General features: G+C 52.6%; 1 long non-coding RNA gene and 6 other non-coding genes across 7 annotated transcripts; 3 read left to right on the top strand and 4 right to left on the bottom strand.

Annotated features, from left to right (window-relative positions):
• The first annotated feature begins 14,631 nt into the window (after nt 1-14,631).
• TRNAI-UAU lies at nt 14,632-14,725 on the top strand. Its single transcript has 2 exons — nt 14,632-14,669; nt 14,690-14,725. It is a non-coding gene; the product is annotated as a tRNA-Ile (tRNA).
• A 1,804-nt stretch (nt 14,726-16,529) lies between these two features.
• Nucleotides 16,530-16,611, bottom strand: TRNAS-AGA. Its single transcript has one exon. It is a non-coding gene; the product is annotated as a tRNA-Ser (tRNA).
• Nucleotides 16,612-35,801: 19,190 nt separating this feature from the next.
• On the bottom strand, nt 35,802-40,856 carry LOC123360173. The gene is made up of 2 exons (XR_006575973.1): nt 40,820-40,856; nt 35,802-35,884 (listed from the first exon to the last, which is right to left on the bottom strand). It is a non-coding gene; the product is annotated as an uncharacterized LOC123360173 (long non-coding RNA).
• On the bottom strand, nt 36,449-36,521 carry TRNAQ-UUG. Its single transcript has one exon. It is a non-coding gene; the product is annotated as a tRNA-Gln (tRNA).
• Nucleotides 39,689-39,760, bottom strand: TRNAQ-CUG. Its single transcript has one exon. It is a non-coding gene; the product is annotated as a tRNA-Gln (tRNA).
• Nucleotides 40,857-44,173: 3,317 nt separating the features above from the next.
• On the top strand, nt 44,174-44,245 carry TRNAC-GCA. Its single transcript has one exon. It is a non-coding gene; the product is annotated as a tRNA-Cys (tRNA).
• An 8,682-nt stretch (nt 44,246-52,927) lies between these two features.
• TRNAR-UCU lies at nt 52,928-53,000 on the top strand. The gene has a single exon. It is a non-coding gene; the product is annotated as a tRNA-Arg (tRNA).
• The last annotated feature ends 17,365 nt before the right edge of the window (nt 53,001-70,365 follow it).

The following is a 70,365-nucleotide window of genomic DNA, read 5'->3' on the forward strand; positions in this document are numbered from 1 at the left end:
GCCTCTGTCAAAGCATCCCCAATACCAGGGTCGGCATCAGGCCAAGCTGCCTGTCTGTTAAGGCGTTGCTGTACTTCGGCGGGCAGTACAGCTCGTAAAAGTTGATTAATATCTGCCCAAGATGGATTATAGCACTGAATCACTGTCTGGAGCTCTTCTCTAAACTTTACTGGCTCCTCCCTGATTTTAGGAAATTCTTTCACCAAGTTTCTAAGATCTCCAGGTGTCCACGGGGCATGTACCTTAATTAACCCCCCTATCGCTCCAGCTCCAGGCAAGTCCCTTAAAGGAGCCTGGAGTGCCTGTGTCGTGCTTCTAAGAAAGTAGCCGGCATGGTTATCAGCAGAAGCAGGGTTAACCGGACTACTGGTGTCAGTCAGTAGGGAAGAAGATAATTCTTCCGAAGAAGGAGAATGAACAACTTGTGCAGTTGATAATTGCGGCGATGAAACAATTACTGCCTGCACAGCCCGAGAAGGGGGGGCCGAGGGGGAAGCCTGCTGCGGCTGTGGAATGCTGCTAAAAAAATCCACTATATCTTCTGTAGTCTCCTCCTCACTTTCAGGTTTAACTAATTGAGGATAAAGAGAAGCAGAGGGCTGCACTGAAGCAGGAAGACATTTGGATGTCTGACATTTAAGTTTTAAATCTTGTACTTCAGTTTTTAATTTCTCCTGGGAGTCCTTCAGACTCCGCACCCGAGACTCATGGAGTCTCTTTGTTGCTTCCTCCCACCAAGACAGAAACTGCTCGCACTGCGCAGCAGAGGTGTGTGATTTAAGGGCTTCACGGAGGCATGTAAGTTTATCTAACTCAAAGGTACCTTCTAATGGGCATTGTTTAAATGAATTTTCACGCGTGTACAGATTCCAATCATTTAAATACCTGCAGGTTTTAGGACCATAATGTACGTACATGTAATATGCTGGGGTACCCTTAGGGGGTAAAGTGGAAAGTTTAGACTGTTCCCCCCCCATGTTCCAGTCACACCAACTGAAGGGGTCCCTGTCCGCGCTAGCGGACCAGAATCTAAGAATCCCTCCCTACAGGGCACTCACGTACAGGAGAGACTCACAAGAAAGACTACGACCCTCGTACATCTCCTTTCAGCAAAGAGCGTCGGCTAAAGACTCCATTTCCGGGAGATAAACCCGCATACTCTAATTGCATCCAGGGAGACGATCAGATTGTCAGTAGCCCACACAGAAGGGAAAGGAGGGAAGATGGGTTCACACACTCCTAGACCCAGGCAGCTTCCTCGCCGGACTATGCCAAGCTGAGTCAGCCCACCGTGGGTCGGATCTCCTAAAGATCCACTAGTTACTGGGCTTGCGTTAGACTACTCCTGATCATTAGCAATCGCTTCACAGGGCAATCTGGGCGTCTTCCAGCAACGAACACTCACACAGGTATACACACACACACACACACCAAGGCCTCTTTTCCTCTATTTAACCCTTTTTTAACCTTTTTAAAAAAAATTTTCTTTTTTTTATTTTATTTTTTTTTTTTAACCAAGATGCATCATTACCTGGTCCGGACCAATACCATGAGGCGGTATGACAACCCCTCTTGAGGCGGTAAAAACCCCTCAGCACCGGTGCATTCTAATGCATTACCTTATGCATTACCTGTTGGCCAACTCAGCAGTTCCCAGTACTGCTATAACTAACCTTCTTGGGGCCTCTCCCCAATACCACTCTGCATTTGATCCTGCTGCACAGTCAAAAGTTCAGATGGCGTGAGCCCAACAGAAACAGACGTCCCCCACAGACAGTCCTCCTCCGATACCCCAATAGAGATTTCAAAAGGTCTCTTACCTCTTTGTGGCGCCATGGGGTTCGAAGGGGAACGATCCGTAGCAGCCGTCTGTGTGTCCGTGGGCGTTGCCATCCCGGACGAGCCCCCAAATTGTCGAAGAAAACTCAGTTCTCGCTTATGTTTAGGTGCAGCAAAAACAAATACTTTATTATAATACTCTAGTGAACACAAGAGGGAGAGAGTGTCAGGAACTGGGTTGCCCCTTGTCCTGAACAGATCTCTCTCAATTAGTAAAACAATCATAACAATCTTTATACCTTCTTAACAGACAGTGGCTAGCAAACTTGCAGACAGTAAAAGTAAACATTTGCATTTGTTTATACATAAGCCTATTCATTATCTTATTTGTCTGCAATACCAGAACAGAAAACAAGACTGCAATTCACAAGGTCATAACGACTTTTCACACAATTCACTCTGCACCAGATACAGGGTAACAGCTTAACCTCTGCTAATTAGCTAACATACATTAAGATCCCTTCAAACCTTTATTAATTAATTCTTGGCCTCCACAATAGGTTGGGGTGCTTGCCGAAATGATCACTTTTGGCTGGTGTTGGATTCCTAGTCTCCATGTTATAGGGGCAGGAGAAATAAAGGGTTGTTATCCTTGTTGTGTGAATCGAGGGCAGCACAACTGTGCTTGGCAGACCCCGATTGAGGGACTCACCCTCAATTCAATAGCACTTGCTAGGCAGGGGACAGGAGCTCCAAAGCCAAGTGGGCCGGGGTCTGGGTCCCAATACGAAAATGTAGGTGTCAGACCAACGTTAGGACAGGGTGGTTGTGGAGAGATGAGTGAGTCCCTAGACAACATAGTGAGTACGGTGCCTTCTTATTTTCCCCCTTTTCTACCCAGGCTGGCAGGTGAACTCTACAGAGGCACCTCTGGGCTTGCACTGACAAAGGACAACAGCTGTGAGTGGGGTGCAGAGAGGGGATGGCTCATATTAAAGGACTTTTGGTTGCTGGACTTACGAACCGTAGGGAGAAGGACACTGCCCAGCTTATTTGGGGGGTGGGTCTTTCCCTCGTGGTTTATGTTTATGTGTTGGGGCTGCTGACATGACTTCTGTTAACCCTGGGCGTACACTGCAGTGTAGACATACCCTGAGAGGGCATCTATACTGTGATAAAATCCCTGTGGCCCGGCTGGCCTGGATGATCTGATTTGGGCTCCTGGGGCTCAGACTGGAGCCGAGGCTCAGAGACCCTCACCCCTCGTGGGGTCTCGGAGGCTGGGCTGAAGCCCAAGTGTTTACACTGTAATTTTATAACCCTGCAGCACAAGCCCCACAAGCCTGAATCAACTGACCCAGGGTTTGAGAATAGTGACTTGGGTGTGTTAATGGCAGTGTAGACATAACGCTAGGCTATGTCCACACTGCAATGAAACACCCTCGGCTGTCCCGTGCCAGTGCAGGCTCCCAGGCTAGGGCCGTGGGGTGGTAAATTTGCACTGTAGACATCTCAGCTCAAGCTCAATATCAGGCTCTGGGACCCCACAAGGTTGGGAGGGAGTTTAGCAAGCGAAAAAGGCAAAATGACAGTGAAGTATTACCCTGGACTCAATGGCATTTCTCCATTGGTCTGTCTGCTTTGGGGCAGGGAATCCTGCTGCATTCGTTATTTCAAAGGGTGGTTTAGGATTTTCATTCTCACACACGGTGCACAAAGCAGGACTCAACCCTTGGTGGAAACTAAATGAGCCGCTCACAGATTCTAGCAGCCCCAATGAGCCATTTGGTGTGAGAGCTCAGACCTGCCCCTGTCCCAGAAGAAGGGGGTCATCTGCGAGGGGCTTAGAACACTCATCTACCAGCTCCTAACTCCCAAACTTTCAGTAACTCTGTTATCAGTGCCTGTGAGTGTAATTTACACCATAAAAACAGCCACCCTGAGCTAGACCAAAGGTCCCTCTAGCTCCTTATTTTGTCTTCTGACTGTAGCCAATACCAGGTGCCCCAACAGCCAGTCAATAAGGTACCACTGGGTTGAGGTGGTTTTATTTTGTCACCAAAACAGAGCAGTTTTGTCACCAGACGTGGCATTGCAGTGTGTGCACCAGCCACAAGCTGCCAACCGAGGGAGCATTGTGTGTTTTTCACACACCTGAGCAATATAATTCTGCTGAAATACCTTTGTAGTGTAGACCTGGACAAAGATTCACACACATAGCTTGCAAGGAAAACGTCACCTGCGCCTCTGCTTTGCAGAATCCAAACATAATCAAAGCTTGTCAGGCCACGGTGGGGATGTCAGGGATTCAGGTTTGGGCAGACATGATACCTTAATCACAGGCAGGCACCATGGCTTAGCTGGTTAAAACACCTGTTTTGTAAACAGGAGATCCTGGGTTCAACTCTTAGTGGTTCCCTGGGGAGTGGATTTTGATGCACCTGGCATTGGCTACTGTCAGAAAACAAGATTCAGAGCTAGGTGGACCAATGATCTATCCCAGTGTGGCTATTCCTATGGTTTAAATTACACTTACAGGCACTGATAACAGAGTTACAGAAAGTTTGGGAGTTAAGAGCAGACAGACCAATGGAGAAATGCCATGAGTCCAGGGTAATACTTCACTGCGGTTTTACCATTTCCACTTGATAAACTCCCTCCCAACCTTCTGGGCTCCTAGAGCAGGGTACAGAGTCTGAGCTGAGACACATACACTGCAACTTTATCCAGACCAAGCTGCAAGATCCTGATTAATATGACATGGGCCAGCCCTGGGTGTTTCATTGTACTGGAGATGTAGCCTAATGTTATGTCTACACTGTGATTAAAACACCCAGGGCACATGTCTCAAATCCCAGGTCAGCTGACTCAGGCTTTTGGGGGTTGGGCTGCAAGACTATAAAATTACAGTGCAGACAAATGGGCTTGAGCCCAACCTCTGAGACCCCACAAGGGGTGAGGGTTCTGAACCCAGGCTTCAGTGTGAACGCAAATATCTGCACCACAGTTTTTAGCCCCACAGCTTTAGCTCCAGGAGCTCAAGTCAGATGACCCAGGCCAGCTCTGCTGCCATCTTTATCCCAGGAGAGATGGACTCTAAGGGTACGTCTCCATTGCAATGTAAGCCCAGGTGTGGCACGCTATGCTCAAAGCAGCACCTGGAAGCCCCATATTCACCACTCTCATATAATGATGACATGGTTTGTACAAAGTCTGCCTGGTGAGGTATCATTTCCAAAGTCTTGATCTGTTGAACATTAATATCTTGTTGGATTGTGTGTGCTCGCATTGGTTGGGAAGTTATGAAGTTTTGCTCTGTGTGTGTTACTGAGATATGTTATGAGGTTGAGAAATGCCCCACCAGCCTTTCAGGTGTAACAATGGAGGAGCCAGACTCGCTGCTGGCCCATTAAAGGGATCCACACTCCCAAGGACTATCCCAGGAACCGTCTACAATGCAGGCTTCTCCGAGATAGCACAGCGACAATGGACACTGCTTGACTCACATCGTAGCAAAGGAGCTTCCTAGTAAGTTGGAAGAAACTATGAAAGGGGGGTAGAGACATTATGAATTGGCCTCTCTCCCCCACAACTCAATACCTGTAAACACATCTGGAGGACAAACACTGAACTGAGATAAATCAGAAGAGAATAATATTAATACATTCAAATCAAAGTCCCCAAACAGACTAGTATGGGTGTTTCAGCAGAAAATTTTCAGTTTGGGGAATTGTGTTTTCTCAGTCAGACCTTGCCAAGGGAAGCAGGGAGAAAATGTTGGAGTTGCCTCCTTCAGAACAGCTCGGCCTAGACACTAGCTCTGGTTCACTGCTCTGGCCTTGCTCGGGTTGAGGGTATTTTAATAATTTGGGCAGGTCCCAGGGTGTTTGGGGGAGATGATGAGGATGTTTCCTTTTGAGATAAAAACTAAGAAATACAGCACTAGAGAAATTTTTTTTTAGAAATCTGAGATTTAGACATTTTATTTAAAGCAAGGGAGTTCTGAGTTTCTGAGAAGGTTTTTGTTTGCAAGAAGCAACATTGTTTGATCTGTCATTGTACCAAAGGGGGAGATGGTTGTCTACAAAGGAGGGGTGAAAACTAAATGCAGCTGATTAGAGTGCGATTTTAACCCATGCGTGCAGAGCACAATGGATTAGTAGCCCATCTTCTTAACCACTCAGCCACCTCATCTGAACTGCTAAAAAAGGGACAGGAGGAGAAATCTAAGGCCAGCAGAGATAGGGACAACATGGAGTTTTTACATACTAAGCGGAAGCAGGGGCAGGGGGCGGAAGCAGGGGCTGAATGAGCTCCCCCCTCACATCTAGTGAGGAACTGGGGGAAAGACTTCAGGAACAGACCGTGTTTGCACAGACACACCTACTCTGACTAGCTATGCAGCATGACGGGGCCAAAATGACCCAAAATGACCAGTTTTGGCTGGTGGTGGGTTACAAATCACTTTAGGATTGAGTGGAATGAAATGTTATTATCCTTCCTGCATGAGTGAAGGGCAGCAGAACATACCTAGTCAGTCCTGATCGAGGGGTCGGTGGGTGAGGAATAGCTTTTATTGGACTTTGTAGAAGTGATTGAGAACATCACCCTAAACCAGTGGTCCCCAAACATTTCACACTGTGCCCTCTTAGCCATGGCTGTGGCCCCTCGGAAGCCGCAGTCAAGAACCGGGGCTGGGAGTGGGGCTGTTGCTTGCTGGGGAGAGGGGTGCAGACAGGGGTAAGGGGGTCGAGGCTGAGCTGGGAGCCAGAGCCCCAGGCTGAGGGTGGGGTTGGGGAAGAGCTGGGACAGAGTGGGGCTGAGTTGTGCTCCCTCTGTGCCCTCCATGGGGGCTGGCTCAACCCTGAACATTCCTCTGTGCCCCCCTAGGAGGCATGCCCCACATTTTGGGAATTACTCCCCTAAACTGACCCCTAGTCACTAAGCAGGGGCTAGTGATGCCAAAGCCCAGGGACAGGGAGCTTTGCCAGAGTGGAGCCTGCAGGTCACATGCTGGGGGCTGACACAGGCTCAGTGCTCTGGACCAGCTCTGAACCAAACCCAGGCAGAGTCCTCATCAGTGTGACACCGCCCAGGGGACGCTGTTGCTGCGGGAAACCTCCTGGCCTTCAGCACGTCCTGGGACTGACCTTGGACCTTTCAGCCCCCCTGTTCCATGCCAGGAGCTTCCTGTAGTGAGTCACCTTAGCAGGACACCTGGGAAAGCCTTACACACCGCCCGCCCCGGGCCCGAACAGGGCCAGCTTTAGGCCAATTCCACCAATTCCCCCGAACCAGGCCCCACACCTAAGAAAGCCCCGCGCCCAGTGGCAGGGCCACCGGGGAGGTGGGGGGCAAATGTTCTGAGGGCTGGAGAAAAATGCCTTCTAGTGAGCTATTGAACGAGCTCAACCTGTTTAGCTTATCAAAAGAAGATTGAAAGGTGACTTCATTGAAGTGTTGAAGGGCCTTAATGGAGAGAAAAGACTGGGTATGAAAGGGCTCTTTAATCGAGCAGAGAAAGGCATAACAAGACCCAATGGCTGGAAGGTGAAAAGAGACAAATTCATATTACAACTAAGGGACAAATATTCAACAGCCAGGATGATTCACCACAGGAACAAGCTACCAAGGAAAGTGGTGGATTCTCCATCTCCTGATGTCATTTAATGAAGACTAGATGCCTTTCCGGAATGTGTTTGCCCCAAAAGTAGCTATTGTGTCATACCTGTGATATGCAGGGGGTCAGATTAGATGCTCTAATGGTCTCTTCTGGCCATAAAGTCGACTAATCTCTGAAAAACTGAGTGTAGCATTGGGAGCAGCATCTGATGTTTTCCTGTCCAGCCGGCTTGCTTCCTAGAATGAACGCTCCTTGAGTGGGGTGACCACAGGGAGTAGCTCAAACCTCCAAAGTGCCTGGCCAGGGGTAGGACATTAGCACAGCAAGGGAGGGGTGTGGCAGTGACATCACAAAGGCCTTTTGCAGGACCTCAGACTATTGGTCAAAGGTGGTGGGGAGGTGGTGACCTCACAGAGAGATGCTGACATCAGCCAGGCAGGACAGGGGCGAGCGGCCAGGGAAACCTCAGAGACCCCTGTGGCTTTGCTTCAGCAAGTCTCCTTCTCGAGGTCTCTCTTTGAGGACTGAGAGAGTATTCGGGTTCACGGACGTGAGCGCCAGGAGGAACCTCTTTCGAGTTTTCTCCTTCCCTTTGCCTGATTTTACTAGAAAACAGCCGTCCCTGTTTAGAAGGTAAGAGCCTCCTCGAGGTTTGAAACCTGTTCAGTCTGATCCATCTGGTCACAGTTGAATTCTAGGCATGGAAAACACGAGCTTAAGGAGGCAGAATTTTATTCCGCACCTGGGATTTTGTCCCTTAGAATCACTGGGGACATTAGGGTTTGTCCTTTTGGTTTCACCTTTTCCTCCATCCATCCCTTCCTCCTTTCTCTTTGTCTCTTGCTTCTTTTGTCCTTTCTCCTGTTCCCCTCCCAACACCAGGAGGGGTGTGTGTGTGTGTGTGTTGCGGGGGAGCAGTGTGGTTTTTCCCCGTGTAGCCAGCACCAGACCTGGCACCACCCCCAGCTCTGCCCCCTTCCTGCCACTGTGACCCCATCTCACCTCCTGACCCTGGCTGGGCGTCCTGGCCCCTCGTAGCAGGGGGCTGTGCAGGAGGGTGCAGGGGGGTCTCCTTGCAACCATGAGTGGGTGTCTGGTGGGTGCTGTCACCTCCGCCAGAGACCCCCAAGAGACTCACTAGCTTCCTCCACATGCGGGGAGGGGCTCCTACTTTCTGACTTGGGCGGGGGGAGATTCCGTGATGTCAGAGCCCGTGAGGGGAGGGGATTGAATCATAGTCTGGAGTGGCAGGGCAACCCCCTCCCCCAGTCAGATTCCACTAGGGGGCTGGGCTGGGATCTCTAGGGAGGGAGACACAGGAAAAAACACCCACCACTATGGAACCCAGGAGTCCTGGCTCTCAGTCCCCCTGCTCTCACCTCTAGACCCCCCAACCTCTGCTCCCAGAGCCAGGGATAGAACCCAGAGGTCCTGGCGCCCAGCCCCCTCCCTGCTCTGACCACTAGACTCCACTCCCCTTTTAGGCTCGCTGCCTCTTCTATCCACCCAGCCCACCTGTCCATCCCTTTTCTGCAGGTTTCTGGGGTGTCACCCCTGCTCTGCATTCCCCCAGAGCAGCCCAAGGCTTTTCCTCCCCCCAACCACACATCCTCTCCCCCTCGTGCTGGATCATCTGCTTGGCCCCCCACCGCCTCTCGAGGTGCGCTGTGCGGCGTGGCTGGGGATTGTGCAATGGCCCAGCACCAGGCAACGCAGAATGGACACCACACGCCCTGCCCCACCCCACTGGAGCTGCCTTCCAGGTGCATCGGAGCCCAGCGCCCTGCACCTGTTCCCTCCTGCCCCACAGGGGGTGAGCTGCAGCCCCCGCCATGCTCTGCAGAGGGGAGAAGGGTCAAGCCAACCAGCCCATTTAGGATGGGGGAATCAACACCCTTTTTTCTGCACAGCCACTGACCATCAGCAGGATTCCTCCTTCTCCTCCCTTCTGTGCCTCATGTGACTTAATCTCCACACCTAGACAGCCGGTCCATCCGCTGCACCCCAGTCCCCCATGCCTGAGCCTCCCTGCCAAAGCCCTGCACCTGGCTCCAGAGAATTAAATCTCACATCTTGCTGGGAACTCGACTTCTTGTGCCCAGAGAGTCTCAGGCCCCCTCAGTAGATGACCCGAGTCTGAGAAACACAGTGTCCGTCTTCTCTAAAGAAGTTCTTGGAGAGATTTTTTTTTCTTGTGTAACCACGTGGCCTAATGGATAAAGCGTCTGACTTCGGATCAGGCGATTGAGGGTTCGAGTCCCTTCGTGGTTGTGCTGGTGCAGTTTTACCTTTGGGCTGAACGTCCTGCTCCCTTCAGGGCTGGAACCTCTTCTTGGCCGCTCAGGCCAGTGCTCTGGCTTCAGCTAGAGCCCCAGGAAGGAGTTGGGGGTTGGGTGTCACAAAGGCTGGGGCATGAGCCCCAGGTGCTTCCAGTCTCGCCTTTAACCTTCCTGACTTGCCAAAGAAAATGGGCGGCTGCCCAGGCTAGAGTGTGGAGCAGTTTCCCTCTTCCAAGTGTGCACCTGTCCCTGTGCTGGAGGCGGGTTGCTACATAGCACCTTGGGAGCCTGGGTGTTTTGCCGCTTCTCGCCAGCTGGGGAAAAGCCTCTTGGGGATAAATCTCCTGCCCCACTGCCAAAGTGAGCACCTGGAGTGGGAACGGTAAGAGGCCCCACCGGGGGGGTGGCCCTGCTTTCCTACCGTCTTTTGATGCTGGCCACAGAGCGACAGCAGCTGCCCCACATGCTGGTCTGTGGGTGGCCTTCAGTGGGGGTTTGGCATGGCAGGGAGCAGGCTGGCTAGGGGTCTTTGTCGCTGTCTGCTGGCCACACATAGGCATGGTCCTCCCCTCCTCTGAACAGCCAGAGTTAGTCTGTGCTTAGAAAGCAGAGACACAGGAGACTCAAGACAAGAGGGTGAGAAAGATTGAGAAAGGGCCTATGGAGACAGCCCACACTACAAGGACACTGCCTGGTTAAGGGATGTGGAGGCAATTGAAATGTGCTTGGGAGGATGGTGATGAGGGATTGAAAAAATGTTGGATTCAGTGAAAGATGAGACCAAATGAGGGAAGCTGAATGGCAGCTCCACGTAGGGTCATTGTGATCAAACACCCCACCCACGGGCACCTCGAACTGTGCTAGACACAGAGAAAAGGCAAAGAGGGATCTAGCCCCCGAGTGATCCCCTTCTGGGAGAAGAGCCCCTGGATAATTAGGAGGTGGCTTGGGAATGGAGTGGAAGGTCCCTCAGGACGAGGAGAGAGAAAGGCCTCAGAGCTAGGGACACTAGGCAATACGAGTGAAAGGGCTTCACGCCCTCCAGCAGCAACAGCTGAGGGCTGCAGGTTCGGACTGAGATCCCTGGGGAATGTCTCCATCCTCATCTGGTGTTGGTTTAGATTTAAACAATGATGCAGCCTCTGCTCCTGAGCAAAAGCACCGGAACTTCGGTAGAAGTCGGGGAGCCCCGAGGCCCTGCCCTTCTCCATGGCCCCAACTCTCCTCCTCCCCTGGAGGCCCTGCCCCCAAGCCAGGACAGATGCTGAAGTCGGGCCATGGTAAAAGCCACCTAGGGAGCCCCAGCCACTATGGGGAGCTCCAAACCCTCCACCTGCCCTGGGCTAGGGGCCGGGGTGCCGAAGAGCCTGTGGTCATCAGCTGAGGCAGCCAGGAATGCAGCTATGAGACAGCCCAAAGGAGGGAAGGCATCTCTAGCTGGACTCTCAGGTTCAATAGCATGGGGCCATCTGGACCAAAGATCTCCCTTGAGTGGGCATTAGTAACCAAGCAGGAGGGAAAAGAGAGACTTTTGTGCAATTGGGATGCTGAGCAGTAGGGCCTCTGGGGCTTCGTACCAATACGACGCAGCTCCAGCAGGTCCTGCCAAGCTCTGAACTGGGACTGTGAGAGTCAGAGGCCCGAGGGCCGACCATCACCCCACGGGACCAGCTGGCTGTGGGTTTTCTGCAGAACACCTGTGACCACTAGTATTCACATGGCAGACTTGTCCACTGCGCTCCTTGGTTCTCTCCAGCTGTTCCCTCCCTCGAGACCCTGTCTCCTCCCCCATCTCAGGTTCTCGTCTCTGCTCTCACCCCACCCCCTTTGTTTTCTCAGGGACCTAGCCCCACATTGCTGTGTTGGCCACTATCCCGTTTAACCTTCCAGATCGGTTGGGCCAGGAGCACATTCCCAGGTGGTTCTCCCCTAGGCAGAGAGCAGTGATGTCTGGTGTGTCCTCACGGGAAACCAGCTCCCAAAAACAGAGCCAGGAGCTGGTCCTAGCGCATCCCCCATCCGCTGTGAGGAGAGAAAATCACCCCCAGCCCAAGGCCCAGCTGCAAAGCGCTTGCTGAATTACAGGCTGTCTTGGAAGCCCACTGCACTGTGCTGGGCCCACAAATCCCTCTCCCCAGCCACAGGGGGACTTCAGTGTCACCGAAATCAGAGCCGGGGGGAAGGGAGCAGACGGGGTTAAACCCTGTGGTGCTTATGGCCACCACATGCATTGGTCTCCCCTCAGGCAGGGGACTCACAGGCCCTGGATCCCCTGCACCCTATAGCCTGGACCTCTGACACCCCCAGACCCAGCTGGGGAGCTGCTGTTGCAGCCCCTCTGGGGGAGAAGTGGGAACCACACTCTCCAGTGGCAATAGTTCAGAGGTGGCCACAGACTCTGTGACTCAGGCAGATGGGGGCTTGGCTCTGCATCGCCCCTGGCAGAAAGAACAGAGGCTGAGGGGGGCACAAGAAGGGGCCAAGGTGACAAACAGGAACAGGGGAGATTTTCTTCTTGTTGCAATTCATCAAAATCTCATCCCTGGAAAGCTCCAGCAGGGGGGAAGCTCAGCCCACCAACCCCTCAGTGAGCTACATAGATACAGGGCCGTCCTTACCCAGACGCAAACTACGCAGCTGTGTAGGGTGCCAGGAAATCTGAGGCACCAAATTGCCCCAAATTTCCTGGTGCCCTACGCAGCTGCGTACTGCTCCAGCAGCCAGCCCGATCCCCCGGCTGGCTGAGCCGGCCAGGAAAGCTGCCCCTGCCCCTGCTCCACCATCTCTTCCTCAAAGCCCCACCCCACTTGTCTGCCCCCACCCCTGCTCCACCCCATCCCTCCCCTCCCCCCCCACTCCACCCCTTCCCCTGAGCTACATCCCGGTGGACGGCAGGAGGGATCAGGCGCACCCGGCACTCACTGGGCGGTGGGAAGTGGAATGACCTGGCCCCAGCCTGCTCTGCTCCACCAGCTCCCAGCCGCGCCGCTGGTGAGTGCTGGGGGGTGTTTTCCCCCCCACCCCCCAAGTGCCAAGGCTGGGAGCAGAGTGCAGCAGGCTGGGGCCGGATCACTCCACTTCCCGACGCCCCATGAGTGTGGGGTCAGGCCTGCCCTGCAATTACCGGGCGGCGGGAAGTGGAGTGACCTGGCCCCAGCCCGCTCCGCTCTGCCAGCTCGGGCTGGGGGACGGGGGTGCCCTATAGGGCACCAAAATGTCTAGGGACAACCCTGAATAGATCATTTTCCCACAGGGACCGATGGCTGTTAGAATAGAGATATTCAGGCTGCCTGCACAGGCCTAGACTTTAAGAACTGCGGTGTCAGAGCTGGGAAGGGGGACACTGGGGAACAGACTCTGTCGGTGTATAGAGATAAGCCCGACTGGTGTGAAGGGCTTCGGAATCTGCTTGCTTGGAAACTAACCCCAGTAAACATCCCTTTGTCTGCGCTTCCGACTTCTGGTCTTTTGCTGCTTGCTGCCTGCGTGACAAGAGCCAGGGAAGTGGGCGGGGGAAGGGAAAGCCCTCTAACAATGGCTCCTTGCTCCTCTCCCTCCAGGCTCAGGGATGGGCAGGACTCCAGGCTCTGCTTGAGGGATCCTGGCACAGGGGCTGGCAGGGAGAAAGGATTGTAGATTCTGACCTGAGCTCTGGAGAGGAGGTAATAAGTGAAGGGGGCATTTTTGACTCCTCCCCTCCTCAGGGTCCCCTGGGCTGGAATTCTACCATCCACAGGGCCAAATGAGGGAGTGAAGCCATTTGGCTAATGAAAACCAGTGCTCCAGGTGAGGTTTGAACTCATAACCTCAGCATAGCTCCTCTCAGCACTGCCCTATAAGTACTGTGCATGAACCAATTGTGATTCTCCCAGTCCCATAGGTTGATACAGGCAAGGAGTGACCCCAAAACATTCTCAGTGGGGCTGAGAGCAGGTAGCGACAAGTGTTGTACTCGGTGGGGTGGATTCTTCTTAAGGCTTCCAGGCACCATTTGACCCTTTTGTTCTTCCCTGTGTAATAACCGAGCTGGTTAAGACTCAATGGAGAGTCTTGCTGCAGACCAACAGATCTGAAATCACTGATAACCAGCTCTAAGCATTAGTCCTGCTTTGGGACAGTGTCTCTCATGCAAGAAACTGCCCAGTCTGCGCTAGCAGTGAGGCTCCCTCACTAACAGCTGAAATCAGGGAGAGCTGTGTGAAGTGCAGGGCCCCAGGGGTGCCTGAACAGGGGGGAACAACACCCCAGGGCTTTTAAACATGGGAGGGCTCTGCCTTGCCACTTTGTAATGACCGTAAGGGCGAGTGAGGGGGGGAGGGACGGAGAGCAGCGAGCGGCAGGAGGGGTCTTGGGGGAAGAGGCAGTGTAGGAGCGGGGCCTTGGGGAGAAGGGGGGGCAGGGGCGTGGCCTCGAGTGGAACGGGTGGGGCTACTGTTTGGGCTCTGGTGGCTGCTACTTTTAGGCAGGGCAACTGCGGGGGGCAAGTGGGGCAATTTGCCCCACAAGCCCTGGCCAAGAATCCCTTCCCTAGCTAGAGGTGCCTTTTTAATTTTAACTCACCCGGCAGCGGTCCGGGTCTTCGGATGCACTTCCGCAGCGGGTCCTTCAGTGCTGCCGAAGACGTGGAGCGAGTGAAGGACCCGCTGCCACTGAAGACTCAGACGCCACCCAGTGAGTACAAGCACCGCAGCGGGTGGCTCCTTTTTTATGTCCGCTCCCCCGCTTTGCCCCAGGCCCCCCAATCCTCTGGGTGGCCCTGCTTTTAGGGAACCTGTTCCGCTCCTGGTGGGACCACAAGGTGTCAAATGGTGCCTGGAACCCTTAAGAAGGATCCACCCCACCAAGTACAACACTTGTTGCTACCTGCTCTCAACCCCACTGAGAATGTTCTGGGGTCACTACTTGGCTTTATCAGAATAGGGGGGTCTCAGAGAATTATAATGAGCAGGTGCTCCAGTGGTGCAATTGGTTAGTACACAGTATTTATGGGGCAGTGCTGAGAGGAGCTATGCTGAGGTTGTGAGTTCAAGCCTCACCTGGAGCACTGGTTTTCATTAACCCAGTGGCATCAACCCCTCATTTGGCCCTGTGGAAGGTAGAATTCCAGCCCAGGGGACCCTGAGAAGGAGTCAAAAATGCCCCTTCAATTATTACCTCCTCTCCAGAGGACAGGTGAGATCTACAATCCTTTCTCCCCCTGCCAGCAGAGCCTGGAGTCCTGCCCATGGCGTCTGTGCTATTGACAAAGACTAAGTGACAGGGACAAAACACTCAAATCCCACCTGGTGCAGGGAGCCAGGTTTCTTCTTCAAATTCTGTCGTTCGTACATTTCCAGGTCTGGGAATGTCTCCCAACAGCATTGAATGGGAAGCTGCCTGCAGAACAGTTACACTGCACAGAGCTCCTGTGGAGGAGGGGTGGGAATTAGTAACATTTTGAGGATTGTTTGGGAAATGAGCCTTTGCTGACAAGGTTTGTCTCTGTTCATATTTCACCTTCAGGTGTTATGCTGAGGGATCTTTAGTATATTTTTGGGAGGTTAATAACTATCTCCTCAACTTTATTTACTCAGCTTAAAAATTGGTGTCACCTGATTTTTGCATCTCCCTGTGAAAATGCAACTGACACGTGTGGCTTTCTACAGGGGGTCATGATGTTAAAGTTGAGGAATTAAGTCTCTGTACTTCTGGGGGGGGGGCTGTTGCTTTTTTACAGCTGCCTCACGGCCAGGCACACCGGGCTGTTAGCTGCACCCACTTTCCTTGCCAGGGGCCCCTGCTGAACCCTGGGCAGCTGCACTGCCGTGCTGGGGTGACTCTGCAGGTGGAGAAGCTGCTGTGGAGCAATGTAGAGCAGGCGCAGGAAGGAGCCGGGGTCACTATTCACATTCTGAACTGCACAGTTTTCCAAATTTGGGAATAGATTCATCGATTCATAGACTTAAGGTCAGAAGGGACCATTATGATCATCTAGTCTGACCTCCTGCACAATGCAGGCCACAGAATCTCAGCCACCCACTCCTGTAACAACCCCCTAACCTATGTCTGAGTTATTGAAGTCCTCAAATCGTGGCTTAAAGACCTCAAGGTGCAGGGAATCCTCGACCAAGTGACCCGAGCCCCATGCTGCAGAGGAAGGCGAATGTCTGAGAACAATTCTAGGGGAAGGTGAATGCAGAGCAATGACACTGGAGTTTCCCAGACCTCCAATGGGGGCAGCATGGACATTAATAATGGGAAGACCATTTGTGAAATTAGTCGTCACTGACAAGATTTGTCTCTGTTCCTATTTCATGCTGTGGTGTTAGTTAGAGGAATCAGTACAGATTTTTACTATATTAATTAAACAATTTTATTTAACCAAGCCAAAAACTTAATGTCACATATTTTTTCTCTCTCCTAGCAAGAATGAATTGAATTTTGTGACTTTCTGGAAAGTTCAGCGAGATTAAATGTGGGGAATTCAGTCTCTGTGTTTGTGAGCTGATGTTTTCCTCTCACAGGTCAGTGCCTGCATTGAAATACCAAGAGGGATCTAAGAGCTGGTGTACGCTGGGCACTTCACTGGCAGAGCGACGTCTCTCAGGGTGTGACACCCTCCCCAAACCCATCTAGTTAAGGTGACCTAAGCCCTGGTTAGATAGTGCTAAAGAAAAGGAAGAATTGTTCTGTCTATGTAGCTGTTACAGGGATGGGAAAACCCCTCCAGTCACTGTTTACTCCAAAGTGCTATAGCAGTGCCACAGCAGCATTTTAAGTGTAAACAGAGTGAAAGTAGATGTGGCTCCAGTTCGCACTGTGGATGCTCAGGTACTATGGCTATAATAATAACAACAGCGCAGTTTTTGTGTAGTTGGCAGGATTCAAACCCGCGCGGGGAGACCCCAATGGATTTCTAGTCCATCGCCTTAACCGCTCGGCCACAACTACTTGATATGTGTCACTTTCACTACATGATGATTCTGTTCTCACTGAATGGTCACTTCAAATTGTTTGCTCAGACCAGCTTCCCCAGCACACTCATGGCTGCATTAGTGTAAGTGTATCCTGGGCTGAACAGCGAGAATTCCTGCCCATTTCTCTTCCGGTTGGAGCAGGATGAGAGTGTGTTTGTGTGAACGACATTGCTGTAGATTGTTGTTCATTCCCCACTCTGACAATTCAGACAGTCCCTTTCCTAGTCAAATCTCCAGCACATCATTCCAATAGCAGGGGGCAGAATTTCTCTGAGGCACTGAGGGCTGGTGCGTGAATTCAGTCTTGCATTCCACCCTTCATGTTTCATGGACTAACAACAGCAGCAGAAAGAAAGAGCCGAGCCAGGGATGCAGGTGCCACGTCCCCTCTGTCTGACCATCACATTGCAGGAGAGAAGGGTTCACTGGAATCGAATGTCCTGGCTCAGACCAGAGACACAGGGAGGTTTTGCTGTTCATGGATCTGTGCAAAGGAAATTTTGTCTCTGTGTGAAACTGAGGTCGGAAATGAAACATCCACATGGTGGCCCAATGCTCTAGGGAATGTGGGTGAAGGACTCGGGCTGAGAATTGATTTAACAGGGGTTTGTTTCAATTTATTCCCCTGATTAAAATCTATGGCTAAAAGGCAGCCACTGTTGTTAGTACTTGTACCTGTGTAGGGATACCCCAGTGGGTGTCAAGTCCATTGCCTTCACCGGGGCAGTCGATTATTTTATCAGGGTACAAATTTCTTGGCCAAGGTATAGTCAAGGTCTAGACTCCAGAGAAAACAATACACTGCTGATAAGAAGAAGTACATCAAAAGATTTTGCAGCCACCATGGGCATAACTATGATGTGTCGTGTTTCACTCTTTATATCTGGCACCACCTCCTTTCCCTTTAGCCTTGTAGTTGACTAAGGGCAAAGCTGAACATCTCCTCAGATACCAGGGAGTGTTTATGTTCATTCCTGCGAGCTACACAGGGGTTTGATGTTGCTGCTTTCAATCCTCTGGTTCTGCCGGGATAAGGAACAATTCAGTCTGTCACTGAACTGAAGGAGGAAGATCAGGTTTTGACAGGGAGAGGGACGCCGCCTCTTAAAGGTGTTTGTCTGGCTGGCAGTCCTGGTTCCCAGGTCTCGCCCGTGGGGCTCCAGCAGTTTTGGGACCGGGTCACTCCCTTGGCCCCACCTCCCACCCCCAGGGGCCCCGTCAGTGCAGCGGAGCTGAGCAGCATCTGCCTGCTCACTCCAGTGGCTGCTGGCCCCTCCGCATGGCATGGCAGGGCAGGGTGGGTCTGTTGCTTCCAGACCCATCTCCAGTATGTTCAGGAGTTCGCTGAATTGGGGTGGGTGGGGCTTGAAATGAATTTAAACACTCAGCATTTTCCTATACAAATGAATAAAGACCTAGCAGAGCTGTCCAGCAGCTGAAATCAGTTCCAGTCCTCGGCGTCTCTAAGAGGGACACTCGGTAGCTGAGGCACGTGGGACACCTCTGTGGTGAGGACAGGTGAAAAAATGCTGGATTCAATGAAAGCTGAGCCCATAGGAGGGGAAGGTGAACGGCAGCACCACACAGGGTCATAACACTCAGACACGGGGCTTCGCTGTCACTGCCCCTGTGTTTTCTATTATTTCTATCCTAAGGAACACACCCTCCCCCTCCCCCACACACTGTCACACACAACCTTCTCCCCTTGAGCCCCATCCCACCCCTACCCCTCTCCCCCACACACGCCATGGGACACAGCCTCTCGGTGCCTCACCCAGATGGGGGGTTGTCTCTGCATCTCCCCAACAGGGGAGCAGAGAACCGAAAGGGCCACAGGAGACCAATGGAGCTAGGCAGGGATAGAAAATACTTCCCCTCCCTTCTCTTCTCAAGAGTCTTGTTAATCTCACCCATGAGACATTCCAGCACTGGGTGGGCTCAAAGCACCAGCCTTCCCCTCAGCAACGGAAGGGGGAACCAGCTCTAGCACATGGAAGGAGGCTCCCCACCTCTGCTGCTGCCATCCTGCAGCCTTTAATATGGATTTGTTTTAGCTAATGCACCCCCCACACTCCACTAATCCATCCATGAAACATGGAGCCAAACTCCTGAAAACAGGGTCCAGTGGTGCAATGGGTTAGTGCCCAGGACTTGCAGAGCAGTGCTGAGTGGAGTAATGCTGAGGTTGTGAGTTCAAATCTCATCTACACCTCCTTGTTCCATTTAAGCAAATGGCTTCTGCCAATCATTTTGCCCTGCAGAAAATACAATTGCAGCTCAGAAGACACCGAGGTCCCCTTGCTTTACAGAGAGCAGGGCAGATTCCACAGATCTACCAGGCTCTGCTCTCCACCAGCCGCCTGTGTCAGGAGGGGTCAGGCAGAGCCCAGAGCACTGCCCCCGAATCCCCCTCAGTCTTTGCTCCCCAAACCACCTGTGTGCTCACCCTCTTCGCTGTGAGACTCAAACCCTGCCTGGCTTTCTGTATGTTGGGTTTTTGTTGTCTGTCGTGTTGATGTGCATGTGGGTCCTGTGTGATTTTTGTGGATGCCTTGCATAGTTTTGTGTGTGTGTGTGTGTGTGTGTGTGTGTGTGTGTGTGTGTGTGACTTTTGCATGCAGATTGTTTTTTGCTAAGTATTCTTTTGGTATGTGGTTTTTGTGCTTTCTTGTTGTGGGCTTTTGCTGTATTTTTTGGTGTGGATTTGTTCTATGTTTTGTGTGGCTTTCCCTTATGTGTCTATGGCTCTGTGTGCTGGGTGGGTTTGGTTTTTCTTTATGTCTGTGTGGGCCTGTGCAGTCTGTGATGTTCTCTTTCTCTCTAGTTGTCTCTCTGTTTGTATCTTCATGTGTAAATTCACTGGAACTTTTCAAACTCTCCAAAGCTTTGCCAATTTTCACCAGGAATTTTACTCATTAACAAATTCTCACTTGTTCCCTACCAGTTGGTGACCATTGCCCCAGGGGCCTGTCAGTCTCAGGGGCCTGATTTCCCATTGACCCTTCCCCCTTCTATTGGGACTGGGAACTAGCCAACCAAAAAACCCCACTCAGTTTTAGTAAAGGGCCAACAGTCCCCTTACACAAGCTGGGCCTGTGAGGGAGGGAGAGCTCAGTGGTTTGAGTATTGGTCTGCTAAACCCAGGTTTTTGAGCTTAGTCCCTGAGGAGGCCATTTAGGGATCTGGGACAAAAGTCTGTCTGTAGATTGGCCTTGCTTTGAGCAGGGGGTTGGACTAGATACCTCCTGAGGTCCCTTCCAAGCCTGGTATTCTATGATAGGGTCACCAATGTTCAGAGAAACTAGCACAAGCTGGTCCCATGGTGTAATGGTTGGCATGCTGAAATCTGAGTTCAAATCTGAGTGGGACCTTGTGGTAAATCCCTGGAGACCCAAGTGCTTTCCTGTCTCCAGCTGTCTAAGAATGAGTTGTTTACCTGGTGCTGAGTGACTCATACCCACTGGAGCCAGGTCTTTGGTTGGAATGGGGTCTAGAAGTGACTATGGTTTGACTGGGTGTTTGGGATTTCTGATGCCCACAAGTTTGGCCCTTGTGCTTTCTACCACACTTTTCCTCTTGCCCACATGGCGCTTGAAGAAAGGAGTGTCAGGGTCAGGCTTCATAGTCAGGGAAAGGCAGGAGGGAGGAAGAGTCCCAGGCTGGAGCCCAGCACCTCTCCTCCTCTGGGCACCTAGGACAGAGGTGGCTGGTGCTGACAGCTCCAAGGGAAGCTAAAAACCACAGAGCAACCAAGGGCAGGGCAAGAGGAGGGGAGAACCATGCCTATGCGTGGCCAGCAGCAGCCACAGAGACGCACAGCCAGGCTGCTCCCTGCTCCCTGGCATGCCGAACACCCACTGAAAACCACCCACAGCCAGCTGCTGATGCTTTGTGGCCAACATCAGAAGATGGTAGGAAAGCAGGGCCAGCCCCCCTGGTGGGGCCTCTGACCGTTCCCACTCATGGTGCTGACTTTGGCAGTGGGGCAGGAGATTTTACCCCAAGAGGCTTTTCCCCAGCTGGCGAGAAGCAGAGAAACACCCAGGCTCCCAAGGCGCTATGTAGCAACCCCCTCAAGCACAGGGACAGGCGCACACTTGGAAGAGGGAAACTGCTCCACACTCTAGCCCGGGCAGCCACCCATTTTCTTTGGCAAGTCAGGAAGGGCAAAGGCGAGACTGGAAGCACCTGGGGCTCATGCCCCAGCCTTTGTGACACCCACCCCCCAACTCCTTCCCGGGGCTCTAGCTGAAGCCAGAGCATTGGCCTGAGCGGCCAAGAAGAGGTTCCAGCCCTGAAGGGAGCAGGACGTTCAGCACAAAGGTAAAACTGCACAAGCACAACCACGAAGGGACTCGACCCCTCAATCGCCTGATCCGAAGTCAGACGCCTTATCCGTTAGGCCACGTGGTCACAGGAACAAAACCTCTCCAAGCACTGATTTGGAAAAGGCAGACACTGTGTTTCTCTGGTCCTCTACTGAGGTGGGCCGACACTCTATGGGCACAAGAAGTCGAGTTCCCAGTGAGATGTGAGACAATTCTCTGGAGCCAGGTACAGGACTTGGCAGGGAGGCTCAGGCATGAGGGATTGGGGTGCAGCGGACAGACCGGCTATCTAGGTGTTTAGATTTGGTCTCACTGAGGAGGAGGAGGAATCCTGCTGATAGGCAGTGGCTGTGGAGAAAAAGTGGGATGTCCAGGCTGCTCAGGTCTCCTTCTTCCAGCTCCTCATCTGGCTGAGCTGCTCCACCGGCCTGGACAAGTCCTCTGCATGCACAGCAAATAGCCCAAGAGCCATTGCTGCCCAAACCTGTGCTGGGGGGTGAGCGTCTGTCTTTCCTGTCCCATCCGTGCTAGAGCAGACCACTAGATTGAGAGAGACAGTCAACAACTATTAAGGCTAAGATTATATAAAGGGGGTCACAGAAACTGTGACTTTCAGAGATCTCAGTGACATTTTCCACCTCAGCCCTGGGGCAGCAAGACTGGAGCTGTCGGCCAGTGCGGGCCTCACAGCTATCAGCCACCAGTGTCGGAAGGGGCTCCCACAGGCCCATGCCACCACGGATGGACCCCACAGCTCCCAGCTGCTGTGGGTGGATCCCAGAGCTCCCAGCCACCACATGGGACAGGGGGACCCTGGAGCTCCCAGTCGGGTGACCGGGTTATAAGTCCGGTCAGCGGTGCTGCGGGGCTCAGGCAGGCTGGTCCCTATGTGTCCTAGGGCACCGCGCTGCACCCTGGAAATGGCCAGTAGGTCCCCCCTGCTGCACCGCTGACCAGGAGCCACCCGAGGTAAGTCTGCACCCCAACCCCTTGCTCCAGCCCTGAACCCCCCCAAACCCAGAGCCCCCTCTTGCACCCCAGAGCCCTCACCTCCCTGCACTTCAACCTCCTGCCCCAGTCCAGAGCTTCCTCCCACACCTGGAACCCCTCATCCCTGCCCCCACCCCAGAGCCATCACCCCGTCCTGGACCCCGACCCCCTGCCTCAACCCACAGCCCCCTCCTGCACTCTGAATCCCTCGGCCCCACCCTGCAGCCTGGAGCCCCCTCCTCCACCCCAAACCCCTCATCTCCCCACAGCTCCCACAGGCAGACCCTGGAGCTCCCAGCAGCCATGGATGGCCGGGGAGCCCCCACAGCCCCACCCCACTGTGTATGGACCCTGCAGCTCCTACGAGTGGACCCCAGAGCTCCCAGCTGCTGCGGATGGACCCAGGGTTTCCCAACAGGCCTTGATGGCGTGAGGACCCTGCAGCCCCACGTCATTGCTAACAGACCCCACAGCGCCGAAGCCCCGGGAGCTCCCGGCCGCCCCAGGCAGGAGAGGAGCCCCCAGCGCTCAGACACCGCAGGCAGAGCCCGGAGCTCCCAGTCACCGGGGGGGGGTGAGGAGAAGCCGCAGCCTCCGGCCATTGCAGGTGGCCCCGTAGCTCCCAGCCGCCGTGGGCGGACGCCAGAGCCCCCAGCTGCCATCGGGACCCCCCGGCCGCCCCGGGCAGGACCCGTCACCCCGCGACCGGCAGGAAACAGCCGCGCCCGGAAGCGCCTCGCGCCCTGTGACCCCCCGCCCCGGTGCTGCGGCTTCTCGCCAGGCGGGAGGCGGCGCCGCTGCTGCGGTCTCGGTTCCTCCGCCCAGCAGCGGGACCCGGCTCTGCGCGGCCTCGCGCCGCTTCCCACGGGCAGCGCTGAACTCTGAGCGCACAAGGCCCTGGCAGCTCCGCCCTGCATCGCTGTCAGACAACGTCACCAATGGGAGCTGAGCCTGTCAGAAACATCAGTTGGGGAGGGCCCAATGGGAGACCAGCTTTCAAAGACATGCCCCACACAAGGGCCAATGGGAGATCAGCTATCAGAAAACACTAGGCAGGCCAAGGCACCAGCCAACCAGGAACCGCTCCTGATCTGAAGCACCCAGACAGCCCTGACCCCACCTGTCCTATGCCCCACTGCAGCAGCCACCACCAAAGACGCTTGTGTCACTCCCCACAACAACCCCCAAAGCAGGAATCACAATTTCCCTCCCCCAAGCCGACTCTCAATTTACAGAAGAAGAACTCTACAAAAAATAGAAAAACAAACCTACCTTCTCCCACCCCCAGCCCCTTCCCCATGTCTGGCCACACGCTCCAAGCTCAGGGTGACATCACACTCCCCGTCGGGGCAGGCTCTGCTCAGCCCGGCTCCCCACAGCCTGCACTAAACATGTGGGGCCCAACCCCAAAACTTACTCATATTTTACCCCAATGGTCTCAAACTGCCACTTTTAATATGCAAATAAGGTGCTGCCACACTCAGGCCACTCCCCAGCTCTCCAGTGGAGCCACCCGATAGAAAACCAGGTGATATTTAAATTAGCCAGGACGTCGCTCAGTCATTTCGTCTGTTCCCAGCAGGTGGCGCTGGAGAGCTCTGAGCTCACTCACTTCCCTTTCATGCGTCGGCTTCAGCCCCTGGGTTACAAATGCACCAACCGGGGAGCAGGAGGGCGGGGCTGCTCCAGGGTGACCAGATGTCCCATGTTTAAAGGGACAGGCTGGTCTGGGAGGACTTTTTCTTATATAGGAGCCTATTACCCCCCACCCCCGTCCCGTTTTCTACAGTTTCTTCAATGTCACCCTATGGGGCAGCTCTGCGGGGACGGACTTTCACACTTGGGAGCCATCAGCCGGATATGCGTGCCTGGGAAGCTGTGTCCCTCCAGAGGCACTTGAGAAGCCAAAGGGGCCGTGGGTGAGTTTGTGATGAGGTGAGTGTGAAGTGTGGAAGGGGGAGGGTGGCAAGAGGAGGTTTTGAGAGGAAAAAAGGTGCTGCTGAGCTGGTAGGGGAGGGCAAGGTCCCAGGCGGGTGTTGTGTGAGGAGCTGTGTAGGCCCGGAAAGGCGTCGTCCTGGGCAAGGGCAGGTGAGGAGGGCCAGGGCTTTTCCCAGGGCTGTTGCTGCGGCCAAAGCCTTTGGGAAGCAGAAGAGGGCCAGGGGTGTTGTTGCCTGCTGGGGCCATGCGACGGTGTAGGTGTACGCTGACCATAGCTGGTCTGTGGGAGCTGGGGCCACTCAGCGTGCCCCTTTCCTCGTTAGTATAGTGGTGAGTGTCCCTGCCTGTCACGCGGGAGACCGGGGTTTGATTCCCCGACGGGGAGGGTGACCCCTTTTGAAGGGGGGACAAAGAAATCCCTGGCCTGCCCACCACATGCCTTGCATTCTCCTTCGACGGCCACTTCCCTTCGCACCCTGCACTGATGACTTTCACCTCCAGAGAGACAATTACCTCGCAAGGACACGCTGGCCCTAGCCAAAGCCTCCCCCGGGGCCTGCACGTGGGGGCACGTTTCAGAGCGGCAAAGGGAAATAGGCTGACCAGGGCCATGAGGACAATGGCCCAGACAAATGGGGAGGGACTTGGTCCAGGGGTGGAGGAAGACAGAAAAAGGGACAGGCATGGGATTGGCTTCCTGTCTTTTTTCCTTTGCTCAGCATTTGACCTGTGACTGTAATGGGGAGACTTGAGAAAGACCTGTGGCCGCCGGCGAGGTAGGTGGCCGCCCCAAGAGCGCAGAGCTGAGCATTTTCCACTGGGCTGCTGCCTGCGCCCCCAGCGCCTGGCCGTGATCGTATAGTGGTTAGTACTCTGCGCCGTGGCCGCAGCAACCTCGGTTCGAATCCGGGTCACGGCACTGCTTTTTGGTGGGGAGGGGCTATCCTGCAGCACGCCTCGTGGCTCAGTCTGATGGCGTCCGTTTGCAAAGAGAGCCATCAGCCGGTCCTTAGTTTCTGCTTGGTAAAGGCAAGTCAGTGGGGTCCATCGGTCAGAAAAAGAGTCCCAGGACTTCTTGCTGGGCGCCAGGGTCCAAAAGCAGCACATTCCCTCCTGGAAAGGGCTGTGTTTGGAATGTGCGTCCAGTGCGCGTTGAAGGGAAGGATCTGCGTGCCAGGGAAGCTGCATCCCTCCAGAGGCACTTGAGAAGCCAAAGGGGCCGTGGGTGAGTTTGTGATGAGGTGAGTGTGAAGTGTGGAAGGGGAAGGTGGCAAGAGGCGGTTTAGAGAGGAAAAATGGTGCTGCTGATCCACAGAGACATGGACAGGCAAAGCAGTTTTGAACACAAAAGTCGGGAATCAGCTCAGGGTACGGTATAGCACATGAAGGCAGCGGTTAGACAAGCAACAGCAAGAAACTGGACTGGTATGGAGTGAAAGTTCTGTGGAAGGAACCGAAAAGAGCACCGGAGCTGTGGTATAGCGCTTGCATACACTTTCTTTGGCCTGTTTTCCTATAAGAGTTAGCAGTGAGAGATTGCTAGTCACAGGTCAGTGGGTGGGTTTGTGCAAACTAGGAGTGTACAGGGAACTGTCTTTGAACAGAAGGAATTAGAGAAACCAGCAAGAGGAAGGAGGCTGAAAGACTTCTCTGGCTTTGAACAGAATTGTGCCTTAATAGTTCTTGCTTTGAAGTTCTCCATTGGCGTCATTTCTGTGAAGTAATCCTCACTTAGAGTTACCTAGTTCTCAAAGTCATGTGAATGGTGTTTGGTGCGTGTCTGGGAGCTCGTCATGGCGAGGTAGAAAGTGGTGGGGGCAGAGGGGTTGCATAACATCCAAGGGTGTCAGAATTGATGCTTGGCTCTTTAGAGCTCAGATCAAAGGGTATATTCCCACTGACTTGGGGGTGATAAAACTCAGGTCAAAGGGTATATTCCCACTGACTTTGGGGTGGTAATAATTGGTCTATTGGGTTTTGATTTATTGTGTTTTGTTTGGATGTAATAAATCAATGCCCAGCTATGTTTCAGTTGACCCTTGATCAAAGGGTATATTCACACTATCCACTTGGTTGGTGGGTGATAATTGATTGTTTGGGCTTTGGTTTGTTGTGTTTTGTCTGGATGTAATAAATCAATCCCCAAATGTGCTTTTGTTGACTCTGAAACTTTACTAGGGTAAGAGGTGGAAGTGGAGTGGATGGGGGAGCCCAGCTGTCAATCCTGTGCTGTGAGAACAGGAGATAATCCAAAATAAGGTATATCAACTTCAGCTACACTATTCCTGTAGCTGAAGTTGTGTATCTTACATTGACACCCCTCCCCCGCCCCAGTGTAGACCAGTCCAAAGTGTAAGTAGTCTCTTAGCCTATCCAAGGCTGTGATCAAGTGTCTTGAGGTCTATCTACACTATGAAATTAGGTCACATTTATACAAGTTGGTTTTTTAGAAATTGTTTTTATACAGTTGATTGTGTGTGTCCCAACACAAAGTGCTCTAAGAGCATTAAGTCAGTGGACTGCATCCACAGTACGGAGGCGAGCGTCGACTTCCGGAGCGTTGCAATTTGGGTAGCTGTGGGTAGCTACCCCACAGTTCCTGCAGTCTCCCCCATCCATTGGGATTCTGGGTTGATATCCCAATGCCTGATGAGGCAAAAACAGTGTCGTGGGTGATTCTGGGTATATGTCATCAGATCCCCCTTTCTCTCCCTCCCTCCTTCCTTCCATGAAAGCAACAGCAGACAATCATTTCACACATTTTTTCCTGGGTTACCTGAGCAGACGCCATACCACAGCAAGCATGGAGCCCGCTCAGCTCACTGTCACCGTACGTCTCCTGGATTCCGGCAGACATGGGACTGCATTGCTACACAGCAACAGCTCATTGCCTTTTGGTAGCAGTGTGTGCTATGATTAGTAGCCATCCTCCTCAGTGCTCTTTTAACCAATCTCAGGCCTGGTCTACACTAGGCATTTAAACCGGTTTTAGGAGCGTAAAACCGATTTAATGCCACACCCGTCCACACTAAGAGACCCTTTATATTGGTATAAAGGGCTCTTTAAACCGGTTTCTGTACTCCTCCCTAACAAGAGGAGTAGCGCTAATATCAGTATTACCATACCGGATTAGGGTTAGGCCTGGTCTACACTAGGCGTTTAAATCGGTTTTAGGAGCGTAAAACCGGTTTAACGCCACAACCGTCCACACTAGGAGGCACCTTATATCGATTTTAATGGCTCTTTAAATCGGTTTCTGTACTCCTGCCCGACGAGAGGAGTAGCGCTAATATCGGTATGAACATATCGGAATAGGGTTAGTGTGGCCGCAATCGACGGTATTGGCCTCCGGGAGCTATCCCACAGTGCACCACTGACCGCTCTGGACAGCATTCTCAACTCGGATGCACTGGCCAGGTAGACAGGAAAAGCCCCGCGAACTTTTGAAATTCATTTCCTGCTTCGACAGCGTGGAGAGCTCATCATCACAGGTGACCATGCACAGCTCATCAGCACAGTTAACAATGCAGTCTCCTGAGAATCGAAAAAGAGCCCCAGCATGGACCGCTCGGGAGGTACTGGATCTGATCGCTATATGGGGAGAGGATTCAGTGCTAACAGAACTGCGTTCCAAAAGACGAAATGAAAAAGTATTTGAAAGAATTTCTAAGGCTATGACGGCTAAAGGCCACAGCAGGGACTCCGTGCAGTGCAGAGTGAAAGTTAAGGAGCTCAGACAAGCCTACCAGAAAACCAAAGAAGCAAACGGAAGGTCCGGGGCAGGTCGAAAAACATGCCGCTTCTATGATGAGCTGCATGCAATTTTAGGGGGCTGCGCCACAAGTACCCCACCCCTGACCGTGGATTCCGAGGTGGGGGTTGTAATCTCTGCCATGTCTGAGGGTTATGCAGACGGGGAAGATGAAGAGGAAGAAGAAGAGGAAGACCTCGCAGAGAGCACACAGCACTCCGTGACCCCCAGCAGCCAGGAGCTTTTTATCACCCTGACGGAATTACCCTGCTCCCAGCCCTCACAAGCAACTATTCCAGAGAATGACGCCCTGGAAGGGAGCTCTGGTGAGTGTACCTTTGCAAATAGCAAACAGTGTTTTTTAAGCAAGCCTTTTTTAATGATTGATTTGCCCTGAGGACTTGGGATGCATTCGCAGACAGTATAGTTACTTAGAAAAGTTTGTTAACATGTCCGGGGATTGAGAGGAAATCCTCCAGGGACATCTCGATGAAGCGCTCCTGTAGGTACTCCAGAAGCCTTTGCAGAAGGTTTCTGGGCAAGGCATCCTTGTTCCGCCCACCATGGTAGGACACTTTACCATGCCATGCATGTAGCAAGTAATCAGGTATCATTGCGTGGCAAAGCATAGCAGCGTATGGTCCCGGTGACTGCTGGCATTCAAGAAGCATCCGCTCTTTATCTTGTTCTGTTATCCTCAGCAAAGTGATATCGTTCAGGATAACCTGGTTAAAAATCAGGAATTTAAGTAAGGGGGGTGGCCATTTTTCTACTGGGTTCGTGGAATGCAGCAGCTTAAAAAAAACACTTTCCTGCACGTAGCGAAGCAGGGGGAGGGGAGGAGTGAAATGCCGATGATCTTTTCTGTTTGGTCACCGGCGAGGCGATCTTCCCCAAGCTACCGGACAAGTAGTGGGTGGGGGGGAGGGGGAAGGTTGTTGATTAGCAGGGAGCTAGCGTGGTATTAGCCATGCGTTGTGGGGGGGAGGGGTAAATCACTGAGACAGTGGCTTACCATGGCCGCATGCAAGCTGAATCCTGATGCCTGGACCTGTGTCTGAGATCTGTAACCCCAGAGATGCAAGCAGTCACTATTAAGATGAAAAATGCGACCTTGTAGGGAAATCACATGTGCTATGTAAGGTGAATAGTGCTTTTCACTGTGAAAGAGTATAACCATTGTTCTGTAAAATGTATCTTTCTAAATATTTATCTCCCTCATGCAGCTGCAAATTTTTCAAGCGTCCCTCCTCCATCCCAAAGGCTAGCACAGATAAGGCGGAGGAAAAAGAAGACGCGAGATGAGATGTTCTCGGATATTATGGAAGTTACACGCAATGAAAGAGCTCATCTGAATGAGTGGAAGGACGTGGTTTCAAATTACAGGAAAGAGGCCAGTGAACGTGAGGACAGGAGGGATGAACGTGAGGACAGGAGGGACAACCGAGATGAGAGGTGGCGGCAGGAAGACCGGCAGGAAAATCAGCGGTGGCGGCAGGAAGATCAGCGGTGGCGGGATGCAACTCTGGGGCTGCTGCGTGATCAAACTGACATGCTCCGGCGTCTTGTGGAGCTTCAGGAACGGCAGCAGGATCACAGAGTGCCGCTGCAGCCCCTGTATAACCACCCTCCCCCCTCACCATGTTCCTTAGCCTCCTCACCCAGACGTGTAAGAACGCGTGGGGGGAGGCTCCGTGCACCCGCCCACTCCACCCCCGTGGACAGCCCAACCAGAAGGATGCCGTTACTCTGAATTTTTTTTTAATGGCCTTCTCCATCCCTCCTTTCCTCCTCCCAAAGCACACCCTTACTTCTCTCCCTCTTTTTATAATGAATCAATAAAGAATTCATGCTTTTTAAATGAGAGTGACTTTATTTGCATAAGTAAGCTGTACTCGAAGGGGGAGGGGGAGTTGCTTACAGGGACTGAGTCAATCAAGGGGGTTGGGTCTTCATCAACAAACACAGCAGTCACACTGTACCCTGGCCATTGATGAAGCTCGTTTTCAAAGCTTCTCTGATGCGCACCGCTTCCTGGTGTGCTCTTCTAATCTCCCTGGTGTCTGGCTGCGCGTAATCAGCGGCCAGGTGATTTGCCTCAGCCTCCCACCCCGCCATAAAGGTCTCCCCCTTACTCTCACAGAGATTGTGGAGAATACAGCAAGCAGCAATAACATAGGGGACATTGGTTTGGCTGAGGTCTGAGCGAGTCAGTAATGTGCGCCAGCGCGCCTTTAAACGGCCAAATGCACATTCCACCACCATTCTGCACTTGCTCAGCCTGTAATTGAACAGATCCTGACCACTGTCCAGGCTGCCTGTGTATGGCTTCATGAGCCATGGCATCAAGGGGTAGGCTGGGTCCCCCAGGATAACGACAGGCATTTCAACATCCCCAACTGTTATTTTCTGGTCTGAGAAGTAAGTCCCTTGCTGCAGCCGTTTAAACAGAGTAGTGCTTCTGAATACGCGAGCGTCATGAACCCTCCCTGGCCATCCCGCGTGGATGTTTGTGAAACATCCCTTGTGATCCACCAGTGCTTGCAGCACCATTGAAAAGTACCCCTTCCGGTTTACGTACTGGGTGCCCTGGTGCTGCGGTGCCAAGATAGGGATATGGGTTCCATCTATCGCCCCCCCACAGTTAGGGAATCCCATTGCAGCAAAGCCATCCACTATGGCCTGCACGTTTCCCAGAGTCACAACCTTTCGTAGCAGCAGCTTAGTGATTGCTTTGGCTACTTGCATCACAGCAGCCCCCACAGTAGATTTTCCAACTCCAAATTGATTCCCGACTGACCGGTAGCTGTCTGGCGTTGCAAGCTTCCACAGGGCTATCGCCACTCGCTTCTCTACTGTGAGGGCTGCTCTCATCTTGGTATTATGGCGTTTCAGGGCAGGGGCAAGCAAGTCACAAAGTTCCATGAAAGTGCCCTTACGCATGCGAAAGTTTCGCAGCCACTGGGAATCGTCCCACACCTGCAACACAATGCGGTCCCACCAGTCAGTGCTTGTTTCCCGGGCCCAAAATCGGCGTTCAATGGATAGAATCTGCCCCATTACCATCAGGATCTCCAAAGCGCCGGGGCCCGCGGTTTGAGATAATTCTGTGTCCACGTCCTCATCACTGTCATCGCCGCGCTGCCGTATCCGCCTCTTACTCGCCTCGGTTCGAAGGTCCTGGTTCAGCATATACTGCACGAGAGTGCGCGAGGTGTTTAAAACATCCACGATTGCGGTATGGAGCTGAGCAGGGTCCATGCTTGCTGTGCTATGGCGTCTGCACGGTTCACCAAGCAAAAAAGGCGCGAAACGGTTGTTTGCCGCTGTCTGGGTGGGTGGGTGGGGTGAGGCTGTACCCAGAACCACCCGCGAAAATGATTTTTGCCCCATCAGGCACTGGGATCTCAACCCGGAAATGCCAAGGGGCGGGGGAGGCTGCGGGAACTATGGGATAGCTACGGGATAGCTACCCACAGTGCAACGCTCCAGAAATCGACGCTAGCCTCGGACCATGGACGCACACCACCGATTTAATGTGTTTAGTGTGGCCGCGTGCACTCGATTTTATAAAATCTGTTTTACAAAACCGGTTTATGCAAATTCGGAATAGTCCCGTAGTGTAGACGTACCCTTAGTGTGGCCGCAGATCGACGGTATTGGCCTCCGGGAGGTATCCCACAGTGCACCACTGACCGCTCTGGAAGCAATCTGAACTCGGATGCAGTGGCCAGGTAGACAGGAAAAGCCCCACAAACTTTTGAATATTTCCTGTTTGCCCAGCGTGGAGCTCCGATCAGCATGTGTGGCGATGCAGTTAAAAATCAAAATAAAGAAAGAGCTCCAGCATGGACCATGCGGCTGTGATCGCTGTAAGGGCAGGCGAATCTGTTCTATCAGCGCTCTGTTACAGAAGACGAAATTCAAAATCATTTTTAAAAAATCTCCAGACAGACGCCATAGCAGGGGCTCAGCGCACTGCTGCGTGACAAGCGTAACGGAAAGCCAAAGAATCAAATGGACGCTCGTGGATTGGAGGACTGAAGCTATCCCATGTTTAAGAAGGATGAATTCAAACTGGAACGGGTACAAAAAAGGGCCACTAGAATGATCCGAGGAATGGAAAGCCTGTCATATGAAAGGAGACTTGAGGAGCTCGGTTTGTTTTCCTTAACCAAAAGAAGGATAAGAGGAGATATGATTACACTCTTTAAATATATCAGAGGGATAAATACCAGGGAAGGAGAGGAATTATTTCAGCTCAGTGCTAATGTGGACACGAGGACAAACGGATATAAATTGTCAGTCAGGAAATTTAGGCTTGAAATTAGACGAAGGTTTCTAACCATCAGAGGAGTGCAATACTGGAACAGCCTACCGAGGGAAACAGTGGGGGCGAAGGACCTCCATGACTTTAAGATTAAGCTAGATAAGTTTATGGAGGAGATGGTATGATAGGATAACGGGCTTAGTCAATAGGTCAATTAAGAGACACACTGGTAATTAGTACAATGAGTCAATGATAGGATATTGTTAGCCTTTTTCCAGAGGGTATGGCTGGAGAGTCTTGCCCGCATGCTCGGGGTTCAGCTGACCGCCATATTTGGGGTCGGGAAGGAATTTTCCTTCAGGGTAGATTGGCAGTGGCCCTGGAGTTTTTTCGCCTTCCTCCGAAGCATGGGGCAGGGGTCGCTTGCTTAAGGAGTGGGTGGATCGGCTTATGTGGCCTGCATCTTGCAGGAGGTCAGACTAGATGATCATAATGGTCCCTTCTGATCTTGAATTCTATGATTCTATGATTCCTGCAGTCTCCGAAAAGTATTTGCATTATTGGCTGAGCTCCAAATGCTTCTAGGGTCAAACACAGTGTCCGCGGTGGGTCAGGGCATAGCTCGGCAATCTACGCACCCCACCCCCACCCCCAGAAGTGAAAGGGAAAACAATCCTCTGACTGTTTTACATGTCACCCTATCTGTACTGAATGCTGCAGATAGATGCGATGCTGCAGCCGTCAACACCAAGATCCTCACTCCCCCCCCCTGCCATGGGTGGCTGATGGTACAAAAGGACTGGTATCCGTCCTTGTCATCAGCCTATTGGCATATGGGACAGTAACCATGCTGACTAGCATCTATCAGGTCAATCAAGGGCACCTGGCCCTAATTTTTCCTGGTAGATGGTACAGTATGACTGATAACCATCGTCATCATAGCAACAGGGGGCTGAGCTCCATCAGCCCCCACCCTTCATGTGTAAAGAAAAGATTCAATTGCCCCTGGACTAGCAGAGGGATGCTGGACTCCTCTTCTCTACTGTCCTGTCTGGACTATCATAGCAGCTGGAGGCTGCCTTCCACTCATTTCTCACTAACAAGTCAGTGTGTCTTAGTCCTGCGTTCTTTATTACTTCATCACACAAGTGGGGGGACAATGCTACGGTAGCCCAGGAAGGCTGGGGGAAGAACAGAATCAACAGGTGGGGTTGTTGCAGGAGCACCCCCTGTGAATAGCATACAGCTCATAATTTCTGCAGGATCTGACACAGAGCAGCTGTGCTCTCTGGTTCTATGATACATTGGTTATCTAGTACACTTGCCCATTTTCTAGGCAGGACTGATTCTATTTTTAGATACCAAAAAAGAGAAATTGACTCAGGGAATCATTCCCAATTTTGGCTTTTGCACCCCTGGCTGATCAACCAGGGGCACTTATGACAGCAGCAAATGATACAAAAGAACTGGAAACCATGATCATCTTAGTACCAATTTATGGTATGGTAGATGGTGCCATATGGCTAGTAACCATCTCTGCTGTCAGGCAAAGGCAAAAGCACGCTTCTGTGTAGCGCTGCTGAATCGCCTCTGTGAGCGGCATCTAGTACACATACGGTGAGAGTCACAAAAGGCAAAACAAGCTCCATGATTGCCATGCTATGGCATCTGCCAGGGCAATCCAGGGGAAAAAGGCGCGAAATGCTTGTCTGCCGTTGCTTTCCCAGAGGAAGGAGTGACTGACGACATTTACCCAGAACCACCCGTGACAATGATTTTTGCCCCATCAGGCACTGGGATCTCAACCCGGAAGTTCCAAGGGGTGGGGGAGGCTGCAGGAACTATGGGATAGCTACGGAATAGCTACCCACAGTGCAACGCTCCAGAAATCGACGCTAGCCTCGGACCGTGGACGCACACCACCGATTTAATGTGTTTAGTGTGGCCGCGCACAATCGATTTTATACAATCTGTTTTGCTAAACCGGTTTATGTAAATTCAGAGTAATTCCGTAGTGTAGACGTACCCTCAGTGAAATCAGTTGGGGTGCCTGGGCAGACAAAGGAGTGACTCAGCCAGGTCATTTCCATCTTCTGCCAAGCACCTAGAAGATGATGATGACTAACAGTTATACTGCACCGTTTGCTACCAGCAGAGGTGAGCTGGAGCAGGTTCCCACAGGTTCCCAAGAACCGCTTGCTAAAATTAGACCTCCGTAGAGAACCAGTTGTTAAAGGGCCAGGGGGTGGGCAAAGAACTCCGGTCCGCGGGCCAGACCATCCTGTTGCTCCCAGGATTCCCAGCTGGGGAGGCTGAGGCTCCCCTGGCCCTTCCCCTGCTTCCCCCTAGTTGCAGCGTGGCCAGCCGCTGGCATCAGCTGGGCAGCTCAGCTGAGCTCCGGAGTTGCTTTGAGCTGCCAGCAAGGTAAATGGGGAGGGGGCTGCAAGCTCTAGGGCTGCTGGGGGGGCAAGTGGGGCAATTTGCCCCAGGGTCTGTAGGGGCCTCTGGCCCCACAAGTATGTCTCCACCTGCCCCGGCCCCTCCCCCGCTCCCCCCCTTAAATCAGAACTTTTTATAGGGAACCGGTTGTTAAAATTTTGGCAGCTCATCACTGGCTACCAGCCTAAGATTTAAAAGTAGATGGATCAAAACAAGAAATTGACTTGATTTGTTTTGTGAAATCAACAACCTGCTAAATCCAGGGTTTTGAGTTCAATCCTTAAGGGGGCCATTCTGTATGATAGTTGTTTGTGTTTCTTCTTGATGCAAAGCCACCCCTTTTGTTGATTTTAATTCCCTGTAAGCCATGCCGTCAGTCACCCCTCCCTCCATCAGAGCAACAGCAGACAATTGTTTCACGCCTTTTCTCAGCGCAGATTCAGAACCAGAAGCTGCAAAAGCAAAACCAGGCAAGGAGGCAACAGCAGTGCGGTGATGAGAGTGATGAGGACATAGACATGGTCATAGACTTCTCACAAAGTACGGGCCAGGCAATGTGCCCTGGCAATGTGCACATCATGCTGATGAGCTCTGCATGGTCCCCTGTGCTGATCAGCACGCCACGCTGGACAAACAGGAAATGAAATTAAAAAGTTTGCGACCCTTTTCCTATCTACCTGGCCAGTGCATCTGAGTTGAGAGCGCTGTCCAGAGCAGTCACAATGGAGCACTCTGGGATAGCTCCGGAGGCCAAGACCGTTAAATTGTGTCCACACTACCCTAAATTCGACCCAGCAAGGCCGATTTCAGTGATAATCCCCTCGTCAAAGGTGGAGTAAAGAAATTGATTTAAAGAGCTCTTTAAGTTGAAAAAAAGGGCTTCGTCGTGTGGATGGGTCCAGGGTTAAATCGAGGTAACGCTGCTAAATTCGACCTAAAGTCATAGTGTAGACCAGGCCTTAGAGGGATTTTATAGCTACTGGCTGGCTGGCTGGCTGGGTGCCCACCTACCCTTTCATTGATCACACTTGGTAACTACTAAGCAGAAGCACAGAATCATAGAGTGATTTGCTGAGTCTCCTGCAGGCTTCCTAACGGCACAGCAGGGCTGCTCTTGGTTCTGTACAATGGTGTTTTGTTTAGCAGGGACTTCCAGCTATTTGGCCGTGGGAACTCTGGACACCCTGTCTTAGCTGTGTATGGCTGTATTGCTTGTAGATTTATATATTCTGTATTGATGTTACCAAATGGAGTATTTTGTAGCTGTCTGCTATAATTTGTTTAACTTGTACGAAATATGAATATGCTCCCTCAGACTTAGCCACCTGCCTTTCACACACGCGCTGCTCCTCACTCTCTGGGGTGGGAACAAGCCACCAGCATGTGTCCCCATTGGATTTTTTTTATTTAATTACTTCTCATTGTTAAATTATTTATGAGTGTTTTTAAAATTTCATTGCAGTGCGTTTTCTTCCTGCCACTGTCACCTGGCAGCTCAGGGATGTGAGATTCTCCTCCATTGCGTTTCTGCCTATGGAAAAAGAAGAGAGATCACACCTCAGTACTTTTGGAAATAAAAGCAACCTGGAAACAAACCAGCTGTCTCCTCCGTGTGCAGTTTGTGTCTCTTTTGCTGCAGTTGATGTGTGTGCAGCATGTGTGGTGCACAGGGGCACTGTGTGCTCACATGGGAATTCACCACCCTTGGTGCAGGATTTGACTTGTTCCTGGAGTGAATGTAGCACTGTGGAGAGTCAGGCACAGGCTGCATGACCCCCTCCCTTTATCCTTGGTGCAGATACAGCTCAGGCAGCTCTACTGCAACCTCCCATCCTGCTGTCCTCCACCATCATCTGCACAGCCCACCTGTCAGGGCAGGAGGGGAATGTCCCTCCATGGATCCTGGTTCTCAGATGGGACTGCCCTGGGATGGGGGTGTGGCTGCATCCATCAGGTCACCAGACTGAGCCTTCTAATATCCTTGGTGATTGTTCCCAAGATCCAGGACTTTGTGCACAAACAAACAAACATCTCTCATCTTCCTGGTTGAAAATAAGGCTGTTCTCTTGCAATATACAGGAAAGAAGTAGATTTGCACCCCAGATGGGACTTGAACCCACAACCTGTGGCTTCAAAAGCCAATGCCTTATCCATTAGGCCACTGGGGCTCTAATATACAGCTGCTGAAGAACTGGAAATTCCCTCTCATAAATGCACATTCCTCACATTTGTTTCAACACTAAATAGCCCCTTTATGTGCCTTAGAGAAATGTCTGCATCCCCTGGCAGCGAGGCAACTGGGCAGGTGGCTGACAGAGCTGAGCACCACCTTTCTGCCAGCCATCTTTAGAGAAGAACCCCACCCTAGAGTCACCCCTCCCTCCTTCAGCACCTCCACGGCTGTGGCTCTGAGTGGCAGTAGGATGATTAGGGGGTGAATCCAGGGCTGGAAGGGGGGTAAGGTCGGCCTGTAAGGAGTAACCAGGTGGGGCAGACCCAGGGGGAGGCTGTGGGCTGCTGGTCTGTTGTTGGGATCCGAGCTCTAGATCAAAGCTGCACAGCGACCTGACACCCAGGGTTATAGGGCCGACACAGTGACCCCCTTACTGGCCTCGGTGAGCCCCAAACCCTTGTTACTAAGGGCATTGAGGAGTCTCTGTCCCTTAATAACTTCTGGGAGCTCCCCAGCAGGCTGCGGGCGTCAGCCACCTCCTGCCACACAGGTTAGACTCTTGGTGCTGTGTCAGCCGCCCCCTCACTGAAGGCCCAGTGAAAGAAGAAGGAGGCCCAGTGCTGGCAGAAAGGGGTTTTGATTGATCACCTCTGTGTTATGGGCACAGGACGCTTCCACTGTGTCACTCTGCTGGCTTTTCTTCAGCAGCGCCTAGCGGTCCTGGCTCCAGGCTAGTGCCTGGTGAGCTCTGGCACTGGCAGGAAGCGCTGCAGGGTGCTGGGCAGGGGCCCTGGCAAACCAGCTGCTGGTAGGTGTCTCTGTGGTATCATGGGTCAGTGAGTTCAGCTGTTAATGGAAAGGAGGGGGGGTTATGCTCCCCCAGGGATGCCACTGAAGGCTCCTTGTGGGCTCCTCAAGGTCTGCTGGGAGCCGTGATGTTCCCCTTTTGCCGCCTCGAAGGCTCCCTCTTGGACACACTGGGTTCACCTGCTGCCTACAAGAGTTTGGGGGCCGCGCTGCAAAAGCCCATCTCCCAGCAGCCATGCCAGAGCCTCAGGTTTAATCCTCAAGGCCGAGCACAAAACTTTCAGCCGGGATCATTTCGCTCCCTTCCCACCTCCGCCCAAGCGGCAAGGGAGAAGCGGAAGAGACAGGCCGGCTCAAAGACGCCTCCCTCCCTCTTCCCTGTACGCTGTGCAAGGCTCTTGGCCTGCCTCATGCCTCGTCAGGAAAGCACGGCCATGCGGCCCAAGCCTGAGTCACGTCCGCAGCCTGGCCCGCCCCGCCCCGGCTGACAGCGCGCAGAGCCACGCGAGTCAATGGCAGGTCGAGTCGGGAGCCTGGGCTCTTTCCCCTGACATCCACACACACAGCGCTGCCTAGCGCCCCCAGAGCCTCCCTCGTGTTCTCCCGCAGCAGCCGCCTGCCAGTGTGGGTGGGAAAAGGGGACCAGGAAGCACTGCAGCCTCATTCTGGGACAGGAGGCCCTCGCCACGCCCAGGCCTGCCTCTTGCCTTCAGCCCAGGCAGCCAGAGGTGCCGGGGAGCTCCCTGGCAGGCCGCCGCTTCGCCTCAGCCACCTCTTGCCTCATGGCCTAGGCTCTTGGGGCTCTGCTGGTCAGAGGTGGCTGCAGCTCAGTGTTGGGTGAGGCTCCCTTGGCTGCATCACCTCCTAACCGCGTCTCTGTCTCCCTGCAGGTGACCCTGCAGCACTCGGCAAACATCCGCAAGATCGTGGGGCGCTTTGAGCATTGGGCAGGCAGGGGCCAGGGGCCCAGCTTCCCCCCCCCCCGCCCACGAGAATGGGACCCAGCACCCCCTACTTTTTACAGGGATTAAAGGGGGGCAAATCAGAGGAGGGGGGTGGCCAGGGTCTGAGCAGGGGTTGGAAATTGACTGGTTGGGGGGTCAAGCAGCTGGAGGCAGAGTTAGGAGAGGGGCTGAAGGGCAAAGTCAGGGAGGGGGGAAGGAGCCGGAGTTCAGCCCAGGGGGAGGCGCTGCCAGAGGGTTAAACCCCGGCACAGGCAGGGGCAGAGGGGTAACAGTTACCCCGGGGGGCTGAGACTCCAGTGTTTGCAAAAACAGGGTGGGGGGAGCAGAGGGGCTTTTCTATTTCCCCTCCCACAGGCAGCACCTCTCAGCATGGGCTTCCCAGGGCTGGGCTCTTAAAGGCACAGGCATCCCACTGCCTAGACACTGCAGCTCCTCTCTGATGTAACCTACTGAGGTGCTGCAGTAGGAGACTCAATTCAGTGAAACCGGGAATTCCCTATACGCCCCCCAGCCAGGGGGCTGTGCACCCCTTCCCCGAATTTCCCCAACACCCCGCCCCCCAGTGGTCAGGTAGTTACATGCAGCGCTGCCAATGTTGTCACTGTTTGCAAATCTGAATGGAAATTACAACGTTAATACACACTTCAAAAGCAGCCAGGGCCGGCTCCAGACCCCAGCGCGCCAAGCGCACGCTTGGGGCAGCATCCCGCGGGAGGGCGGCAGGCGGCTCCGGTGGACCTCCCACAGGCGTGCCTGCGGGAGGTCCACCGGAGCCACGGGACCAGCGGACCCTCTGCAGGCACGTCTGCAGGAAGTCCACTGGAGCCGCGGGACTGGCAACCGCCAGAGCGCCCCCCGCGGCGTGCCGCCCTGCTAGAGCCTCCCCTGAAAGCAGCTCCAACATATGAAAAATACTTGTACCTGAGAAAGTATAATCCGTTTGAAAAGTCTGGTTTCCTCACCCAGCTGTTGTGTTTGCTGACAGTGTCGGTGCATTGGCTTCAGCAATGTTGGCCAACTTTAGAATTTCAAATGATGATTTGGAAGCAAGGTGTGAATGAGCTCTCCCCTGACAGCTACTGATGAGCCAGGGTTGGGGGAGGCTTTGGGACCAGACTCTATTTACATGAACTCACCTACTCTACTAAGGTATCCAGCAGACAGAAGTGGGCTGTTTTTGCTCTAGGTGGGCACCAGCTGAAGCAGCAAGAATCCCAACCATCAGGGTAGCAAGCTCTAGAGCCCCAACCCATTATGGCCATCCCAGCCAGAGACCTGGCTGTAGGAGGTGTGAATCACCCAGCAGGAGGGGGGAAGACTGCTTCTTGCACAGCTGGAGACAGGGAAATTGAGCACTGTGAGCTCCAGGGCTTTACCACAAACCAACACAAGGTCCCACTGAGATTTGAACTCAGATTGCAGGATTCAGAGTCCTGAGTGCTGCCCGTTACACCATGGGACCAGCTCAGGCTGCCTTCTCTGCACATCGGTGACCCTCATGGGGCCGGCTTGTGTAAGGGGCTCTTGGCCCTTTACTAAAACTTAGTGTGTGTGGGGAGGGGAGGGGATTGGTTGGCTAGTTCCCAGCACCAATAGAAGGGGGAAGGATCAATGGGAAATCAGGCCCCTGAGACAGTGTCTGTGTGTGTTGGGGAAGAGTGAGTGTGTTTAGGTAGGTAGGAGCGGATCATTATTATCCCTCCTTGAAAGAGGGAGAAGCTAAGGCTGAGAAAGGAGAATTGACTTGGCTTAGGTCACACAGCCAGTCAGTGGCAGAGTAGGAAATAGGACTCAAGAGCCCTGATTTTCAAACTAACCATCGGATCTTGAATTTCAGACATTGAATGACCTGAATAAAGTGCTCTCAGATGAGCTCCACACCAACAACAGTGCACAGTAATTGTTCAGCAAGTATTTGAGGAGAACTGCAATGTTAGAGAGAATCATGAACTGCTCAGAGACCATTAATGCAGAGAAGCAGCAAAATTCATCAAACATATGACTGGTTCTGACTTATTTCCTTAGTCTTAAAAGAGAACAAGAAGAACCTGAGTCTCCTCCCTGTCAATAACCCCCTGCTCAGCCAATCAGGGTAGAGACTGAGGACTAGAAGCTGAGGGTTCTCACCAGAGAGCCCAAAGGATGGCCCAGGTCACCGGTGGGGATCATTGCCCGAGCACTATTTCAGCTCCACATTTTTGGGTGGACCTCCCACAGTGAGAGCTGCAGAGCACTCCCCCGCAACACATACACACACACACACACACCCCTCCTGGTGTTGGGCGGGGTAAAGGAGAAAGGACAAAAGAAGCAAGAGACGAAGAGAAAGGAGGGAAGGATGGATCGAGGAAAAGGTGAAACAAAAAGGACAAACCCTAATGACCCCAGTGATTCTAAGGGACAAAATCCCAGATGCGGAATAAAATTCTGCCTCCTTAAGCTCGTGTTTTCCATGCCTAGAATTCAACTGTCACCAGATGGATCAGACTGAACAGGTTTCAAACCTCGAGGAGGCTCTTACCTTCTAAACAGGGACGTCTGTTTTCTAGTAAAATCACGAAAAGGGAAGGAGAAAACTCGAAAGAGGTTCCTCCTGGTGCTCACGTACGTGAACCCGAATACTCTCTCAGTCCTCAGAGAGAGACCTGGAGAAGGAGACTTGCTGAAGCAAAGCCACAGGGGTCTCTGAGGTTTCCCTGGCCCCTCGCCCCTGTCCTGCCTGGCTGATGTCAGCATCTCTCTGTGAGGTCACCACCTCCCCACCACCTTTGACCAATAGTCTGAGGTCCTGCAAAAGGCCTTTGTGATGTCACTGCCACACCCCTCCCTTGCTGTGCTAATGTCCTGCCCCTGGCCAGGCACTGTGGAGGTTTGAGCTACTCCCTGTGGATCACCCCACTCAAGGAGCGTTCGTTCTAGGCAGCAAGCCGGCTAGACAGGGAAACATCAGACGCTGCTCCCAATGCTACACTCAGTTTTTCAGGCTTATCACAGGCCTCCTGTATGACACGTTCGTTCTAGGAAACAAGCCGGTAGTTTTGGATCATCTGCACATTTTGTCAGCTCACTGTTTTTTAGATCGTTTATGAATATGTTGACTTGTCCTGATCCCAGTACAGACACCACTAGTTACCTGTTTCCATCCTGAAAACTGACCATTTATTCCTACCCTTTGTTTCCTATCTTTTAACCAGTTATTGATCCACGTGAGGACCTTCCGGAGGTGAAAGTAAGCCGGTATGTTCCGGTATGGGGTACCGGCAAGAGCCGATACGCTGTGCCAGCCCGGTCCGGTTTCCCCAGGCTGGTGATTTAAAGGGCCCAGGGCTCCCTGCAGCGGCCAGAGCCCTGGGCCCTTTAAATCACCTTCCTCGCCCCCCTGCCGGAGCCCCAGGGAGCAAATCACTGCCATGGATACTGCTCTCTCCCGCTCTGCCAACACAGAGCAGGGGCGGCAGAAGCTTCCTTACAGTGGGGGGGGGCACCGTTGTCCAAACTGTGGCACCCCCATGACACCCCTTCCCTAAGGACCCCCACTCACACCACCTCTCCCCCCGAGGCCACACCCACAGACGCCTCTTCCCCAAGACTGCACCCTCCCCCCCCGCATCATTTGTCCTTACAGCCAGTAAAGAGTGGTGGGGCCATGGCCCTCTAAACCCCCTGTTCCAGCACCCCTGACACCGAGCTAAGCAGGCAGCAGTGTGTGTGTGTGTGTGTGTGTGTGTGACAGAGAGTGCTGTGCTGAGCTGAGCCAGTGAGAGAAGGGGGCTGATGTCGGGGCTGTCCCCTGCCTGAGGACTGGTTGCTTCCAGCAGCTGTCTGAACTTAGAGACAGTGTGCGACACACTCACTCTTCCGCAACGCACACACTGTCTCTCCCCCCCACACACACACGGTATCTCCCGCACCACACACACTGCAGTTGGAAAGCAACTGGCAATCTAGTAGGATACCCATGGACCAATGGGATAGAGAAACCTGCATCATGTGATGCTGTACCAGCCCGTGACACATTGCAAACCCTTCCCAAAGCACCCTGCAGCCAGCTGCAGAGTGGGATAGCTACCCACAGTGCACTGCTCTCTGTGGCGAGACAAGAGATGCTAGCATGGATGTGCTCTGGTGACACAGGGGAATAGGGTGGACATACAACAGCTGTTCAATTAAAACACTTTAACTAAAGCCACCTTATTCTTTCATGTAGACATACCTTAAGAGTGAGACAAGGCCCAGCTCCATTGAAACTAAAGAACCACAACTTCCTGCGTAGTTGGCAAGATTTGAACCTACACAGGGAGACCCCGATGGATTTCTAGCCCATTGCCTTAACCACTTGGTCACAACTACTTGCTGGATAGGGGGGCTCTCACTACACTCTAGTTCTGTTCTCACTGAGTGATCAATTCCAGTTGTTTCCTCAAACCAGCTTCCACAACACACACACTGCTGTGCCCTTGTGTAAGTGTGTCCATGGCTGAACTGCAAGAATTCCTGCTCCTTTCCCTTCTGGCTGGAGCATGAGGAGAGTGTGTTTGTGGTTAATGACGTTGCTGTAGCTTGTTGTCCATTTCCTGCCTTGATCATTCAGACAGTCCCTTTCCCATCATATCCCCAGTACATCAGTGACTGCAATAGCAGGGAGCAGGTTTTCTCTGGGGCACTGAGCTTTGCCAGGGGGTTGGTGGCTCCTTTCTTTCCTCACCCTGGAGTAAACTCAGCTTTTTATTCCATCCTTGATGTTTCAAGGAATAACAACAGATGACCAAAGAAAGAGGTGGGCAGGGTGGGTCTCAGGGGAGGGGGCAGAGAGGTGTGGGTGATGGACAGGGTGAGTCTCAGGGGAGGGGGCAGAGAGGGGTGGGCGATGGGGAGGGCAGGTCTCAAGGTAGGGGGCGGGCAGCAGGCAGACCTTGGGGTAGGGGGTGGAGAGGCGCGAGGAGGCCCTGGGGGAGGAGAGGAGCAAGTGACCAGCAGGCCTCAGCCAAAGAGCAGGGGTGGGAAGTGGCCAAACGGGAGTGAGGGCGGAGCACAGGTGGGGCCTCGGAGGGAGGAGAACGAGGGAAGGGGGTGGAGGGGGGGCCCAGCACCACGGTCTGGGCAGGGGCCGCCCACAGGATTCAGGGGGCCTGGGGCAAAACAATTTTGGGGGCCCCTTCCATAAAAAAAAGTTGCAATACTATAGAATCCTGTATTCTCCTGGGGGCGGCCCCTGCCCAGACCGTGGTGCTGTCCCCCCACTCCACCCCCTTCCCTCGTTCTCCTCCCTCTGAGGCCCCACCTGTGCTCCGTCCTCACTCCCATCTGGCCACTTCCCACCCCTACTCAGCCTCTCCTCGTAAGTCCCCTGCCCCCTAATAATTTTTGTTGCCCTTCCCTAGACTCTCTCCAATTTGTTTCTGTAGTGGGGGGGGGGCGGGAAACTGGACGCAATGCTCCAGGTGTGGCCTCACCAGTGCTGACTAGAGGGGAATAATCACTTCCCTCGATCTGCTGGCAACGCTCCTACTAATCCAGCCCAATATGACCAGTTACCCATATTGAATGCAGACACAGCAACATCTGATACATTGGTTCCTGTCCATTCAGGAGGTTATTTCCCACCTATTCATAAATAATGAAGCTGCTCTAAGCGGAGGGGAGAGAGCTGTCCTGTCCGTGTAGTTAACCCATCTCCCCGAGAGGTGGTAGCTATGACAGTGGGGGGAAGCTATGCTGGTGTGTGTACAAGCTGTAGTGTCTACATGTGTATATAAAGTTTAATCAAACCCCATTTTTAAAACCCCTGTGGTCTGGGAATAGAAAAGGAGCTCGCTGAGGCAGAGCCCGTCCTTCAAAATCCTTAAGATCACGGACTTGCCTGTGTAAATGTCATGGGGGTATAGCTCAGTGGTAGAGTGTTTGACTGCAGCTCAAGTGGTCCTTGGTTCAAATCCAAGTGCCCCCTTACAAGCCTGTTTCTTCAATAAAAATAATTCCATTTCTAGTATGCTCAGGAGTTCTACTATATAGGGATTCCTGAAATGAATGGACACACTCAATGTTTTCCTGTGCAAATGCATAAACACCTAGCAAACGTCCCCCAGCAGAAATCACTTTCAATCCTCTAAGTGTCTTGGTTTGTTTTCATCACTGAAACAAAGACACATGAAGACACATTTGCAGGTCCTTGGCCTCCATGGGCTACAATGTGCAGAAGAACAAGAACCACATCCACTTGGGAGGCATGGACTAGTCTGTATTACATTTGGTAAGTAAGTTGCCATTGGGACTGAAAACTCTACTGGAGGTGGACAGGAGCCTGTTACAAAACTAAAATAACCAAGATTTACCAAACTCCCTGTTACACATTCAATCCTCTCTTTGTGCACACGGCATCAACTGGGGCTCTAATAAATGGCAGCCTTCCTTTAACACAGATCGTTGTTCCTTGTGACTTTCAGATACATTCGAATGGCAGCTGTTCAGGGGTCATGTGCTGCTAGTTCATGAGCAGCAGCAGAGTCTCTGTACGTTACCAACTGTAGAGCTGGGTGTGTCTGCATCCAAGTAACTGCAGAGTCAGTGTAGTACCAGACAGTTAATTGCATAGTCTCACTTTCTGGTCTCATTGATCATTTGGGTAGAAACAGCAATGGTTTGGTGGGTTTTGTTTGTTTTTTCTCCCTTCGTTTTCTCCTAAGGAATGTGTGATCTTGAGCACGATAGTTTAAGTTCCCTGTGGGTCAGGAAAATTCCATCTCTTTGAAATAGCTGGGGAAGTGACCTGTTTGTATAACGTAGAATAAAGGAGCTTTTGTAAAGCAGTTTCATCTTTAAATATGGTGGGATAAAAATAGTAAGTTTTGCAGCCAGACACCAGGCCAGGATCAACTGATGGGGCCAGGATCAATTAATTGCAGGAGAAACAAACTCTTGGGAAGTAGATGTAATTTGTCCCCAAACCTTTCCTTGTTCTCATATGCTATCAGGGATTCTCTTCTAGAGGGCAGAGTTATCTGGGCATGTACCATCACTCTGTATTCCCTGTTTTTCCAGAGTTTGAGTTTTACTGAACTCGATGTTCTGGAAGGTAAGAGATAGTCACAGTCAAAGTTAACTCTCTGTTAATAAAGGCTGTTGTTAGTGACAAATAATGAGACTAATTCCTCACTGCGGTAATTCCACTGACTTCAGTGTACTCTTTCTCCATTTCTAGTTCCAAAAAAAATAAGCAAATTAAAACAACCTTGAGAACTAAAATACTGTGAGAAAGTGGAAATTTTAGTAGCTCAAATAATTCAGTTTCTTCTGTGTCTTGTGCGTGTGTAAATGGCACAGCATGTTAATTTATAAGCACATCTTTCTTAACTTCTTTAAATATTCTGTAGTACATTGACTAGATCAAGTGGGTTGTTCAATGCAGTGAGGTTTTCATGCATTACCCAAAACATATTTTTCATATTGTGTAAATTAACACAACTCATTGAACACAAAATTGTGTTTTTCATGCTGTGAACTGTGTTGGTAGCTCAAATTAATAGGTTTATTTTCTCTCTCTCTTTCTCTCTCTGTGAGGCACAACAAAATAATTTAGTGATGCTGAAAATGTTCCCTTCTCCTCCAGAACTGCCTTGGAATCACCTTCCCTTTGTAGATTAATCTGCCCCTGTGTCTCTACAAGGAAAATATAGTTTCTATGAAAAAAACACATTTTTTTAATTAAAGGGACTGAGACAGAATAGGTTACTCAGACATAGGTTAGGGGTTTGTTATAGAAATGGGTGGGTGAGATTCTGTGGCCTGCGTTGTGCAGGAGGTCAGACTAGATGATCATAATGGTCCCTTCTGACCTTAAAGTCAATGAGTCTATGAGAATAGCCACATGATGGTGACACATCAGGAATGCAAAGCAACAAGTTCCTGGTTTGCACATTGATGGTGACAAGGGATTGGACTCGACTCCCCTCTTTTCACAGACACATTTGTTTTATTCTCTGAGGTCAAACATCAGTTTAAATGTTGTACTTAGTCCTCTGCCTTGTAGCTTCAACAGCTGCAGATGCAAGATGAGTTACTGCAGCCTAGACCTTGTGTCCGTGTTTAGGTGGTTTTCACCTAAACGTTCAAGCAGCTCATAGTAATGTGCCGAGCTCCCCAAGTCCCACTGACAGCTGAGCTCTTCCTGCCCACTGAGCCCAGCCCAGACAGTGGGTGGGGGGTGAGTTTGTACCCAAATAACTGACAGAGCCAAGCAAGGAGCAAAGAAATGTTTGCTTCGGTCACTAGGTCTGTGTTTCTATTGCTCGTTTGCTCTCTCCCCTTCCCTGATAAGGAGCAATGGTAAGAGAAGAAGAGGTTAAACCATGTGCTAGGTGGTGGCTGGGTTTGGATGACAAATTTAAAACCATCTCAGCGCTCTCTACTGTGATACTGACACCATCAGATTCTCATCTTTCACTCACACTTCATTAATAACAGTTTCCCTGAACTACTTTGCTGTGATTATTTCAATGGCTCCTACACCGATACCTGCTGTCCCTTCTGGCTGGTTAATTGCACTATTTGGAACCTGCTCCTAAAATTACACCCTTCCTGGGAGCAAGATTCAAAACTGCCCAAGGAAACCCCATTGGGTTTCAAGGGCAGCCCAGGCAGGGTGGCAAGGGGACAGCCCAGGGATCTCAGAGCTTCTTCTTCCTCACAGAGAGAAGGTAAAGGGGGGCCACTAGTTATGACTCCTGGGTTTTAGTCCTGGCTGTGGGAGGAAAGGGGTGTTTAGTGGATTAGAGTTGGGGGCTTAGGAATCAAAGAGGAAACATCTCCCTTTTCAGCTTCAATGCACATTGAACAAGAACATGGCTTCTCATCTCTTCGGTTTCAGAGGAGCAGCTGTGTTAGTCTGTATCCTCAAAAAGAACAGGAGTACGTGTGACACCATAGAGACTAACAAATTTCTTAGGTTCTGTTGCCATCATGTGGCCATTTCATTTCACTTCTTATTGTTAAAAGGTCTGGGTACTTCAATGAGGCTAATCATCTAGTGGAAGAAGCTCTGCAAGGGACGTGGTTAATTCCCCATCACTGCTCTGTGTAAATGAAGACCACAGCTCTTGCTGCAAGACACCTGTTGTGTGGGTGTCCCTGTTCCCCCTTCAGAACCTCTGGTACATGGTGCTTCCCTCCACCCAGTTAAAGATCCCCATCATGTGGGTGCTCCCATCCAGGATCTCTGGTGGGTGTCTCTGTCCCCCACCCCATGAACTAGCTCCCGTGTGTGGTTTCCCCTGCCTACCCCCATCTGGGATCTGTGGGTGTCGCTGTTCCCCTTTTTAAGATTCGTGTTGCTTGGGTGCGTCCCTCCCCCCAAGTCAGAATCCCCAGCGTGTGGGTGCTCCCATCCCCCTCTGCAGGCTGTGTCTGTATAAAAAGAGACTGTGTCTCACTGCCTTGCCCAGGCTACACTGCAGGGGCTATTCACAGCTGTGATCCCACTACTGATCAGCACAGGAGTTTTGACCTGCTCTGTTTCTGACCTGGTTCACCCCTCCTTAGGCAACCTGGAGACCCCAAGCTTCCCCAGGATCACCATATTGATGCTGAACTTAGTGTGGACACCTGATTGGCACAGCTGGCTGCAGCCCAGAACTCCTGAGCTCAAGCGATCCACTGGCCTCAGCCTCCCTAGAAGCTGGGATCACAGGCACCAGCCACAGGGCCCGGTTGGTTACAGGGTCGCCCGCTTCCAACTTCAGGCTTAGCCTGGGAGCTCTGTGCTCTGAGCGGGTGGAAGTGGAGCCTGGAACTGAGCTGACGCACTGAGGGTCATGGAGGTGAAAACACGGGGCACAGATCTTTGAGCACAACCCTCATCCTGAGGAATGGGAGGGGGGGCTGCATAAAGAGAGACCGGCTCTCCCTGGCGGGGCTGCAGCGGCTCTTCACAGGGGCAGTCCCACTGTCTATTGGTACCAGAGTTTTGAAAGCCTCCTTTCCTGGGCGGGCTCCTCTCTCCCTAGGGGGAACTGGCAGCCCCAAACTTCCCAGAAACCAGCATAGCGAGGCCAGCCTGAGCCCAGACACCTGCTCAACACCCCGAGGTGCAGCCCTGAACTCCGGCAATCAGCTACGCTCAGCTGCCCACCCAACAAGCGTCACACGCAGGAGCCTTCGTGCCCCACGTGTTCAGCTCCCTCCCAGCGCCAGCTTTAAACTCCGCTGCTCAGTTCTAAGCTTTGGCCACACGGGGGCAGCCTGGAGCTCAGCCAACACCTCCCGTTGCTGGTTGCGTTTCCCGCTCCTCGTGGCAGGTTCACACCGCGCAGGCAGATCCCTGAATCGGAGCTGAACCGTTCCCCAAATCCAGCGCTTTAGCAGCAGCTTTGCTACGAAAGTGCTGACGTCCCCAAGTAAAGTAAGAGCCAGAGCGCTGTGTCCAGGATCTTCTATTGGGCCCCTCACCGTGGTGTCTGACAGGCACAAGGAGAAACCAGGGAAATGTTTTCATGGCGTTTAAGGGCAGAAGGGGCCATTAGCTCAGCTAGTCTAACCTCCGAATAAAACAGAATTACACCATGACACATATTGATCCCACAGACCTTAGATAGATCAAAGCGTTTCAGCCCTCAGGAAGGAGGCTAAACTGGGTACCAGAGGCAGCGAAGAAGGGGCCCCCAAGGCAATGGCAGGGAACTGACGAGGTGAAATATGCCCAGATGATCCCAGCAGGCGACCCACCCCCATGCTGTAGAGGTGGGAGTCCCTGTTCCTCCTGCCCTTAAGAATCTCTGGTGGTAAGTGGGTGCCCCCAGTTCCCCAGATAAGAATCCTCCATGTGGTTTCCCTGGCTTCACCTCCAGATAAGAACATTGTGTGGAGGGAGTGGGAGGAAGGTTGTCTGGCAGATATGTGAAGGGGGACTGTGTCTCCCTGTCTGGCCCAGGCTCCTTGGAGGAAGTGATCTCAGTGTGTCTGGCTGTCTCCATTCCTCCCACCCATAAGAATCCCTGGTGTGTTGGTGCACCCTAGACCATTAAGGATCTCTGGTGGGTGGGTGTCTCTCTCCCCCTAGTCAGGATCTCTGGGGCGTGGCTGTATAAAAAGAGACTTTGACTCACCCAGGCTGGGCTGCCATCATGGAGCAGACCAGGTCCTTCTGTGGAGGGTTTGCGTTCCTCCAGGGACGTGATCTCAGTGTGTGTGGGTGTCCCTGTCCCTTCAACCCTTAACAATCCCTGGTGCGTGGGTGCGCTGGGCCCCATTACAATCCCCTCTGTCTTACCCCCCATGAGGGATCTGTCTTACCCCCCATGAGGGATCTGGTGGATGTGGGTGTTCTCCACGCTACTGTGTGGTTCCCCTGCCCCCATCTAGGCTCTGTGGTGTGTGGGTGTCGCTGTTCCTCTTTTCAAGATCCGTGTTGCTTGGGTGTGTCCCTCCCCCCAAGTCAGATTCCCCAGCGTGTGGGTGCTCCCATCCCCCCATCCAGGCTCTGTGGAGTAGGGGTGTCTAAAAAGAGACTGTGTCTCACTGTCTTGCCCAGGCTACACTGCAGGGGCTAGTCACAGGTGTGATCCCACTACTTATCAGCACAGGAGCTTTGACCTGCTCCATTTCTGACCTGGGCCGGTTCACCCCTCCTTAGGCAACCTGGAGACCCCAAGCTTCCCCGGGATCACCATATTGATGCTGAACTTAGTGCAGACACCTGATCGGCACAGCCCCCTGTTATATCCTTGGGGCAGCCGGTGTAGGAAGCAATCACTTGAGGCCAGAGAGCAGGCAGCTAACCAAAACCTCCATTTTATTTACATATATACAGAGAGCTCCCTCAGCTGGTTGAAACCGGTTGAGCTAACCCATAATAATCTAACTCAGTTGCCATAGCAACAAAACCATGACAACCAAATACACAACACCCCCTGCAGCCCAGAACTCCTGAGCTCAAGCGATCTGCCAGCTTTAGCCTCCCCAGGCGCTGGGATCACAGGCACCAGCCACAGAGCCCAGCTTGCTTTGCAGTTTGGCAGCTGGAGCTTTAAACTCTGCTTGTGAGCTCTGTGCCTTGGCCAGACGGGGACAGCCTGGAACTGGGAAATGCTCCTGCTCCCCCCGCCCCCCTCTCATGTCGAGCTGCAGGCACCGCTGTCCTCCCAGGTAAGATCCCGGATGTTTTGGTGCCCCCTTTCCCAGCCCAGGTGTCCGGGTACCTCTGCCCCCCATACAGAATCCTGGGTGTGTGGGTGTCCGTCCCTCTGCAGAGGATCCCGGAGTGTGGATGCCCTTGTCCCCCCCTACAAGATCCTGGGTGTGTGGGTGCCACTCTCCCCCGCAGTAGATCTCTGGTGGGTGGGTCCCCAGGGTGTGAGTGCTCCCAGCCCCCGATACAGGCTGGGGGGGTATAACAGGCTCTCCCTGTCCTGCCCAGGCGGTGCTACAGCAGCTGTTCACAGGGGCAGCAACCCCACTGTCATTCTGCAGCTTTAACCTGCTCCAGGGGTGACTTGCTTCCCCCTCCTTTGGGAGCCTGGGGACCCCGAACTTCCCAGAGTCACCTAATTGATGCTGAGCTGAGCTGTCCCTTGTGCAAAGCAGGAGGCCAAATTCCAGGGAAACAATGGACAAGCAGGGGGCCCTGGGCACATCCAGCCCTGGCCGTGAGATGTTCCCTCCCCTCTTTCTTTATGCCCCTGTTGTTATTTCATGGAATGTCTGGGATGGGGGAAAAGCTGAGTTCACTCCAGCTGGAGGGGGAAGAACCCTGAAAATCTCAGGCCCCAACTCCTGCTACCAGGATCACTGAGGTGCTGGGAATCTGCATGGGAAAGGGACGGTGTGAATTGTCAAGGTGGGGAATGAATAACAATCTACAACAAGATCCACCTCATTAATCACTGACACAGGCTAATCCTGCTGCAGATAGAAGGGAAACTGGGAGTGATTCTTTGCTGTTCAGCCATGGAAACAGTGACCCAATTGCACCACAGTGAATGTGCTGGGGAAAGCTGGACTTTAGAGGCAGGTGGAAAGAGCAGACCCTAGAAACACCTGGAGCTCCCCACAGCACTTCTGCCACCGGGGTCAGGTGTTGAGCGACTCACAGCGCCCCTCCCCTCCCATTACATTCCAGCAGGGGGTGGCAGCACCCCCCACCCAATGCAGGGGAGAGGGCTGAGTGTATCTCTGCACCCTGAGCCCAGGGCACCCACTCTCTCTGCCCCACACATCGAATCTGGCCTTGCAGCAGAGTGACCCCTAAGAACCAGCAACTTCCAGGACAGCAGATTTGGCCTCAGAGCAGGGAATGTGTCCCTCATGCTGCTTTTAGGCCACTGGGTGCTCTGGAAACAGGAGGGCTCTGAATGTAACCTATAGCACAAATGGCCCATCTGGGGATATAGCTCAGTTGTAGCGCACATGCTTTGCATGTAAGAGGTCCTGGGTTCAATCCTAGCATCTCCAGGTTCTTTTCACCCTGCTGCTTTGCTCATGCCCTGCAGGAGTTTCAATCCTGCTCAGTGAGGGGCAAGTGCCAATTGCATGGAAGGTCTGGGGGGGTTTCTGCTCCTAAGTCTCCTCTGCACATTTAAGATTCCCATCTGCTGTGCTGCTTGGGACAAGGGTAGATGAGAAGGGCAAATCCTCCAGCACTGGAGGGAAAGGTCCCATCTGCACAGACTAGACTTATTTCTTGTCTGGGCCCAATCTTTTCACCTGCTATAGCCCTTGTTCCAGCTCAGGTGGTAGCTAGGGGATGTCTCATGACTGCAGCATGTTTGTTCAGTTCCACCCTCTTATACAGCTTTGGTACAAGGCAGGAATCTTTTGTCTCTCTCCTGGGGAAAAGCCCCAGGTTTAAGATGGATTCCTGTACCAGGTGACATGGCCACATGTCCTGTGAGACCCCCAAGCCTTCATTCTTCCTGGCCTGACTCACAGATGGTGCAGGACAGAGCCATCTCCAGTCAATTGGCCTGGTTAATGGGAGCCATCAAGAGTCCAAACCACTATTAATGGCCCACACTTTGCATCATTACAACAGGACCTCAGAGTTATAGTTCATATTTCTAATTTCAGATCCAAGAATGATCGGTTCATACAATAGGATGAACACACACCGTAGATTATAAGCTTTGTAATGATACCTTACAAGAGACCTTTTGCATGAAGCATAGTCCAGTCACTTTATATTCACACTCATTAGCATACTTTCATAAAATCCTATGGAGTGCAACTTCACAGCAGGGAAAGGGTTTTACTGCGGCACCTGGGAGCAGTTGAGTTTCATGTTCAGGCTGTGGTATGAGTTCCTTCACGTTTCTCGTAAGCACACAGGGACCTTCGCGGGTGCTCTCGATACAGGAATGGCCCAGATATGATAAAGTGATGGGGATTGCATTTTCCTTTTTTATTTCTGTATTTCCAATGACATTTCTGTTTGTGATTTCATTTTGCTTTGTATAACTGTGTTTTCTCCTGGATTTGATATTTAACAAAAAAAAGAATACGGCCTCAGGGCACCAGATGGTGGAGCAGGCGGGGCTAGGACTGCTAAGAGAGCGAGAGTAGCAGGTTTTCTGTATAGTTTCCTGCCCTCATTTTTCTTGACTAGTTTCTCTTCTGTACGAAATTTGCTTTCTGTAGAATGTGAGCCTGGCTAGCTCAGTTGGCAGAGCGTCAGCCTTCTAATTTGAGGATCCAGGGTTCAAGTCCCTGGTGAGGTAAAGAAACACTTTCCCCCTGTGACATACCCAAAGAGTTTTAGAAGGACCCTCCTTGACTTTAGTTTTTCCTTTTCAGGACATGGCCTTTCCCAGGAAGGGCCCTTTAATGCCTGGGACTGAAGGTGCTACTGCCTCTGCTGTCCACTGGCCTCACAGTCTGGAGGAAGAAAGGACTCTGGGCCTGCAGCAAAGTGCTGTGTGCTGACTTTTTCAGCAAATGCAGGGCTGGCCAGAGAGGCATGTTCCCACTGAGTCCTCCCTGCCAGAAAAAATTGTCCCCACAGACAGGGGCGGCTCCAGGCCCCAGCATGCCAAGCGCATGCTTGGGACAGCAAGTCGCAGGGGGCGCTCTGCCGGTCACCGCGAGGGCGGCAGGAAGGCTGCCTTCGGCGGCATGCCTGTCAAGGGGCCGCTGGTCCTGCGACTTCGGTGGACCTCCCGCAGGCAAGCTGCCGAAGGCAACCTGTCTGTCGTGCTTGGGGCAGCAAAATGCCTAGAGCCGCCCCTGCCCACAGAGTCCTCCCTGCTGGAAGTCTACAGTAATCAACAGGTGCTCTGCTGGTCCCATGGTGTAAGGGCAGCACTCAGGACTTTGAATCCTGCAATCTGAGTTGAATTCTCAGTGGAATCTGAGAACAATTCCTGTGCCACAAATGCTGCTGGGTCTTCCAAAGCTCTATCTTGCTTTCTCAAAGGCCATGAAAGCCACTACAAAAGGTTTTTTTCTCCTGCTGATAATAGCTCACCTTAACTGATCACTCTCGTTATAGTGTGTATGGCAACACCCAATTTTTCATGTCCTCTCTGAGTGTGTGTGTGTATTTTCCGGCTGTATTTTCCACTGCATGCATCCAGTGAAGTTGGTTTTAGCCCAGGAAAGCTTATGCTCAAATAAATTTGTTAGTTTCTAAGGTGCCACAAGAACTCCTTGTTCTTTTTGCAGATAAATTAATGGAGGTTAAGTCCATGAATGGCTATTAGCCAGGATGGGTAAGGAATGGTGTCCCTAGCCTCTGTTTGTCAGAGGGTGGAGATGGATGGCAGGAGAGAGATCACTTGCTCATTACCTGTTAGATTCAGTCCCTCTGGGGCACCTAGCATTGGCCACTGTTGGCAGATAGGATGTGAGGTTGGATGGACCTTTGGTCTGACCCAGTATGGCCATTCTTATGTTCTTATGAAGGGAGGGGCAGAGCACTGGGACAGAGCTTCTGTAGTGTAGTGGTTATCACGTTTGCCTAACATGAAATAGGTCCCTGGTGCAGAAACATGTGGGTTTAATATTCCCAGCTCCTAGTGGCCTGTCCCTGCTGTTGTAGGAGCAGCAGTGATTTCTATGCTCAGAAGGTCTGTTATACTTCCCCTGCTCCCACTTTTGTCTCTTCTCCCTCTCTGAATGCCTGTGAAGTGGCTTTTCCCCTCCCGCTCCCTCCTGGGATGCTCGTGGGATGAACGGGCTGGTTGAAGAGCAGAAGAGCTCCCAGGTAGACAAGGTGTCTGGGACGCTAATTAGGCAGCACTCACACACCCAGAGCATGGACACTGCCCAAGGTGGAGTGTGACCAACCAGATGCAGCCAAGTCATCTCTAGTCGCAGGCCATGAGGTGCAGGCCCTTAAAAGGGGAAGGGGCCCTGTGCTCAGGAGAGCACTCACAAGCTTGTACCTCCAGTGAATGCCCTTTGCCCGGACCGCCTGGCCAGTGGTTCTCTGCGTTGTATTTCATTGTGCCTCAGGGAGACTTACCTTCATCGCACCATCCATAGCTGCGCTGTGGGACACTTACCTTGCAGAATCCTGACATCTCCAGTGCTGTGCCTGTCCTGAGAGCGTGAGTATGCACGTGTGATTGTGACACACACACACACACGCTTTTTCTTTTGAGCTTAGCTGTCAGTATAATAAATGTGCTGCTTTCTGGCAAACTCTGGTGGGTCATTAGTCCTCCCTACGCTTACCCAAAATTGGGCCAGCTAGTAACACCTGCGATAAACTCAACCCCTGCAGGATAGAGGGTGGTGAAATGAGCTGGGAAAAAGCCTTAGCATCATCAGGGGAAAGCTAGAGGACCTTGGCCAGTCACCTTTTGAAGCCTTGTGGCTTGGTCTCCTCTGCCCTTGGAGGTTGGCCTATGGCGGCCGGCTCTTCCTGCTGGCTTCCTTTGTGTGACTTGCCAAAGGAGGGAGTGAGGCAGGAATGGGGAAAAAGAGGAAAGTTGAGCTGAGGAAGGCAGGGCAGAAGCTAAGTGTCTCAGGGTGGCTAAGTGAGGTTAGTAGAGCTTCACCATTCGTTCTGCAAAGCCTGGGGAGGTGCAGTTGGCTGCTGGGAGGCAGAATCCTGTGCCTGCCTCTTGGCTTCCCAGGGATGGCTACTTGCAGCCCAGGAGAAGGACAGTTCTGGGTGAAAGGATGACAAGCAAAGCTCTGGGAGGAAATTTGGGTGCGGGCTCTGTGCTGGGGGAGGGGGTTGGGGTGCAGGAGGGGTGGCACTTACCCCGGCCAGTGCAGCTCCCAAAGTGACTGGTACACACAACCCTGCGGCAGCAGGTCCTAGGTGGGCCATGCGAGGGGGGTCTCTGTGTGCCACTGCCTGCAGGTGCTGCCCCCAGAGCTCCCATTGGCTGCAGTTCCTGGCCAATGGGAGCTGCGGAGTTGGTACTCGGGGCAGGGGCAGTGAATGGAGACACTCCCCCCACCCCAGGGGATGCTGGGACATGCCAACCACTTCTGGGAGCGGCACGGAGGGACGGAGGCAGAGTGGGCAGGGATCCACCTCAGTGCTGCTGACACATCTCTGCACACCCATTGGGGGAGGGGAGCAGAGGTCGTCCATGTGCTGCCTGGGGTAGGGGCAGAGCACAGAGCTGCCTCCCCTCCCGGGTCTATTACAGGAGTGGGTGGGTGGGGTCTTTTGGCCTGCAAGGTGCAGCAGGTCGGACTAGATGATCACACTGGTCCCTTCCAACCTTAAAGGCTCTGAGTCTAAAAGGGAGAGGGAAGTAAAGAATTTTTTTTTAATAATAAACCAAACATTGTAATACCAGGATAACTCCAACAGCTCATTGTATAGTCCTGCCCCTTTCTTCCTCCACTGTGTGTTCAATGACCTGCAGGACATTGATTCTCTCATTTCATTGATAAACTTATACAATGTGACTGAAATAAAACCAATTCCCAGTAGAGAAAATGTCACATCCCTGCATTGGCTGGGAATGAAACCCAAATCAACTGCTTGGAAAGCAGCTATGCTCACCACTATACCACCAATGTAGCTGGCGAAAGTACCACTTATGCTTGCCCAATGAGGCTAGACCAGAATTGAGGCCCCAGACATCCTGCAGAAATGATGAGCTGCATGCCATTCTAGGGGGTGCCCCTGCAACAACCCCACCCATTGCTTCCCTCCTCCCCCACCCCTCCTGGGCTACCGTGGCAGTTATCCGCCCATTTGTGTGATGAAGTAATAAAGAATGCAGGAATTTGAAATAACACTGACTTTATTGCCTCTGCAAGTAGAGCTCAAAGGGGGGAGGGGAGGGCAGCATCCAGCTGCTATAATATTCCAGGCAGGACTGAATCTCCATTAGACAAAGCTTAAAGAAGAGAATGACCTGAGAATCAATCCCATTTTTGCCCAGGTGCCCCTGGGCGACCTCACCGAGGCCAGCCAGGAGCACTCACAGGACGACGATGACACATACCAGTCCTACTGTACCGTCTGCCATCGGGAAGGGAAGGGGATGCTGCTGTGTAGCGCTGCAGCACCGCGTCTGACAGCAGCATCCAGTAGACATACGGTGACATTGAAAAAAGGCGAGAAATGATTTTTTCCCCTTTGCTTTCACGGGGGGAGGGGGGGGACGACATATACCCTGAACCACCCGCAACAATGTTTTTGACCCTTCAGGCTTTGGGAACGCAGCCAAGAATTCAAACGGTTTTCGGAGAGTGCAGGAACTGTGGGATAGCTACAGACGTCAGTCGCCCCTCCCTCCATGAGCGTCCATTTCATTCTTTGGCTTTCTGGTACGCTTGTTTCAGCTCCTTAAGTTTCAGCACTGTGTTGAGTCCCTGTTGTGGCCTCTGTCTATCATGGCCTTGGAGATTTTTTCAAATGTTTTGGCATTTCGTCTTTTGGAACGGAGTTCTGATAGAACAGATTCATCTCCCCATACAGAGATCAGCTTCAGTATCTCCCGTACGGTCCATGCTGGAGCTCTTTTTTGATTCTGGGACTGCGTGGTCACCTGTGCTGATCGGCGCTCCACGCTGGGCAAACAGAAAATTAAATTCAAAAGTTCGTGGGGCTTTTCCTGTCAACCTGGCCAGTGCATCCGAGTTCAGATTGCTGTCCAGAGTGGTCACAATGGTGCACTGTGGGATGGCGCCTGGAGGCCAATACCTTCGAATTGCGGCCACACTAATCCTAATCCGACATGGCAATACCGATTTCAGTGCTACTCCCCTCGTCGGGGAGGAGTACAGATATCGGTATTAAGAGCCCTTTATATCGATATAAAGGGCTTCATTGTGTGGACGGGTGCAGGGTTAATGCGATTTAACGCTGCTAAATTCGATATAAACTCATAGTGTTGATCAATAAGGCTAATCATCTAGTGGAACAAGCTCCGCAAGGGACGTGGTTAATTCCCCATCACTGCCCTGTGTAAATCAAGACCACAGCTCTTGCTGCAAGACACCTGGTGTGTGGGTGTCCCTGTTCCCCCTTCAGAACCTCTGGTACATGGTGCTTCCCTCCTCTCAGTTCAAGATCCCTATCATGTGGGTGCTCCCATCCAGGATCTCTGGTGGGTGTCTCTGTCCCCCACCCCATGAACTAGCTCCCGTGTGTGGTTTCCCCTGCCTGCCCCCAGCCGGGATCTGTGGGTGTCTCTGTTCCCCTTTTCAAGATCCGTGTTGCTTGGGTGCGTCCCTCCCCCCAAGTCAGAATCCCCAGCATGTGGGTGCTCCCATCCCCCTCCAGGCTCTGCGGGGGGTGTCTGTATAAAAAGAGACCGTGTCTCACTGTCTTGCCCAGGCTACGCTGCAGGGGCTATTCACAGGCGCGATCCCACTACTGATCAGCATGGGAGTTTTGACCTGCTCTGTTTCTGACCTGGGCCGGTTCACCCCTCCTTAGGCAACCTGGGGACCCCAAGCTTCCCCGGGATCACCATATTGATGCTGAACTTAGTGCGGACACCCGCTCGGCACAGCCCCCTGCAGCCCAGAACTCCTGAGCTCAAGCGATCCGCCGGCCTCAGCCTCCCCAGGAGCTGGGATCACAGGCACCAGCCACGGGGCCCGGCTGGTTACAGAGTCTCCCGCTTCCAACTTCAGGCTCAGCCTGGGAGCTCTGCGCTCTGAGCGGGTGGAAGTGGAGCCTGGAACTGAGCTGATGCGCTGAGGGTTATTTGCACTGCGCGCTTCACACGGAGGTGAAAACACGGGGCACAGATCTTTGAGCACAACCCTCGTCCTGAGGAATGGTGGGGGGGCTGCATAAAGAGAGACCGGCTCTCCCTGGCGGGGCTGCAGCGGCTCTTCACAGGGGCAGTCCCACTGGCAAATGGTACCAGAATTTTGCCGCCCTCCCTTCCTGGGCTGACCTCTCTCTAGGGGGAACTGGCGACCCCAAACTTCCCAGAAACCATCATAGCGAGGCCAACCTGAGCACAGACACCTGCTCAGCACCCCGGGGTGCAGCCCTGAACTCCGGCAATCAGCTACGCTCAGCTGCCCACCCAACAAGCGTTACACGCAGGAGCCTTCATGCCCTGCGTGTTCAGGTCCCTCCCAGCGCCAGCTTTAAACTCCGCTGCTCAGTTCTAAGCTTTGGCCACACGGGGGAAGCCTGGAGCTCAGCCAACGCCTCCCGTTGCTGGTTGCGTTTCCCGCTCCTTGTGGCAGGTTCACTCCCAGGGCCGGCTCTAGGTTTTTTGCAGCCCCAAGCAAAAAAAAATTTGGCTGCTCCCCTTCCCAGCGCTGGGCTCCCCCATACCTTCCTGCTGCCCCAGTCCTGGGCTCTCCCCACACCCACACACTGCCACAGCACTGGGCTTCCCCCTTTCCTCCCCACCAGTGCCCTCCCTCCGCCCTGCTGCTGCCCCAGCCCTGGGCTCCCGCCCTACCTCCTGCTGCCCCAGACCCGCCGCAGATGGCAGCGCAGAGCCCTCTGACTCCCGGCCACGGCTGGGATTTAAAGGGCTCTGGGCTCCCTGCGACTGCCGGCAGGGGCGGCTCTAGTATTTGTGCCGGCATGCCGCGGGGGGTGCTTTGGTGGTCACCGGTTCCCGGCTCCGGTGGACCTCCCGCAGGCATGACTGCGGGAGGTCCACCGGGGCCGCCTGCCACCCCCCGCAGGACGCCGCCCCAAGCGTGCACTTGGCTCGCTGTGGTCTGTGGGATCAATGGGTGTAATTCTGTGTTATTCGGGGGTCAGACTAGCTGAGCTAATGGCCCCTTCTGCCCTTAAACGCCATAAAAACATTTCCCTGGTTTCTCCTTGCGCCCGTCAGACACCACGGTGAGGTGCCCAAGAGAAGATCCTGGACACCGCGCTCTGGCTCTTACTTTACTTGGGGACGTCAGTGCTTTCCTAGCAAAGCTGCTGCTATAGCGCTGGATTTGGGAAACTGTTCGGCTCCGATTCAGAGATCTGCCTGCGGGGTGAGTGCTGCTCCCTCCATGGGGGCTGGCTCAGGCCCTGAGGTGCCCCCATGAATGTTCCTCTGTGTCCCCCTAGGACTCATGCCCCACATTTTGGGAACCACTGAACCCTACTCGCTAATCAGGGGCTAGTGATGCCAAAGCCCAGGGAAAGGGAGAACAAGTGCAGGGCTCCCAGCACCGGAGCCATGTGAAGGGGCTGCAGGAGAGGAGCAATGGCTGGTGGCACAGGGAGTTAAGGGCAAAGGGGGCACAGGAGGGGGCAGGAGTAGGGGTGAAGGAGGTGCAAGGGTTGGGAGTGCAGGAGCTAGCGGTAAAGGGGGAGTGGGGATCGTCCAGGGGCAATGGGGAAGTGCCAAAGTACAAGCTTTGCCCAGGGCACCATTTTCCCTAATGCTGGTCTGAGCAAACAATTGGCAATGACCCTTCAGTGAGACCAGAACCATAGTGTAGAAAAGCCCCTTTGTTAAGTGGTGGTGGCTGAGGGCTTAGGGAGATGGGTTAAAAACAGCAGGCATCTTTCTGTGGAGTTTTGATTCTTGCCTGTTAGGCAAGGCTGGTGTGTGGTGTCTCCATGGCTGTACTTTCAGTGTCTGATCTGCCACAGGGAGCCAAGTCTAGACATATTCAGAGGCTCTATGCCAGAGTTTCTCCAACTTCTTTTCACTGCAACCCCCTTCTGCTAAAAAAAACTCACTACATGGCCCTGGAAAGAGGGACCAAGCTCCTCCACACTGAGCAGACGCAGGGGAGACAAAGCCTGAGCCCTGCCCCAGTTAGGGGAGGGCAAATCCAGAGCTTGAGGGATTCAGCCCTGGGTGGTGGGGCTCAGACTTCTGGCTTCAGCCCCAGGCACCAACAAGTCTAATGCCAGCCCTGGTGACCCCATTAAAACAGGGTCACATCCCACTTTGGGGTCCTGACTCACAGTTTGAGAACCAGGGGAGTTTCCATCCCCTGGCATATTGCAATTGCTGTTAAGTGGGTTTGACAAAATTCATTTTGTCTATTTCTTTCTTTTAATTTCAATAGATAGCGATATTTATTTTTAAGCCTTTTTTCCATGTTTAGAATTTCATTTCTGTATATTACCTATATCAATATTTTTTCGTGTGTGTGTACAGTGAAATCAACATTTACTGCAATTTATTCATAAAAATCCAATCCTTTCAAGCGTAATTTAAAGTAATGAAGTACTTGAATTCTTTCACTTCCTAGACTGGAATCAAGTATCAGAGGGGTAGCCCTGTTAGTCTGGATCTGTAAAAGCAGCAAAGAGTCTTGTGGCACCTTATAGACTAACAGACGTTTTGGAGCATGAGCTTTCGTGGATGAATACCCACTTCGTCGGATGCCCACTTCCTAGACTGGAATGTTTCATTTCAGGATAATTACACCCTCCCTGTGATGTATTTCACTTTCAGTACCGTAACCCCCTCGTGATATAGCTCCTGTCTGGGAGCTCTGCTGAGGCGAGTGGCATTATGATCAGATGACGACACACTGACACATGAGCACAGACACATGGGGGAGGGTGGAGGATGAGGTAACATGGAGCCTACCAGGGTTGAACATGGCCGTAAGAGCAAACGCCCTCTCAGCCTCTCCTCTCTCCCACCTCCCAGAGACAGTAATTCTGAGAAATCGTTCCCTGAAATCTAAATAGCCCCAGCATGAGAGACAGTGATTAACGCAGGTACCTTAGGGGCTGCAGCGCCAACCCCCTGCCTGGATGAGGAGGGTGAAGAATTGCAGTAGAAATGGGTTAGGCTGGGAGAGGGCACAGCTGATGTGGGGCTGGGAGCTGAGTTGACCAAGAGGCCAGAACTCATGGCGGGTTGGGAGAAGAAGTCAACAGGACTGGGTAGAGGCATTTCAGTGTATTTTCCCCATTAACCATTCTGCCATGTATTTAATTTAGAAACTTTTCATTCACATCTAAACACCTTGGAGCTAAGCTGGGTTGATGCATTTCCACTTACAGTGGTACAGTTTTAATCAGGTGTTTAATCAGATGCTCATGCAACACAAAGCAGTCAATAATGGGTGTGCTTTCATGAATTAACTTGTCTGTGTGCTGTGCATCGCTTTGAAAAAAAGATGGTGTGAGGGAGCGTCAAAATTTTAGGCATTAAGAAATGGTAAGTAGGTGTCAGTTCCTTTCTCATACGTTTCTCTCATAATTTTAATGTCAGTTTTGAATCAGTATTAATACCATGTTGTTTTAATAGCAGTAGGGTCCATTTGTATAATTGTTTGCAAGATTTCATTGGATATTGTGAAGCAGCCGTCTTCACCTTTTCTTTTGAGATTCCTAAATACAACCCAGCGCACCACTCCTGACAGACTGCAAGCCCTGGCTGGTGACATGCTGGAGAGCAAACACCTGATGAGCCCTTTCGCCCTAAAATGTGCATTTGGCTCTTTGGCATTGCTTTATCTGCCCCACCAGAAAATGCTGTATGGAACCTGGTCATTACAGCCGACCGCACTAGGTACCGTTCTGCCAGCTGTGGGCCAACATTCGAATGGTTCTGTTTGTTTATCTTTCATTCAGCTTTGCAATTCTTAGATCCCATTTACAAACTGGAACTGAAATAACCAAAGCAAGTTAAGAAGGGAGCGGCATCAGGCACAGGTGAGGGTAAAACAATAAATGGAAAGAACTGACTATGGGAAAAGGAACATCTCAAACTATCAGAGCCCCAGACCCCCGCCCAACTGAACCCACCCCAGCCAGGCATATCAAGCTGGGTCCCTGAAAAATCGCCCAGCCCGTCTGGCAGCGAATGCTGCGTGTTCCAGATGGTGTGTGCGTCTGCTCTGCTGACGTGTTGCTTTGGTACAGAAGGCACCATGGCCACAGGGAGCAGAGACATGGACTCCTACAAAACAAAATCCCAGATACACCTCCAACATCCCATCCCCTCCTCAACCTCGACATGGCCATTCTCAGCCCATTGCTAACAGTTCCTCCCAGCCTTCAACACTATAAATAAATAAAACATGGTGTTACAAAAGGTAGATGGTGCCAGAGAAACCTGGCATTTGATACAGGCATCTGATTAGTTTCCCACGTGGAATGTGCTGTTAAATTGGAGAAAATGGGGATTAATATGACAGCTGAAAGGTTAATAAAGAATTGGTTAAAGAGAGTCTACAAGGGGGTCATACTGAATGGTGAATTGTCAGGCTGGAGGCAGGTTACTAGTGGAGTTCCTCAAAGATCAGTTTTGGGACCAATCTTATTCAACATTTTGATTAGTGACCTTGGCACAAGAAGTGGGAGTGTGACACAAAGCCAGGAGGGATTGCCACTATGGAGGACAAGAAAATCATACCAGAAGAACTGCATGACCTTGAAAGCTGGAGTGAGAGAAATGGGATGAAAATTAATATTGCAAAATTATGCACTTAGTGATGATTGACAAGAATTTTTTACAATGACCTGGAGACTTATCAGTTGGAAGTGACAGAGGAGGAGAAAGACCTGGGTGTATTGGTTGATCACAGGGTAATTATGAGGTGCCAATGTGGTGTGGCCGTGAAATAGGCTAATGCAGTCCTAGGATGCATCAGGCGAGGTATTTCCAGTAGACACAGGGAAGGGTTATTGTGGGAATTTGGCACATGGGTATGTTTGGGTATGTTAGAGGCTAAGTGGCCTTGGGCTGGTTCTCAGCTGCCAAGTAGGCAGTAAACAGGATAATAAATCAGAAAGTTGTACAGGATGATAATTACCCTATGAAGTTACAGCTGTGCCTGTGTGTATCTTATTAACCAATTAGCAATTGCATGATTGCCTGTCATAATTGTATACAAGAGCATGCTGGAGAGAAATAAATGACTTTGGCTACCAATCACATTGATTGTTGGGCTCGGTCCATGCCCGCCTGAGAGGCACCGCGACGCAATAAATGGTGACCCCGACGTGATTCGAATCGAATGATGATAGTGTCGGAGGCCTAGTGTTGGTGGCCTGTTCCAGGCGGAGGAGCTGCGGCGGGGAGTGCTGGAGAAGCCCCCGGGCATCCGAAAAGAGAGGCGCACCTGAGCCCTGAGGAGAGCGGCTATAAGCCGCGGCGGAGAAGGGCGGCTATAAGTCACGGAGGAAAGCGGCGGCTATAAGTCGCGGAGGAGAAAGGCGGCTATAAGTCGCGGAGGAGAAAGGCGGCTGCTATAAGTCGCGGAGGAGAAGGGCGGCTATAAGCCGCGGAGGAAAGCGGCGGCTATAAGCCGCGGAGGAGAAGGGCAGCTATAAGCCGCGGCGGAGAAGGGCAGAGCAGCTAACATGGGAACCGCTGCATCAGCGGAAGAAAAGATAACACAGAAGCCTTTATTGCACATTATGAAGCGGCAGGGAGAAAAGCTCCCCTCTGATACGTTATCCCGCCTGCTGCGGTGGGGACAGAGAAGGGAACTTTTTGTTAAGCCGAGTACAATTTTTAATAAAACTGTGTGGGAGCGACTAGGCTCCAAGCTTTGGAAGTCGGTGGCTCAGGGCGATGAGGAAGCCTTTTCCCTGAGTCCAGTATGGAATAAGACAAAGAAGATAGTAAAAACTCTCGTGGCCGAGGCAGGAGTGCAGGCGGCCCTTTCTAAGCTTTTCCGCCCAACGCCCGAAATGCCTTCTGTGTTGCCGGTTGGAGCCAGGGAGTTTTTCGGTGGCGAGGACACGGTGATACCTTTGGCTTCCGACCTGGATAATGTTGCCCCTGTTATGGTTCTATTACCCTCCAATGTGGCCCTCGGCCCCGATATAACTAATCCTGCTACGGTCCCACTACCCCCCGATACGCCCGAGCCTATGAAAACAGCTTTGCTGTATGCACCCCCTCCCAAGCCAGGCCGTGTCCACGGGACCTGGGGGTGTCACGAATGCGGGGAAACAAAGGAGGCTCGGGTGAGACACGTGCCATCACAGGTCTATCCCAATTTGACTACGCCTATTCAGTTTAACCAGTTTAATGCCTTTTATAAGAAAATGGAGCGCCGGGGTCAACAGCTGCAGGCCATTTATAATAAGTTAAATCAAATGCAAGGTCTTCCAGCTGGATCATCGTGGAAAGAGGGGGAGCTGGAGAGGCTCTGGACCGCCCTTCGGGCACACGACGAGGAGGTGCTCCGCTGGAAGCGAGCCCTGGACGGGAAAACTTTGGAGTGCATGGCGCAGGCAGAGGCTCGTGAGCAGGCAGAGGCTCGTGAGGAGGTGCTCCGCTGGAAGCGAGCCCTGGACGGGAAGACTTCGGAGTGCACGGCGCAGGCAGAGGCTCGTGCCGTGGCCCCGGAGGTCGTTCGGACCTACAAGCAAGTAAGTTGTTTTGGCAGGAGCCTGGAGAAGGCGTCCTACGCTGGCTGGTCTAAGCCTGGGACAATGCCGGGAAAACCGTTATGCTTCTCCGGTATGAGCAGCAACAGCTGGGTGTTCTGACACAGGATTCACAGATTAAAAGAAGCCAAGCAGGGAAGGAAAAAAGAACAGAATGAGTTAGCCGAAGACAGCTCATTCTTTTCTGGCCCCAGTCAAGGACACGGCACAGCTAAGATTTGGTGGACAGCCTAGACAAAGGGGCTTGACTGGGCCCAAAAAAGCTAATGAGAGCTGCAAAACCCTGCCAGGCACTAACGGAATGTGTTAGCTGTCTCTTCTCACAGGTATGGAAGAGCTGCCCAAAGATCCTAGCAGCCCTGGAACCAGGAGTCTTGGAACCAGGAGACTGACTGCTTGGACCCATGATTCTTACTGCAAAAAGACCCCTTCACATCAGGAGGATTCTACTACTGATGATTGGCCTATTTTTTTTAATTTTTATTTAGCTTTATTGTGCTAGCTAACCTCTCCCTTGTCCGCTGCAGTCCCCATTGTGTTATTGGATTTTTTTTTTTGAAAGAAGCAAAACCAACTCCGAGAAGCAAAACCATTATAGGATGATGTCCTGGTAATTTTCCCCGTAGAAGCTGAACCACGACGGTGGTGGAAAAGAAGAAAAAACGCTCACATTATTGACATTGCCAAAGTCCAGAAATTCCTGACTAAAAGGACATTGAGAACTGACCCTGGTGAAGAAACGAAGAATTGTACACAGGCAGGAAGAAATTTGGGACTCCTGCTGAAAAATGTGGTATTGATTGGATTTTGGGGTTTATTCTACAGGCTGCGCCCTGTGTTTTGGATAAAATTTTTAGCCTGTGTTGCCCTCCCTAATTGGATTGTATATGATATTACCCCCCCCCCGCCATTACTAACCCCAATTTTTTAGAGCTTAATTGTTTTTTGTTTTCAGAGTTTGAGAAAACTCAGCCAAAGGTTTGTTGAGTATTCTCAAAGGGGGGGAGTTTATGGTGTTATTAGGCATAAATCTAGGTAATTTAGGAGGATGGTTTTGGGGTGTTATTAGGCATAAATCTAGGTAATTTAGGAGGGTGGCTTTGGGGTGTTATTAGGCATAAATCTAGGTAATTTAGGAGGATGGCTTTGGGGTGTTATTAGGCATAAATTTAGGTAATTTGGAAGAATGGTTTTGAATTTATGTGATTCTAGTACCTTTATGTTAAGTGCTTTTGTTAGCCTTATTAGATTTTTGTAAATTTTGTGTTATGTGCTGATTATTGGCAGTTGTACGATTGTTTGATATTAGATGTAGCCAATATTATACAGATAGGCTGAATGCAGATGTTGTAATTAAAGTTATATGCATGAGAATGTAGCCCCCACGGTGGGAAAGTACAGATAATTGTTCACAGAAGAGACCAGAAGGGTGGGGGCTAGTTATAAGGTACACCCTCATAGCTAAATTGATAGTGGGATAGGTTAGTGTTCATGAAAGGAACTGTTTAGCAAGAGGAAATACGGATCGGGCCCAGGCAGGCAGGCAATAGACAGAGAACTTGGAAAGGAAAAAAGGATCGGGCCCAGGCAGGGGGTTTCAGTTTGGAGCTGGCTGGGGACGAGGCATGAGGGCAGACGTGGGGGTCTGCCTCGCTGGGCCCCAGAATGGACCCGGCTGAGGGGTCCGGTTCTCTGTACCTACAAGCTCTGTTTTAGCCCGTGTTCCTGTCATCGAATAAACCTCTGTGTTACTGGCTGGCTGAGAGTCACGTCTGACTGCGAAGTGGGGGGGCAGGACCCTGTGGCTTCCCCAGGATGCCCCTGGAAGCGCATGGAAGGGCAGAGGATGCTGAATGCTCCAAGGAGAGACCCAGGAGGTGAAGCCGTGTGAGCTTCTTACCCTGGAGACAGTCTGCTCCAAGGGAGAGGAGGCTCCCCAAAGTCCTGCCTGCCTTTGTGGGAAGCAGTTCCAGAGCATCGCCCGGGGACTCCGTGACAAGCAGGTAGGACAAAGCTCTGTCAGAGGGAATCTACATAGACTTGGTCCTGCCCCCACAGAGAGAGCTGGACTTGATGACATCTTGAGCTCCTGCCCAGCACTACATGTCTCTGATGCTATGAAATAGATACGTATAAAACACAAAGTACTGAGTAAAACCCACAACATGTCAGGCAATTCAGGGAAAAAAAAAACACCACAGCATAAAATGACAATACAAAGGAAAATAAAACAACACAATGCAAACTAACACACCCTAGGAGAAAAGTACACAAGGGAAAAGAGCTCAGCTCAAACTAACACAACACAGGCACCAAACAAGCTGAGGCAAAACAATGCACCATTAAACTGCTCCACAACATGGTGCGATCACAGTTCCAAATGGCACCATGCAAAACAGCTCAGCGTAGAACAGGACACAGCACAAAAGAGAATTATTTCAGTGTAGGCCTGGAAGGGATCTTGAGAGGGCGTCTACTCCAGGCCCCTGTGCTGAGGCAGGACCAAGTATCCCTAGACATTCCCAGACTGGTGTATCTCTAACCTGGTCTTAGAAACCTCCAGTGAAGGAAATGCCACAGCCTCCCTTGGAAGCCAATGCAAGGCAGACACAGCCCAAAACAAGCTGTACACACACACGCTGGGCTTAGGGTTAAGGGGAGAGGCAAGAATTCAAACAATCTGGGTTCAGTTCCCAGTTTTGCCCCAAATTCTCCATGGAAACTTGAGCAAATTACTTCAGCTCTTTGAGCTTCAGTTTCCCCATCTGTAAAATGGAGAGTCGCCTCCCACCATTGGCCTATTTAGCTTTTGAGCTTTTTGTGGCAAGGCCTCTCTGTCCCTGTGGGCACGTCTACACTGCAGTCAGACACCGGCGGCTGGCCCGTGCTCGCTGATTTGGGCGCACACGGCTCAGGCTGCAGGGCTGTTTAATGGTGGTGTCCATGTTCCGGCTGGGGCTGCAGCCCAAGGTCTGGCACCCTCCCACCTCGCAGGGTCCTACAGCCTGGCCCCAGCCTGAGCCCAGACATCTACCCGGCAATTAACCAGACCCTTCGCCTGAGCCCTGTGAGCCTGAGGCAGCTGCCATGGGCCAGCTGGGGGGTTTTAACAGCAGGGTAGAGAAACCCTGGGTGTCTGTTGGTCAGTGTCTGTGCAGAGCCCTGCACAACAGGGGGCCTGATCTCAGTCAGGGTTTCTGCAACTCCCGGCATTACAGGATCCCGGATTTTGTTTGGGGTCCCTGCAGCACTTGGCAAAATGTGGGGCCAGGAGCTCTGTCAGGGTCAGTGCAGTGCCCAGTACAGTGGTGGGGCGTGATCTGGGTCGGGGTCATTGCAATGCCAGACCCAACAGGGACACAGATCTCAGTCGAGGTCTCTGAAGTGCCCAGCACAATGGATGAAGCAGTTTGGGCCACAGTGGTGCACTGCCCGGCACAAGGGGGGCCGTGATCTCGGTCCAGGTCTCAGTTTTACCTGGCACAACAGTGGGGTGTGATCTCACCTGGGGTCTCTGCAGCGCCTGGCAGATCAGGGCCCAGATCTCAGTTGGGGTCTCTGCAGCACCTGGCAGAACAGGGCCCAGATCTCAGTTGGGGTCTCTGCAGCGCCTGGCAGAACAGGGCCCAGATCTCAGTTGGGGTCTCTGCAGCGCCTGGCAGAACAGGGCCACGCTCAGTACGATAAGAGTCCTGATCTCAGTCACACACCTGGAGAGAAAAGCGGGAAGATTTTCGAGGAGTGGGGCTGGAGTCGGAAGGTCGCTGGCTGTGACTGAGAAAGTCACTGGATGTGGGGTCTGGGAATGTAACTGGGGGGGGGGGGCTGCTGGGTTGGGCAGGGTGGGGGAGGGGCAGTAGCTGGACTGGGAAACCTGGGGCTGGGCCGTCTCCATGGGGGACACTTGCCCCCCCCCTTCCTGGCCCTTCCCAGGCCCCGTTGCCAGCAGAGAGAGGCCCCCCCAGCCCAGCCCAGAGGTGTCCCTGTCTCAGGGCCCCCCCCAGCCTCTGCCCATTCACCCTCTGCCCAGCTCAGGAATCACTCGGGGGAACCATTTCCCACCCGCACAAGGACAAATCCCTGCAGGGGAAATGGGGGGAAACCCCCAAACCCGAGCTCTGAACTGGCCACTGGCGAAGGGGAGAGAAAATGGGGCACAATCGGGGGGGGGGGGACAGGGAACTTCTCAGGGGTTGGGGGAGGGGGGGTCACCCTGGGGGCTGCTCGTGGCTCTCTAGGGAGAAAGGGGGCACGGCGGGGGGGGCGGGGGGGTCCCCACGGGGGGGGGCAGCGGTAAATCCGAGGGGATCTCAGCCCCCCCCCTTTCTCTCCCCGCTCCTCGGGGGTCACCGGCTCCTCCCCCGGCCATGTCCGGCCCCACGGGGGTGGTTAGTGAAGGTCTCTCCCGCCGCGATCTGCGCATGCCCAGAGCACAACGGCACAAACCCTTCTCCGGCCCCGGGAGAGTCTCCAACCGCCCCGCACGAGCCAAGCAGAACCGCAGCGACCCGCCTCCCGCGCTGACGTCACTTCCGGTCCAGGGAGAGTCCGGAACTACATCTCCCAGCCTGCCCCGGGGCCGCGTCCGCCCTCTCCAGCCCGGGTGAGGGAGGGGTCAGTAGCTGGAACTGCGCATGCTCCGTGCGAGCCCCGCTGGGGGCGGGAGAACAAAGCTGCTGCTGCCGCCTCCGTGTGAGCCGGTGAGTGAGAGACCCTGGGGGGCGGGCGGGCACGTGACTCTGCCCCAGGGAACCTGGGAGAAGCCTCGGAGCCGCCTCGGCCCCGGGAGCTGCAGCGGGGATGGGGGGGCGGAGCCCGGGGTGGTGTCGGGCGGGGGGAGAAGCCGGAGTTGCGGGGGGGGGCTGCCCTGCCAGGCTGCAGAATGACGTCCATGTTTTTCTCCAGCTCATCCCATCCTCCCATGACACAGGGAAGAGAAATGTCTGCAGTGGAGCCAGCTCAGGTAGGGATTATTTTTTTGAGGGGGGGTTGGTGGGTTCCTACAGAAGGGAGAGGGACAGCAAATACACCGGAGATGGGCAGGTTTGCACAGTCTGGTTTGGAGGTTGGCGCGGGGCAGGAAATGCACAGGGTGGAGAAAGGGAGGACAGGGTGTGACAAACCTGCTGGGAGTTGTTTAATAAGTGACCTAGATTCTAGGAACAGACCCAGGAGGTTCGGAGGTGGAAATGCTCTAGTTTGTGGAGCAGAAAATAACCCACGTGAATGGGGCTGGGAAAACTGACCAGACTCATAGTGCTGGAGCCTGACCCGACTAACCAGTGGCTGCTGTGAAATATGAAGGGGGCACCCACCAGTGAGGGTTAGGGGAGATTCCCCTCCCTTCATATCCAGCTCCTCACAATGAG

Source organism: Mauremys mutica, unplaced genomic scaffold (assembly GCF_020497125.1).
Source record: "Mauremys mutica isolate MM-2020 ecotype Southern unplaced genomic scaffold, ASM2049712v1 Super-Scaffold_100221, whole genome shotgun sequence".
NCBI lineage: Eukaryota > Metazoa > Chordata > Testudines > Geoemydidae > Mauremys > Mauremys mutica.